Here is a 62,006-nt window from a genome sequence, read left to right on the forward strand (position 1 = left end):
AACAATAATAGCTACCATTCAAGTATTTCTATGACACCTTTTGAAGGACTTTATGGTACGAGATGTAGGTCTCCGATTGGGAGGTTTTAGGTAGGTCAGTTTACACTTCTTGGTCCAAATATAGTCTATGAGGATACTGAAAATGTTCGAACAATAAGGGATATGTCGAAAACAATCTATTGTCCGCAAAAATCTTATGCCGACAATAGAAGAAGAGACCTTAAGTTTGAAATAGATGATTGGGTCTACTAAAAGATTTCACCGATGAAAGGGGTGGTGAGGTTTGGTAAAAGGGGAAGCTTAGTCCCCTTTATGAGGGTCCTTATAAGATATTGAAACGGTTTGTAAAGGTTGCTTATGAGTTCAAAGTAACAAGTGAATAGGCCCCGATTTGTCCGATATTTCTTGTATCTATGATCAATAAATGTATAGGCGGCCCGATGTTTATTTCCCTATGTATAGGTTAGGGGTGAATGAGAACCTTTCTTATGAAGAGGTTCTAGTTGAGACCCTAGATCGTCAAGTCAAAAAGTTAAGGAACAAAAAGGTTGCCTCCGTAAAAGATCTATGGAGAAACCATATAGTGGAGGGTGTAATATGGGAGACTGAGGCCAACATAAAGTCCCATATGTGTACTTTGCACTTACGTGTCTTATGTGTATTTGTCTTCATGAGATGGTAGTGAGAATACCTGATGTTGTCTTAAAAGAATAAATTGCATGGTAACTGTAGATGTTCTTGTTGAGATCATGTTTATATTGAGAAGTTAGTTTCTCATTATGTGTTATGAAATATTGAGCTTTTATATATTATGAATTTTCAATTGAGTTGCTTTCTGAAATGTCATTATTATCTGTTGAATGGAGTTGTGAATTACTCCTATGAGATGTGACTCATGATGATTTCATGTTGTTTTTGTTGCTGTTGGTTGGGATTCTAGTATTGAGTCTCTTCCTCTCCCTATAAAAAGAATTAGGTGTCATTCGAGGAAGAATGTTCCACAGGAGGGGATAATGTAACACTCCGAAAGTTTAATGACTTACTCTAGAGCCTCATTTGATGAAATATGATTTAAAACATTTCTTCTAAGCTTAAAAAAGGTAATAAACTCAATTAGGAATGGATAGAGTCAAAACATCAAGAAACGACCACGACGTCCGAATACTAGTAAAAATTGAGCTACTTTGTCTTGGCATGTTTCAAGGTGTTTAAAGAGTTGGATTGAAGTCAATTTAGTTAAAAGTTTTAGAATAAAAATTAGAACGCGTTATTGGTCAAACCGTCTGGGTACGACTCCCCAAATATCACCCTAAGGTTCCTTGTGGAGGACCCTCAATTTTGTCCTCAAAACTATCAAATGGTAGTGTACCATCGATGAAGCAAACGATGAAACGTCAATGGAACAACGGCCCATCGATGGTGCTTGTTGATTTATACTTAGAATCCTCCCAAAATGTTCCCAAGGTGTAGTCTCTGAACAATACCACGAAGACGAGTATAGTCCGTGGTTTGGTCGAAACGTCGTACTCGGGGTTTCGTCGTTTTGAACCCCAATTTACTGCCAAATTTCGATTGATTTATGGGTAATTATTTAATTAGTTAATTAATTAGGTGTCAAGGGGTGGTTAAATTAGTTAGTTAGGGACTATAAAAGGATAATAACACACTAGATTAACCTAAAACCTCATAATTCCCTAAACCCAATTAGCTCCCACTTCTCTCTACTTTCTCTCACTACCCAAAGACCCCCATTGAAGACCAAGGTTCAAGCTTCATTATGGATTCATTACAAAGGATTTCTTCTACAATTCAGCAAGGATTAACAAAGTATGAAAGCTTTTAACTCTTGGGATTGTTTTCCCCAAGATGTTCTTCAAAGTTTAATTTTAAAGATGTCTAAAATTATTGTTTTCATCACTTTCATGGGTTATTTTTCAAATTAATTTAATATTGTATTCCTTTGGTTTATTTTGATAAATAAGATTGTATATTAGTAGATTGATTTAGTTCCTTATTATTTGACCTAGTTTCTATAATAGAGCCATGAATAATCCCTTTTCCCTAACCCTATTTATGAATTAGGTTGATAGAGGATTAGGGATGTTGGAATTGAATAAGTTGTTGCTTAATTTACTATTATATGATCATGGTTATTGTAATATTGGAAGAATGTGTTGAAATTGAGGGTAAGATCTTGAAGGAGATCCTTCGAAGTCATTGGTATGACTTTTGAGATATGATTCTCTAGTTCAGTTATGTTGGTCTATTCTTGATGATGATATTCATGAAACCGGATTCAATGTTTAGCTCACATGGTCTATTGTTGGTTAACGAAAATCTTTCAAAAAGTAAAATGAAGGAATGAAAGTAACAAGATGAACTCTAAATAGGGTGACTTAAGGGGTTCTTCTTAGTGTAGGTAAGGGTATGAGACTTTACCTATGCATTGCACAAGTCGGCCTTGAGGGTAGTCCAAGGAGGATGTTCTTGTGCACTTATGTTATCAATGAAATGCATATATGTTAGCTTTATATAATGTTTCTCTTATGTGATATTGATTTTGTTTGATGAACATGATATTGGTCTAAATTGCTATATAAATGATGATCACACATGATATGATGTTATATGAAGTATAAGATTTAATTATGGTCTCTTATCCAGTTTCCTTGATTATGTGGGGTTACGTGGCTTTACATCAGCATTGCACCAGTTGACTTGGATTGGGATTGTGAGTAAGGGTCTTGTATTTTTTGATGATATGAACTCTAGAACATGAAATGTTGTCATGACTTTATGATGATGCTATTATTGTATATGGATATGAACATGTCTTAGTGGTGTTGTGGTTATTGACATGTTTATGCTCTTAAGTGTGCATAAAGGATTTCAAATATGAGTATGATTTTAATTAAAAGGTTCCTTTTGTTCATGACTTTAATGGTTTTTATTGCAAATGTTTCCATAATTAGTACATGCGATTTGTACTAACCGATATTCTTTATAATTATAAAAATATGTAGGTTTTGGCCATTTAAGAGCTTTTAAGGCCATTTCAAAGAATACTTGGATCTTTTTCCATATTGTTGGTGAGTGCTCAAGTCTGAGGATGATGCCATTTTTCTAGCCTTACTAGTATTGACTATGTCTAAGACAATTGTTCTTTACTTATCTTTGAGTCTTTGTTGTAAGCCTATATTAGGCATATTGTAATAGTGTAAGGGATATACCCAAATCTGATACCTTTGGCCGGGTATAGAATGCGTTGGAAGCGTGAGGTAGATTGATGTACCATCTCTATATCTATGAGATGGTTGTCGGTTAGATAAAATCCCACAAAAGTAACTGTATTTTTATATACACAGTTTATTTGTATTTTGACATATATCTCATAGTTAATTGCATCTATGCATACACATAGAATTTACAACATGTTCTTCAATAGTTTTTCTGTATATTGCACTTGTTTTTAAACTACTTTATATTGAAATGAGTCAGTTATATGGAGATGAATTGAGCGATGTAAGTTCTTCATTTTCTTTCAAACTCTTTCTAATCTATGTTATTTAGCATTCCAACTAGCATACTCGTACAATCAATGTACTGATGCTAGTTGTCTTGCATCATATTATGATGCAGACAGAGGTAACGAGGATCGACATCCATCACACTGTTGATCCAGTTAAGCACCCCAGACTCAGTTGGTGAGATTCCTTGCATTCCGGACAACTCTATTTACTGTTTTTTAGTATTTCTTTGATAGAATTTTGTGGGGTCTATCAAAAAATCCATCTCAATTTTAGAGACTTCATAGATAGGTATTCAAATGTTAGTTCTTTGAGTTTTTTCAGTATTATCTCTTATTGTTAATACTTGGGTTTCCAGATCTGACCAAGTTTGAATGTCTAAATTAATACATTCTTTATGATAAGTTAGGATTGATTATTGTCTTCTACTATGTTAAGTAAGATATGCCAAGGGTCCGCTCGAGGACAACAATGATCTTTAAATGCTTGTATCACCTAGGGTATAGGCTCGAGGCGTGATAATGTGTTTGTAGCATTCATGAACCTTATGAATAAAGTGTTCAAACCTCATATAGATATTTTTGTTTCACATTCATTGATGACATACTAATCTATTCAAGGAATGAAGAAGATCATGTTATTCATCTCACAATAGTTCTCCAAACGTTAAAAGATATATACTTATATTCCAATTTATCTAAGTGTGAGTTTTGCTTGAGTTTGTGGTGTTCTTAGGACATATTGTGTATGGAGAGGGAATTAAAGTTGTTACCCAGAAAATAGAGGTAGTGTTGAATTGGCCTATACCCACATCTCAAATTGATACCAGGAGTTTCTTGGGGTTGGCTGACTATTATAGAAGGTTTGTAGAGGGATTCTCATCTATTTCACCCCCTTTGACCAAGCTAACTTAGAAAACAACAAAGTTTCAACGGTCTGAATATTATGAGAAAAACTTTTAGGAATTGAAAAAGAGTTTACTACTGCCCAAATATTGACCTAACCAGAAAGTACTCAAGGTTTTCTCATATTTTGTGATGCGTCTAAAGTTGATTTGGGTTGTGCGTTAATGCAGAATGACAAAGTTAGATATTATGCCTCGAGATAGTTGAATGTTAATGAGAAGAACTACCCAACCCATAATCTAGAGTTGGTTTCATAGTATTTGCCTTGAAAATATGGTGTCATTATCTTTATGTTGTTCATGTGGATGTGTTCACCAATAACAATAATATTTTGTATGTGTTCATTCAAAAAGAGCTTAATCTTAGACAAAGGTGGGCGTTATATTTACTCAGATTATGACATGAATATTCTTTACCAACTAGGTAAGGCTAATATTGTTGTTGATGCCTTGAGAAGGTTGTCTATGGGTAGTACTGCCAATTTTCAAGAAGATAATAAAGAACTAACAAAATATGTGCATAGACTTGTTGTCCTAGGAGTTTGCCTAATGGATTCCACAAAAAGAGTAGTAGTGGTGATGAATGAGGCTTAATCATCATTATCATCAAAACTACAAGAGAAGAAAAACCAAGACCCTATTTTGCTTTAATTAAAGGAAAATTTTCATAAGCAAAAGGTAATGACTTTTGAACAAAGGGGAGGATGCTCATAGCTCCAGATATTTCATAATCCAGGTTCCACATAAATATACTCGTTATTTTAGAGAAATTTATTGGTGGAGTAGTATGAAGAAGGGCATTGCAAATTTCGTTGCTAAGTGTCCGATTTGCTAACAAGTTAAAATAGAATTTAAAAGGTTCGATGGTATAGATGAGAATATATACTTTAGGAATGGAAGTGGGAGATGATCAATATGGATGTCACGACCCGGATTCTGGAATCCAAATCGCAACATGCATCTTTAACCTCTCAGAGGTCGCAGACAAGCCTCATCTTGAATTCATCACATTCATATGGTTAATTTTAGCGAAAATTTTAAAATTTTTATAAGTATCAAGTTTACATAGACTTCTATAGATAATACTTAATTGCATCAAATACTAAGCTCAACGTAAATGAAAATATCATCTATCATAAGAATCAATTCAAAATAGAATATGAATATACCATAAATATGTTTGCCAAAAATGACCTTATTACAAAAAGCTTCAAAATAAACTATGAAGGAAACGCTTGGGACAACATCCACTAGCTATGTCTATATTTAACGCTAGAGTAAGTTGTAGCATCCTCGAAATCAAGAGTACCTAAAGATGGTCTTGAGAAATGCTGAAGTCCAAACAGCTACAAGTGTCGTCAATCTGTCTTCTGACCTGCACCCATAAAAATTATAAATTGTATAGGGTTAGTAAACCACATGTGCTAAGTATTGGTGTATGCGCACATACACATAAAGCTATGCATGATCAAGGAAGGTTGTTCCTAAACAACATGCCGTTTCTGGAAAGTGACATCACTACACTTTCCTAATTCGTTTGTTGTAAATTGTGGTATGAATATGATGTATTTTAATGCATTCAAAGCACACAACACATTTTCTATATGATTACATTACCTTAGTATCATCAACATAATTTTAGAACAATTCGGGTGATGTTTTGAGATTTTGATCATGCAAAACCCGAGAGCTCGCTTTTGGGGACTTAGTTTATTTTTTTGTCTTTTTCTTTTTGTTGTTGTGTAGTTAAATAATTCCTTTGGTCCTATGTTCTACTTATAAGTGAAAAGATTCATTGTAGTCCCATACTCACAATGAATTGATGTAAGTAATCCAAGGACTAAGGAATGATTTCACTATCTTACAATGAGTCATTCATTACTTTATATATTCATTAAAATCTCATAAGCTAGTCTCTATTGGCTATGCCACATATTTCATTACTTTCATGATAGAGAAGTTATGAGGTATTTAGTTAACATTATGTTTCTACTACCCTTTATTGGCATCATATAAGAAGTCATTATAAGCCAATCTTATTTGGCTTTGCCCATTATTTGCCGAAACTTCATAAGTGTGATATTGGAACTTGAGATTCTTAAGCTCTTCATAATTTCTCATTCTCACTTTCATAGTGACATCATTAGGAATAAAATCATGCGTGCTTAACATGAAATCTAGTGTCTCCCCCACTAAAAAGAGGTGATATACTGTTTAAAATGAATCTTATACCATGTGATCTACTCATGGAATCCGGTGTCTTTCCCACACCCAAAAAGGGTGATCCCCGTCTAAGGCGAATTCATCTTAAGTGTTCACTCCACACCAAAAAGGAGTCACTCACGCCTATAGTGAACCAAAAACATATCTTGAGCATTAACCTACATAGATCAATTGAGCTAAACATAAAATATTGTGTCTGTCCCACACCGAAAAGGGGTAGAATCACCGGCCAAGGTGAAACCATACACTCCTAGCTCGCTTAGGTGGAAACCACTGGCTAATTCCTATGTTGTCTAGACATCGTTCTAAGACTAGGGACTACTTATATACCTCGGTGGTAGCCTCATCTCATGAGACTTACACGTGCAAACACATGCTCATAACTAGTCTATCGGTGTTGTGCTCACTTTAATTATCTTTTTTATCTTTTAGAGTTGACTCAAGAATTATGGAAGCCTGCTTCTAGATTATGGTTTACTTACTCTATTTGTTATTGGTCATACTTACTTTATATTGATGAAATGTGAATTGTCCTTACATATCATCCTTTGATATTAATGAGACTAGTATCACACATTCTAACACCTTCATACGTGAGTATTCTTTTAACATAGTAGCTCAGGTGTAAGTGAGACTTGTCTCACTTCCTTTAACACCCCATTCTGGTCGCTTACTTAATTTAGACCCCTTTAATTATGTTATAACTCATGTTACTTACTTATTTTAGTGTAGTAGATTCATATCATCGTTTATGGACGATGAGCACTTCATTCAATGAGTTTCATGTGTTCATATGTCATTCTTTTAGAGCATGTCGGGAGTTGTCCCAATGAGTGGCATGCCCTTGGTTATGGATTCATTGTATTATCTTAGAAGTGCTTATATTTTCATTTGATACTCTAATTACGCAAGATTGGCATATGATTAGTATTGGCCTATACACTTTTGGAAAGGATTGCATAATCATATTTATTGGCATATGCCAATTTTACGTGTGCTCCTATTTAACCTTAATATGTATGAACCACTAGCCAATCTTTTACTCAATTAATTTAAATATTATAGTCATTTGGATGCATCCCTTTTGACAAATTACTTTTAGCCATTTCATTGACATAAGATAGGTATTTCATTCAAGATGTGATTTCATGGAGATCTTTTAAGCCAACCTTATAACATAACTTTAGGAATAATGTTTTTAAAAATCTTGGAAAGCATAATATGATCATTTAACGAACACAATATCATCAAAAAGTCACATCATTAGTAAGTATGCACAACTAACCGTAATCATCTTCATACATAATATTTTCAGACACATCTTAACATAATATCACTTTTTTAACCAATCTTAGTTTAGGACTTTAAGGTAACGTTTTAAAACATATTGGACAGACTAATATTAATATTTGATGACTTTAGCATCTTCATAGCGTTATAAAACAACAAGTCAACATTCGGACACACACACATCGACACTTGACATTTACGGACGAAACTAACATATCGTTGGTTCTTAATTCACTTGCAAACATAGATTCATACAATTATAAGTTCGTAGGTTCATTTTACATTCATCATTAAAGGACAATACACTTTAAGATCAGCCAGCACCACATACAAACAACATGATCTCTAACCTATTCAACATTAAATCGTAACAGGATACTAGGGAAGGGAAGTTCGACAATAACGACGGGAACAACCCTAGTTTTCAAGACCTTTTGAATCGTTCAAAATAAAATTCTCTTGGAGTAATAGTTCAAGGAGATAAACCCATACCTTAAGTAGAACATGATCTACGAAGACCACCTTCAACGAAACCTTGAAGAAACCATGGAATCGCCCTAGGGAAATCGATAAATTTTTTGCCTTGTTTTTGTGTCGCATTTTCTATGAGTTTGAACGTGATTGTAAGTCTTAGTAACTGATATTTACTGATTCAAATTAGGGTTTAATAATCTAATTAAATAAATAAATTAACTAATTACTAAAAAGCCCCTCCTTGATTTACTAGAACTAGGAAAACACAATACTTGGTTAAATCTGTAATACTTCCTATGATTTTTGTTTTGCACATTTAAATTAATTAATTAAATGTATAATTTAATTCATTAATGTACCTAGTGTAATTACTAAAGTGCCCCTAAATCTTTGGAACAAAAATTAACCCTTTTGGACTATCCTAGGTTAAGTACTAGGATGTTTCTTGATTTGTACTAGGTTAGTGAAAGAATGTCAGTTTGAACCCTTGAATTTAATTAAGTAAATGTATAATTTAATTAATTAAGTGACCTAGGATACTTGCTAAAGTTCCTTTAAGTCTTATAACCATAACTAATCCTTTGGACAATCCTAGGTTAGGTACTAGTTTGTCTTTTTTTTGTCTTAACCGAAATCTGCAAATTGCTTTGTGATTTCGGTTTTGTCCTTTTAAATTAATTACTTCTTATGATAAATTAATTAATTAAGTAGCCTAGATTAATTATTCAAGTATTCCTAAGTTCTTAGGACCATAAACAACCTTTTGGACAATCCTAGGTTAGGTACTAGGTTGTCTTTTTCTTGTCTTAACCGAAATCTGGAAATTGTTTTTTGAATTTGGGTTTTTTCCTTTTAAATTAATTAATTAGGATTATAAATTAATTAATTAAGTAGCCTAGGATAATTACTAAAGTATACCTAAGTTATTAGGACCATAACCAACCTTTTGGACCATGCTAGGTTAGGTACTAGGTGGTCTCTTTAACTAGTTACTAGGTTAGTGCCACCCGGTTAAGTCTTAGGTTGTCGGGTGCACTAATTAGTTTATTTGGTTTGGTACTAGGTTATATAGCTATTTAAGGCATTTGTTAAAGTCTATAATTGGTTAGAAAATTAAGCCCCACATGGAGGGACCCGTCCACACATGCTGCCCCTTAACTACCCTAACTGAATTCGGCTAGGGTGATCCCCACCTATGGCCGATTCCCACGTGCTTTACCTCTGTGCTTGCACATGGGTTAGTTGTAATTTCCTAACTAACTATTATTGATGTCCTATTTGGAATAATTACTTATTGTCCCAAGGACCCTCGCCATGTCCTTGGGCACTGCTTAATTTACATAATCATTTCAAATAATCATGTGCTATGGTACTAGGCTTGACACTAGGATGCCTAGCACCTATTGCGTTTGTATTACGAAACATCATTTTTATCTTAGGGTCTTCCTTGCAGGTACATTTCTTAAACAAGATCATTAATACTTAGAAAAATTGTCTAACACCCTTTAAGCCAATATTTTCTAGTATAACCAATATTTTGCTTATTTGGGTATTATATAGAAATTGGCTAATACTCCTTAGACAATTTTCTATACTATGCCCGAAATTTCTCAATATTGGGCATTGGAATTCCTATGTATCTCCAATACGCATTCTTAAAGACCTATTGGGTTCTTCACTAGACATGTAATTTTCCGGAATGTTACATTATCCCCCCCCCCTAGAAACATTCATCCTCGAATGACACTACACATCGATTAAAACAAAGACGGTGATTTTCGAAAGTTACTTTATCATGCTTACACTTTTCTCTTTGGTTGACATCTGATTCACACTTATTTGGATGATGCATAACATTCAAGTTTATCTGAACCTTAATATTTGAGATTGAGGAACTTCCTTCTCAATCATACTTAACTTGATGCACATCACAACTCATGCAACACATAAAATTACGTCTATGCTATACAAAACAACAACATAATGAACGCATGAACTTATTTTATATCATTTACTGCAAGTATAAAATGCACGATTATTGACTAATAATAACAAATCGACTAATGCACTAAAATCTCACCGTTCCTTAAACAAAATCAGGTCTAGGAAGAATATATCTAACCTGAAGAATTGACCAAGTGAGGGTTACGAGATATCATATCGGCCTCGGCCTCCCATGTTCGTCCCTCAACAAGGTGGTTCCCCCATAATACTCTTACGGAGGCAACCTCCTTGTTTATCAACCATTTTACTTGGCAATTTTGAATTTCAACATGAACCTCTTCGTAAGAAAGGTTCTCATACACTCCTAACCCCTAAGATAATATCTTGTTGGCCTTAAGATTTGAAACTATTTGGCTTGTTGGATTTTAACCACGCTCTTTCAATCTCAACTCAAACTCAATTGGAAACTTAAACCTTACTACCCTGTTTCTATCGTCTATTGTATCATAACACTTATGAAGCAAATTTTTACCTTATCCATATCCTTGAGTTGATATGCAGCCAAATTAGCCTTCTCCTCTTCATTAGTACTCATAACAGGCTTTTATAACTTATCATGCATTCACCTCTATGCGAACAGCCACACTCATAACACGTCTTTCGTTCATGCTGGGCATTTCCATTATGGCCCCTTCTTGAGAAGACAAGATTTTGAGTCTAGCGCCTTGATCATTCGGCCATACTAATTCTTGTGTGTATTTTTGTACGCGTTCACACAAGAAGGAAGTTAGATAATTAGAATGACACAAAGTGTCAAAGCTCTAGATAGTACTATAAAGAGTAGAAGAAGGGAATTTTACTAAAATTATATAGTCTCTAAGTCATGATTGCGGCGCGCTTCACAACCATAAGTTAGAAACTACGTAACGTGGTTGTTTTGAGTTTTAGTTCCTAGGTAATTTAACTTCATGCTGTAATTCCAAGTTTGTAATGACTCGGATTCTGGAATCCAAATCGGAACCGGCGTCGTTTACCTCTTAGAGGTCGTAGATTAGCCTCATCTTGAATTCGTCACATTCATATGGTTAATTTTAGAGGAAATTTTAAAACTTTTATAAGTATGATGTTTATGTAGAGATCATATAGTTAACACTTAATTACATCATATACTAAGCTCAACATAAATTAAACAACCATCTATCATAAGAATCAATTCGAAATAGAATATGAATATATCATATATACGTTTGCCAAAAACGGCCTTATTACCAAAAGCTTCGAAATAAAATGTGAATGAAACGCTAGGGACAACATCCACTAACTATGTCGACATCTAACGCTTGATTAAGCTGTAGAATCCTCGAAATCAAAAGGACCTACAAAATGGTCTGGAAAAACGCTGAAGTCCAAACCGCTGCAAATGTCGTCAATCTATCCTTTGACCTGCACCTATAAAAATTTAAATTGTATAGGGTTCGTACACCAGTTGTACTAAGTATGGGTGTATGAACACATACACATAAAGCTATGCATGATCAAGGAAGGCTCTTCCTAAACAACATGCCATTTCTGGAAAGTGACATCACTACACTTTCCTTATTCATTTGTTGTTAATTGTGGTATGAATATGATGTATTTTAATGCATTCAATGCACATAACTCATTTTCTATATAATTAAAATACTTTAGTGTCATCAATTTTAGAACAAATCGGGCGAAGTTTTGAGATTTTGATCATGCCAAACCCAAGAGCTCCTTTTTGGGGACTTAGTTTATTTTTCAGTCTTTTTCTAGTTGTTGTTATGCAGTTCAATAACTCTTTTGGTCCTATGTTCTACATACAAATGCAATGATTCATTGTAGTCCCATACGCACAATGAATCGATGTAAGTAATCCAAGGACTAAGGAATAATTTCACTATAATAAAATGAGTCATCCATTACTTTATATATTCATTAACATCGCATAAGCCAGTCTCTATTGTCTATGCCACATATTTCATTACTTTTATGTTAGAGAAGTTATTAGGTATTTAGTTAACATTATGTTTCCACTTCCCTTTATTGGCATCATATAAGAAGTCATTATAAGCCAATCTTATTTGGCTTTGCCCATTATTTGCTGAAACTTCATGAATGTGATATTGGCACTTGACATTCTTAAGCTCTTCATAATTGCTCACTTTGAACATATGTTCCATTATCATCATCATTCTCACTTTCATAGTGACATCGTTAGGAATAAAATCATGCGAGCGTAACATGAAATCTAGTGTCTCCTTCACTGAAAAGAGGTGATATACCATTTAAAATGAATGTTATACCATGTGATATACTCATGGAATCTGGTGTCTGTCCCACATTGAAAAGGGGTAATCTCCGGCTAAGGCGAATCCACCTCAAGTGTTCACTCCACACCGAAAAGGAGTGTCTCACGACTATAGTGAACCAAGAACATATCATGAGAATTAACCAACATATATCATGTGAGATAACATTACATCCTTTGTCTACCCAACACCGAATAGGGGTGGAATCAACGGCCAAGAGGAAACTGTACATTCCTAGCTCACTTAGGTGGAAACCACTGGCTAATTCCTATGTTTTCTAGACATAGTTTGAAGACAAGGGACTTAATGGGACTACTTATCCACCTCGGTGGTAGCCTCGTCTCATAAGACTAACACGTGCAAGCACATGCTCTTAACTAGTCTATCGATGTTGTGCTCACTTTTATTATCTTTTTTATCTTTTAGAGTTGACTCAAGCATTATGGAAGCTTTCTTCTAGATTGAGATTTACGTAATCTATTAATGACTGTCATCCTTACTTTACATTGATGAAATGTGAATTTTCCTTACATATCATCCTTGGTGTTAATGAGACTAGTCTCACACATTCTAACACCGTCATACGTGAGTGTTCTTTCAACATAGTAGCTTAGGTTTCCTTTAAAACCCCATTCTGATCACTTACTTAATTTTGACCCCTTTAATTATGTTATGACTCACGTTAGTTACTTACTTTAGTGTAGTAGATTCATATCATCGTTTATGGACTATGAGCACTTTATTCATTGAGTTTCATGAGTTCATATGTCATTCTTTAGAGCATGTTGGGAATTGTCCCAATGAGTGGCATGCCCTTGGTTATGGGTTCATTGAATTAGTTTAGAAGTGTTAATATTATCATTTGATACTCTAAATACACAAGATTGACATATGATTAGTAATGGGCTATACGCTTTTGGAAAGGATTGCACAATCATATTTATTGGCATGTGGCAATTTTACGTGTGCTCATAATTAAACATAATATGTATGAACCATTAGCCAATCTTTTACTCATGTAATCCTAAATTTATAGCCATTTGCATGCATTCCTTTTGACAAAGTACTTTAGCAATTTCATTGACATAAGATAGATATTTCATTCAAGATGTGATTTCATGGAGATCTTTTAAGCCAACCTTATAAAATAACTTTAGGCATAACGTTTTTAAACATCTTGGACAGCATAATATGATCATTTAACGAACACAACATTATCAACAAGTCACATTAATAGTAAGTATGCATAACAGACCGTAATTATCTTCATACATAATATTTTCGGACACATCTTTACATAATATCATTCTTTTAACCAATCTTAGTTCATGACATTTAGGTAACGTTTTTAAGACATATTGGACAGCATCATATTAACAATTGATGACTTTAGCATCTTCATAAAGTTACAAAACAGAAAGTCAATATTCCGACACACACACATCAACACTTGACATTTACGGATGAAACTAACATATCATCGGTTCTTAAATCACGTCGGAAACATTAGCTTCATACGATTATAAGTTTTCATTCGACATTCATCATTCAAGGAAAATACACGATAATATCATCCAGAACCACATACCAACGACATGATCTTTAACCTATTCAACATTAAATCGTAAAGGATACTAAACAAGGGAAGTTCTACAAGAACGATGGGAACCACCCTAGTTTTCAAGATCTTATGAATCGTTCAAAAGAAAATTCTCTTGGAGGAATAATTCCAGGAGAGAAACCCATACCTTATGTAGAACATAATCTACGAAGACCACCTTGAACGAAACCTTGAAGAAACCTCGATATCGCCCTAGAGAAATCGATAAATTTTCTGCGTTTTTCTTTTGTTCATTGCTTACTGATTTAGCGTCGCCTTTTCTATGAGTTTGAAGGTTATTCGAAGACATAGTAACTGATATTGAATCATTAAACTTAGGTTTTAATAAGTTGATCAAATAATTTAATTAACTAATTAGTAAAAAGCCACTCTAGATTGACTAGAACTAAGAAAACACAATACTTGGTCAAATCTGAAATTTTTCCTAAGAATTATAATTTTCCCCTTTAAATTTATTAATTTAATGGCTAATTTAATTATTTAAGGTACCTATGGTAATTACTAAAGTGACTCTAAATCATTGGAAGAAAAATTAACCCATTTGGACCATCCTAGGTTACGTACTAGGATGTTTCTTGAGTTGTAATAGGTTAGTGTAAGAATTTCGGTTTGACCACTTTAATTTAATTAATTAAATTGCTATTTTAATTAATTAAGTTATCTAGGGTAATTAACAAAATACCCTTAAGGTTGTATAACCATAACTAATCCTTTGGACTATCCTAGGTTAGGTACTAGGTTGTCTTTTTCTTGTCCTTATCGAAATCTGTAAATTGCTTTGTGATTTTAGTTTTGTCCATTTAAATTAATTAATTATGATAATAAATTCATTAAGTAGCATAGTGTAATTACTAATGTATCCCGAAGTTGTTAAGACCATAACCAACCGTTTGGAAAATCCTAGGTTAGGTACTAGAATGTCTATTTCTTGTCTTAACCGAAATCTGGAAATTATTTGTAATTTCCGTTTTTTCCTTTTAAATAAATTGATTAAGATTATAAATTAATTAGTTAAATATCCTAGGTTAATTACTAAAGTATCCCTATGTTTTTAGGACCATACTCAACCTTTTGGACAATCCTAGGTTAGTTACTAGGTTGTCTCTTTAACTAGTTACTAGGTTAGTGCCACCCGGTTAAGTCTTAGGTTATCGGGTGCACTAATTAGTTTATTTCGTTTGGTCCTAAGTTAGGTAGCTATTTATGGCAGTAGGTTAGAGTCTATAATTGGTTAGGAAGTTAGGCCCCACATGGAGGGACCCGTCCACACATGCTACCCCTAAATTACCTTATCCGAATTCGGTTAGGGTGTTCCCCTTCTATGGTTGATTCCCATATTTTTTTCCCATGTGCTTGCACATGGGTTGGTTGTACTTTCCTAACTAACTATTCTTGATGTCCTATGTCGAATAATTACTTATTGTACCAAGGACCCTCACCATGTCCTTGGACACTACTTAATTTAGATGATCATTTTAAATGATCATGTGCTATGGTAGTAGGCTTGACACTTGGATGCCTAGCACCTATTGTGTTAGTATTACAAAACATGATTTTTAGCTTAGGGTCTTCTTTGTTCGTATATTTCTTAAACAAGATCATTAATAATCAGAAAATTTGGGTAACACCCTTTAAGCCTATATTTTCTACTATACCCAATATTTTGCTTATTTGGGTATTATATAGAAATTGGATAATACTCCTTAGCCGATTTTCTATACTATGCCCAATATTTCTCAATATTGGGCATTGGAATGCCTATGGATTCTCAATACGCATTCATAAAGACCTATTGGGATATTCACTAGACATGTAATTTTCCGGAATGTTACAATGGACTTCATAAAATGCTTACTTGGGTCTTGCAGGCAACATGATTCTATTTGGGTGATTGTTGATAGTATGATAAAATCATCCCACTTTTTGCTGGTAAAGACTACCCATCGACAGATGATTATGCTATGTTTTATATTCAAGAGGTGGTTAGACATCATGGGGTGCGAGTTTTGGTTATTTCAGACAGGTGTGCATAATTTATTGCACATTTTGTGGAAGTCTTTTCAAAAGGGCTTAGGTTTCAAAGATGAACTTAAGTGCTGCTTTCCATCTTCAGATAAATTGTCAAGAAGAGTGTACTATTCATACCTTAGAGGATATTTTAAGGGCTTGTGTTATTAATTTCATAGTCAATTGGGATGATCATGTACCTCTTATTGATTGCTTACAACAATAGTTATCACTCTAACATCGAAATGGCTCATTATGGATCTGCTTATGGGAGAAGATGCAGATCTCATGTTGAATGGTTTGAATTTTATGAAGCTTGGTTGATAGTACCATACTTAGTTCATAAATATATGGAGAAAGTGAAAGTTATTAAAGAAGGTCTGAAAACGGCACATATATAGAGAAAGTGAAATTCATTCAACGAACGCTGAAAACGGCGCAGAGTCATCAGAAATCCTACACTGATATTAGGATATATTAGGAGAAGGGAGTTTGAGTTTGAAGTAGATGATTGGTTATACTTGAATGATTAACCCATAGAGGGTGTTATGAAGTTTTTTGAGAAGGGGAAGCTTAGTCCCCAGTTATTTGCCATTACGGAATATCCTAGAGGATTGACGATGTAGTTGATGAGTTAGAGCTACCACAAGTTAACAACGGTTCATTCGATATTTCATACTTTATGTTAAAGAAGTGCATGGGAGATCCGTCACCTATCATACCAACTAATGATTTTTGTATCAAAGATAGTTTATCTTATGAGGATATTCTTGTTCAGATTCTAGATCATCATGTTCGCAAGTTTAGGACAATGGAAGTAGCATCGGTCAAAGTTCTTTGGCGAAATCAGTTTTTTAAGGAAACTACTTGGGAAGACGAGGAAGATATGTAGAAGAGATATCCACATCTCTATTAAACCGGAGAAATTCTTGATCAATGTTCTAGTTCTCTTCTAAGTACTCTTTATTTTATAAGTTCGCATGTTCTATTTAAGTTGCTTGTTGGGTGTTTGAGATGAATGTTAGATGTTACTCTCTGATCCTAGTATGATAAATATCATTCGTGATGAATTTTCCAAGGGGGGGATATTGTGACATCTTCCTAAATCAAAGAACTAGAAAGAGTTAGAATTGGAAATAGTCATTATTTGAAAGAATAAAAAACTAGAAATTCATTGCATTTGAGTTTTTGATCAATTTCAAACAACCGTAACTCCTATATTAGAATGATTAAGGTGCCATTCTAGGCACCGTAGGAACGGTTTTGAAATTATTTTTCCAAGGCTGCTGATTTTGCGCGATTTTGAGTTCATAGGAGTATGATATGCACATTTAATGTTGGGTTGTTCAAATAGGAAAAGTTTAAAACAAGATTTTGGAAGGGTGTTGTAGTCTTTTAGTTACCCTATTATTTTCATTTGTTTTAAGAGTTTATATGGGGTATAATCAGAATTAGGTCACTTTAGAAAAGTTGAAGTTCATGCTACAGGTTGGAGAAAAGATAAGAGATGAGAAAGGATAAAGAAAAGTCAACATTCGTTAGGAACGTTGACATTTTGATGTGCATTTCTCCAAGGATTCAAATCTTACGAGCTATGTGAGATGACATTGCATTGGGTTAGCTCATTCATGTTCCAATCATGATTTATTTTAGCAAATATTTTGTTTGTAAGGTTGTACAATTGAGTTCTAAATGGGTTTTGTGGAATTGCTATAAATATCTTGATTCGTTGAAATTGTTGAAGAGTTGTGGATCCAAATTCGTGATTTTAGGTTAAATTCGAATAGAATACTGCTTATATTGATAGTATATTTGAATCTAAGTGTTTGGGGAATGAACTAAGTTGAAATAGGGTGTTTACCCTCTCAGATCCCTAAGTGGTCTCCGAATGTTGAGCTCTGGCATGCCACGCCAGCAAGAGAGCCCAACCCAGCCCCTAAATTTCAAGAGATGGCACCTCGCACCTTTCAGAGCGCCAGGGACGCCAGTTCTTCCCATTCTTACCCCATATTTCTGTATGAGTTCCTTAGCAACGTACCTATATTTTCTAATTGATTCCAACACTCTAAGGTACGTTCAAATATCGTTAAATCATACATAAACATTTAATTATGAACCTTGAATCCATAATTCAATTCAAGGAAAGTTAAGGGTAAGTCTAGAAGTTAAGAATCAATTCAAGAGAAGTTCATAACGTTTTCAAAAGTCTTTCACAAATGTTTTAACTTTGTTTTAAGCCTAAACGTTTGAGTTAAACTAAGAGTACAGAGTTGAGTTCTTTACTCAAAAGTTTTAAGGGAACTAAGTATTCCCAAGTGTTTAAAACGTTTTCACATTTGAAGAAGAAAGGGAAACACCGATTTCCAAGGGAGCTTTTAAGTGACATTTTGAACAATTATCTCAGACTAAAGAAAGAGTTTTGCTTAAAAACATATGAGCTAAGTATATTTTTGGATAATTATTAAGCACCGATATGGGGATGTCAGTTCAGAATGACTCAAGCCTCCACAAACCATGTAGCCATCATAGGTAGAAAATGATAATAATTTTTAGATGAATTATTAATATTTTGTAGCATAGACTACTGGACTCACTAAGTTAAGACGTCCTATATGACTGCTAAGTATAGGACCGTTCTTGCAGCGTGAGCAAGACGTATCACTACATAGGCTCATCGTGGTGGTTGTCAATTAGAGAATCTCCCACATAAACTATATAACTTTATTATATGAGTAAAGTTGAATTTCTTATTGAATTTTTTTAACAAATTGAGTTGTTATTTACTATTTTAAATGCTTTATAAATATTGCACTATTATTGTTATTTTACACTGCATTTGAGTTGAGTTATTCATGAGTCAAGTAAAGCCACAGTAAGTGTTTCTTTCAGATTCTTTTCAAGCTTACGTTATGTTTTAGCCTTCTTCTCGTATACTGATACATTCAATGTACTGATTTGATTTGGCCTGCATCATTTTATGATGCAGACACAGGTAAACAAGATCAGCATCCAGCGCCTCGTTGATCTAGTTGAGAACTTAGAGTCAGTTGATGAGAATTTTGCTTTACCGAGGGCTCCTTCTTATTTTACTTACTAGCATTTATGTTTTTAGTATGATCAGGGGTCTTGTCCCGACATACTTCTTTGTTTTAGAGGATTCATCGACGAGTAGCTATAGTTCTTTAGTCTTTTCATCTTCAGTTGTATACGTTTAAGTCTCAAGTAGCCAATTTAGCTAAATTTAATACTTCTCTAAGATATTCCATGAGTTATCTTTTGGATACTATTTCTTGTGTTAATGTTTTCCACTGAGTAAGTAAATCGGGCCAACAGTTCTCTTCGGGTGAATAATGCTTATCAAGTGTCAGTCCTGCCAGGGTGTAGGCTCATGGTGTGAAACAAGAACTCATTATGAGACATGATGAACCCCACTTCCGATGGTTGAGTTTGTCCATCACCTCTTGAAAGTGGGACGAGATAGACATGATCTTTGTCTCTGGATTGTCTACGAGGAGAGCTGACGCCATTAGCCAACTATGCATACAATGATATAGTTAATTAATAAATACAACTGTTAATTTCTCTTTTAGTTCGATATGTGTTACATTTCATGTCTTTCAATGTACTCAACTTTTCATGCCTTAGGTGTTTTTTAGCTACAACCTCTAATAATTTACATTGGCAGGATACTCCTCATTGAGCGATAAATAACATTCACATAATGTGAATTTTGAGATTTCACATGATGATAAATAATAAAAAAGCATCCACTTCAGCAGATGTATTTAGATCCCCAACATTAAAAGTGTGTAATTTTAACTAAGAGACTATGAACATAATTCTTTAGATGTTCCAATAGTAGCTATGATGTAATATTTGAAAGAGCAAAAATGTACACTTGATCTCTACAACATATTTAACTAAGAGTAAATCACATAAATATGCTACATTAAGAAAATATTCACTATGTATTGCAATATAATTTTTCTTACTAAATATAACAATCTTTTGAATTAAAAAAGTTGTACAATTTATGTTCGCCTCTTTGTCTTCCTCTTTTCTATACCTTCTCTTTTTTCTTGTTATTCTTCTTCTTCTTCTAGTCTTTTTCTTTGCCATTCATTATATCCCTCCTTTCTCCTTCTTTTTATTCTTATTTTTATTTGAATTCTCGTTTAAATAAATATCGTTGAATAAGTCTTTGCCTATATTTATGATTTTTACCCAAAAACATGACGAGAAGAGGAACATAAATACAATTTTTTTTAAAATCATGTTTTCAAGAAGAAATTTCAAATCTCTAAAATAATTGCAAAAAGAGTTCACCCTTGATGGTAATTAAAAAGCTTCAAATGTTGATATAATATTTGAATTTTATGAAATATTAATTAATTTGGATAGATTGTTCTTACAAACAATTGAAAATGACATTTGGAGTTTATGACTCAATTTTAAGAAACGTTTGGTTTAACATTGATTTTAGGAAATATATTAGATTGAAGCTCGAAAAGGTAAAGTTTATAGAACATTATTGCAATTGTATTAAAGTTGTATTAGATATGTTTCATAATTGTATTAAAATCATGAAAAATACATTTATAATACATATTGCAAACTTCACATCCTTTTAGTGATATCAACCAAAATATTTAATATAACACACTTGTTATACATTTACAATATAATATGGGCACGATACATTTGTAATGCATATTGCAAACATCAGTTTTTCTTAGTGACACAAATCAAAATAAATTATAAGATAATATAGAATACATGTTTTATTCATGAACAAAACATTTAAAAGTTATACATATTGCATACCTCACTTCTTTCTTAGTGATACAAACAAGAATAATTTAGGTAACTTACTAATAATATATTTATAATATAGGCACAATAAATTTTTAATGCATATTGCTACCATCACTCATTTTCTTTGTGATCAAAATAATTTATAGAACATATACAATATAAGATTTATCCAACATAAATACATTTTGTAACATTTAAAAAATCAAAGACTTGTCGTAGAAACTAACATAGGTGTATTGAGGTATAAACACTTTTTAAATCCCATTTTCATTAATATAGGTTATTTAGGAAGTTTAGAATCCAAAACGTCCAAGAACGTTCACGACGTTCGAAAACTAGTGCTAAGAAGTGCTAGTGTGCCTTAGCCTACATGACTAGATTTTAGAAGTCGTAAATTCATGAAATTAGCTTTAAGGGTGTATAACATGTGTTTAAATTAATTCATGGTCCAAACTTCCGGGTACGACTCCACAAGGACCAACCAAGGGCCCTTGACGATGACCCTAGAACGTAGAAGGCAACACTGCCTAGGAAGTGTAAAACCACGAGAAGGCAACGACGGATTGTGTGTGGATCTATAGGGGATAAAGATCCTCAAGGACCAAAGAAGGTCCCTGGAGGAGGACCCTAGCACGTAGAAGGCAACACTTCGTAGGCAGTGTGAAACCACGAGAAGGCAACGACGGCTTGTGTGTGGCTAGACGGGGCATCGATATAAACCGTAGTCCCACACTTAGCCATTTTGTTTGGAGGACCTCACCTGAAAAGCCTATGACAATAACTACTATTGTGCATCATGGAAGGGCACAGTGACTGTCGACTCACAGACGAACCGTCGATCGGGGTCTCGTCTGTGAGGGTCAATAGTTCCTGCATATTTTAAAGTCGGTTTCATTTAATTATTTAGGGAGTTAGGTGATTAATTAGGGGTTTAGGGGGATCTAATTAAGTTAATTAATCACCAATATAAAGACCCCCAACCCTAATTAGCCAAAACACAAATCACAAAAGAAACTCTCTTTCTTCTCTCTTCTTTCTCTCTCTATTGAAAGACACCATTGAAGACAAGCTAGGGGGAGGTTTTGGGGACTGGAGAGGGACGATTTCACCACAAAATCTTCATCAAAGGTTGAGGTATGGTTATCTAGTTCACCTTTGAGACTTCTTTCCTCAAAGATCTCCTTCAAAGTATTTCAAATAGTTGGGTTTTCAAGTGGGTTTCTTCCAATTACGAATTTGATGTTATGAACTTAGTTTTTTATGGTTTATTTAGGTTAAAATAAGTAGATTAACATTTGTTTAAACTTTATTATGGTAATTGTGATGTTTTGATCTAAATAAAAGAACATGAGCCTTAACCCTTAATCCTAGGTTTGATCTTGATATTAATTAGGTTGGGATTGATTTAATTGACTTGATTCTTGGTTAAATCACTATTAGATGATGTTTTTACACTAATCATAAACAAATTATTATGATTTTTAGCCTTTCATACTAGTTCTGAAGAAGTGATCTAGGTTATAAGATGTGACCTAAGTATCTTGTGTTAAGTTTTGATTTAGTATTGAATGATGGTGTAGTGACTCTTCTAATTTTGTTATCATGTTGATTATTTAATTATGATGTGGTGCATATAAATTTAATTGAATTTAGTGTTTATGGTAAGTCTCAAATGATGGACTATGAAGGAGACTTGGTAAGTCTTATGATCTCTATCTTTACTTCCAATTGTGATTAATTGTGGATAAGTCATGATGTTATAGTTGAGTAAGACTTGTATTAGGATTTATAGGATGGTATGATGTTGAATTCAAATGCCTTAATTATTATGTTAGGTTGATTAATATGTATGTGTTATAAGGATGGTGGTGACTATCAAAGTGCATTATTATGACATTAAATGCTAATGTGCTAACCTCACTTATATGAATTGTAATGAAATGACTTATACTCATGCAATTCTTATTGAGCTATTGATGATGATGACTATTAAAGGGGTACACTATATGACCTAAACTAATCCATGATTGATAATTAAAGACATAAAGTCATTTCAAAAAGGGACTGTAGTTTGGCACCGAGTGAAGAAGAGTGAGGAGTATCCCTTCCCACATAGGGAAGGTAGGAGCACTAAAGTACTCTTGAGATTGGAGACTACAAAATGCATGGAGCATAAAGATGGTCCTAACTTTATCTCCTAGTTCTTGAACTATGTTGCCCCCATTGCAATATTATCTAGTGGATTCGGCGTAGTTGCATGTTTTATGTTTTAGTACTACCTTGGCAAGTAGTCCGCCTTCTTTCGGTGTAGAGTTTTATGACACCGGATTCCACACTAGATCATGTGGTCTATGTTTGTTAGGGAAAGATGTTCCATAACGGTAAAATAAATTAAAGTATTGAACTCTAACTGGGATAACCTAAGGGGTCTAGCTTAGTCTAGTTAGGGGTATAAGACCCTACCTAAGAATTGCACTAGTTAGCCTTGAGGGGAGTCTTAGGAGGATGTTCTTATGTATGTTTATGCTTATGATGATATATGACATGCATACGATGAACTTGCACATTGTTGATACTATATGTTGATTAGTTCACTTATGAGTTTGTGTTGGGTTATATTGTTAATGTAAGATGAAATGTACATCTAATGTCATGTTAGATGAAGTAGGGTGTTAGTCATGGTTCTTGTTGGGTTTCTTGATTGAGTAAGATTATGGGGCTTTGCTTGGTCATTGCACTTTTGACCTAATAAGGGTCATGGGTATTTTATTGCTTTGTTATCACAAAATGTACTCTTATTCATGATTATTGTTAAATATTACTTGGTGAAGGAGTTAATTGAGTATATATCTAACTACATGATATGAAGGGTTGACTTGACTAGACTTGATTCGTATTGTATTTTGAGGAACATGCCTATGACTCAATAATTATGAAATGTTGATTGGTATGGCATTGTTGGATGTGCATAAAGATTTGTAAGGGAAAATGCATATTTTATAAAATGTCCTTTTTTAGCATGTTCTGATCATATATGTGCATGTGATCTCATACTTAATACAAGTGGCCTACTAACCCCATTTTCATCCTTTTTCCCCAACATTTTTAGGTTCCGGTCGTTGAAGTATTTTGGTGAGGTGACTTGAAGAATACTTGGATCCTTTGATCATCCAAGTAGGGTAGGTCCTCATTTTTCGAGGGTGATGCCAATATCGAGCTTATGTTGTTATTTTAGTTCTAAGACTCTTATAGTCTATCTCCTTTCATTTGAGTACGGATTTTATAAAGCCTATATGTGGCTCTCTTTACATTGATGTATGAGCTATGGTCAAATTTCTAATCTAGTTAGATGGTTATGAGATGAGACAGTGATTGAGACTATATTCTATCTTATATATGTGTATATGCAATAAAAGTAGATGGCTATGTAACCTTTGTATACGAAGAGTCTATGTATACTTAATATATATGTATAATTATGTGTATGTAGAGGTCTATGTAAATCATCCAAGTACAAATAATAAAAGTTTTTAATTTTTCCTCTAAATTTGAGTTATGAATGTGATGATGTAAACTAAGAGGCTAGTCTTAGTCCTTAAAGAGGACGACGACGCCGGTTACGTTTAGGGGTAAATACGGATGTGAAAAACTTGGTATCGGAGCATGAGGTTGAATCGCTTTGACTCTATGTCTCTCTCAACCACGTCTATGTAATTTTGTGTTTATATTGTGAAACGCACCACACCTTATGGATGGGAACCTACATGATGCTTAGGAAACTCTCCCTTTCTTGGAAATCTTATATCATGCCATTAGAGTATATTTGTGGTGTGCTTTTGCGTCTAATCCTATTGTTGTGCTTATAGGAAGAACGAACACCAGAAGGAACGTGACTTGAATACTTAAAGAGGAAATAGCAAATGCGGGAGCTCCTCCCCATGGTGATAAAGTTCCTCCAATTGAAGAATATGCTAACACGGAACAAACTCCGAAAAATTATGTATCCTTGATGGATGGAGATATAATGTTTTACCCATCAATGTCTCAAGCCTCCATTGCTCAAGCGCAAACTATGATGGCTCAAGCCAACCGGGTGCTTGTACCCCGTCCTCATCAACAATTCACTACTATGGCTACCCGTCTAAGGGACTTCACTCGAATGAACCCTTCTACCTTCTACGGATCTAAGGTTGAGGAAGACCCCCAAGAGTTCATCGATGAAGTTTATAAGATACTTTTTGCTATGGGGTTGTCCACGAGTGAAAAGGCCGAGTTTGCCACTTATCAACTCAAGGACATGGCTCAAGCATAGTTTGTGCAACAGAGGGATAATAGGCCATTGAGGGGTGGTCCGTTGACTTGGTAGATCTTATAGAAGGGTTTTCTAGATAGTCTCTTTCTTGGGGAGATAAGGGAGGCTAAAGTGGTGGAGTTCATCAACCTTCGCCAAGGATGTATGAGTCGGTTGTTGCAAAAAGAGTGTATAGAAATTGCCCTATAATGTTTTCCAATATAGTTTCTTTTGTTGAATTAGTAGAACTGGATATGCTTGATTTTGATGTTATATTGCGTATGGATTTGTTCCATGCTTGCTTTGCTACTATTGATTGTAGGACAAGGGTGGTGAGGTTTATCTTTCAAAATGAACCCATCGTTGAGTGGAAAGGGGGAAATTCTATTCCTATGGGTTGTATTATCTCTTGTCTAAAAGCATGAAAAATGATCTCTAAAGGTTTTCTATACCGTATTGTAAGAGTCCAAGATCTAGACTCCGAAATTTCTCACATTGAGTTGGTCCTCATAGTGAGTGAATTTCCAGAGGTTTTTCCGAATGACGTTCCCGGTATTCCATCTGAATGGAAAATTGATTTTTGTATTGATTTGCTACGGATACGAATCCCATTTCAATTCCTCATTATTGAATGACTTCGGACAAATTGAAAGAATTGAAGGCACAGCTCAAGGATTTACTAGACAAGGGTTTTATAAGGCCTAGTATTTCTCCATGGGGTGCTCCAATTTTTTTTGCAAAGAAAAAGAATGGGTCCTTGAGAATGTGTACTGATTACCGTCAACTCAACAAGGTAACTATTAAGAATAAGTATCCTCTCCCTCGGATTGATGACTTCTTTGATCAACTCCAAGGGGCAAGATACTTTTAAAAAATTAATTTAAGGTCGGGTTATCACCAACTTAGGGTGAGAGGTGAGGATGTACCAAAGACGGCATTTTTGACTACGTATGGGCACTATGAATTCTCGGTAATATCTTTCGGTCTCGCTAGTGCTCCAGCGGTGTTTATGGACCTAATGAATAGGGTGTTTTGAAGTTACCTAGATTCATTTGTCATTGTGTTCCTTGACGACATCTTGGTGTATTCGAAAAATGAGAGTGATCACATTGGTCATTTGAGGGTGGTATTGCAAACCCTTAAGGAACATCAACTGTTTGCCAAGTATAGCAAGTGTTATTTTTGGCTGAGGTCGGTGACATTTCTAGGTCATATCATTTCTAGTGAGGGAGTTGAGGTTGATCCAAGGAAAACGGAAGCGGTGAAAAATCAGCCTAGACCTTTGACTCTAACTGACATTAGGAGTTTCTTGGGTTTGGCGGGTTATTATCGGAGGTTCATGGAGGGTTTTGCGTCCATTGAATCTCCCTTGACTACTTTGACCCAAAAGTGTATGATATTTGAGTGGTCGGAGGCATGTGAGAAAAGTTTCCAATTGTTGAAAGATAGGCTCAGTTCCACTCTAGTGTTGACTTTATAGGAGGGTACAAAGGGTTTTGTTGTGTATTGTGATGCATCCCGAGTTTGTTCGGGGTGTGTGCTTATGCAACATGGGAAAGTGATAGCCTATGCCTCTAGGCAACTTAAACTACATGAGCAAAACTATCAAACTCGTGACTTTGAGTTAGAGGCCATGGTGTTTGCCTTGAAAATATGGAGGCATTACTTGTATGGGGTTGATGTTGATGTCTTTACCAACAACAAATGTATCCAATATGTGTTCACCTAAAAGGAGTTGAATCTCCGACAAAGAAGGTGGTTAGAATTGTTGAAAGATTATGATATGAGTGTCCTCTATCACCATGGTAAGGTTAATGTGGTTGTGGATTCCCTAAAGTCATATGACTATGGATAGTGTATCCCACGTTGATGAAGACAAGAAAGACCTAGTGAAGGATGTACATAGGTTGGCAAGGTTGGGGATGAGGTTGGAAGATTTTTCAGCGGGTGGTTTCATGGTTCATAATAACTTTGAGTCATCATTTGTAGTTGAGGTGAAGTCCAAACAACACCTTGACCAATCATTGATGGAGTTCAAAGAATCGGTGCTTGGCAAGCTTATCAATACATTCTCCCTGGGGGGGTATTTTAATGTGCCAAGGGAGACTATGTGTTCCCAATGCAGATGGGTTGAAGTACTGGATCCTTAAAGAAACCCATAGGTCCCGCTACTCAATACATCCTGGTTCGAGCAAAATGTATCATGACCTTAGAGAAGTATATTAGTGGGAAGGTTTGAAGAAGGACATAGCGGAGTTTGTTGCTAGGTGTCCAAATTGCCAACATGTAAAAGCTGAACATCAAAAGTCGGGTGGCTTACTAAAAGAAATCAAAGTTCCTACTTTGAAGTGGGAAGACATCAATATGGATTTCGTAGTGGGTTTACCTTGGACTCAAAGTCATATGATTCTATATGGGTAGTTGTGGATAGCTTGACCATGTCCGCTCAATTTATTCCCGTCAAGTCTACTGATTTGCCAGAAGATTATGCTAGGATCTTCATAGATGAGATTATGTGTCATCGTGGTATCCCGTTATCTATCATATTGGATCGGGGTGCACAATTCACATCTAGGTTTCGGAGGTCGTGCCAAAAAGGGTTGGGTACTAAGGTGAAGAGTGAAGTACCGCTTTTCATCCTCAAATGGATGGTCAAGTGGAAGGTACTATTCCAACCATTAAGGATATGCGTAGGGCATGTATTATTTATTTTAAGGAAATTTGGGATTAGAATTTGCCTTTGATGGAGTTAACCTATAACAATAGTTTTGATTCCTCCGTTCCATGGCTCCCTATGAAGCCTTGTATGGTAGGAGATGTAGGCCTCCTATTGGATACTTTGAAGTGGGAGAGCCTTCATTTCTTTGTCTCGATTTGATTTATAAGACTTTTGAGAAAGTTCATATCATAAGTAACCTGTTGCAAATGGCCTATAGTTAGCAAAAGTCTTTTGCCGATTATAGGAGAAGGGATTTCGAGTTTGAAGAAGGCGATAAGGTTTATTTGAAAATTTCACCACTGAAATGTGTGGTTAGATTTGGCTAGAAACATAAGCTGAGTCCTCATTATGTGGGTCCTTATGAAATCTTGCAAAGAGTTTCTAAGGTTGCTTATGAATTGAAACTTCCTTGTGAATTGGCTTCGGTTCATCCGGTTTTCCATATTTCTATGTTGAAAAAGTGTGTTGGTGATCCCGAGTCTGTTCTGCCTATTGAGGGTCTTGGTGTCAATGATAACCTCTCTTATGAGGAAGTTCCGGTTCAAATTCTTGTTAGGATATTCAAGAAGTTGAGGAATAAAGAGGTGGTTTCCGTAAAAGTGTTATCGAAAAATCACATAGTTGAGGGTGCAACATGGAAGGCCGAGGATGACATGAAGTCCTATTACCCTCATCTTTTTTATAATTAAGGTTAGTCATTCTTTTATTAATATAAATATGACTAAAAATAGAAGTTTCTTGATTTCTGGTGAAGTGTTGTAAAAATGTGTATTTTGAATTACATTACAGTAAGTTACAGTAAATTTGGCGCATAAAACTTGAAATATTGCCTTTAGGTTTGTTCGAGTTATGTTATGCATTTTGTCATGGTGAGTCTTAGTGAAAAGTTATGTAACCTATTGATATGTTGAAATTTGTGTTAATTGACTCATGTAATGTATGTTAAGCTGATGTATGTTGTGAGAAGGAAATGCCTCATGATGAAGTGCTTTAGCCTTATGTGTGGTAATTGAGGTTTTGAAATTGGCTTGTTAAAATGTTATGATTTATGTTCTTTTGATAATGTTGATTTGTTGGGCTGCTAGTCTTAAGTCTATCCCTTCCTTCAAAAGAATTTTAGTGTCATTCGGCGACAAATGTTCCTTGGGGGGGGATAATGTAACTTTTAAAAAATTCAAAACTTGTCGTAGATCCTAACATAGGTGTTTTGAGGTATAAGCATTGTTTTAAGACCTATCCTAATGAATATAGGTTATTTAGGAGGTTTAGAAACCAAAACGCCCAGGAACGTCCACGAAGTTTAGAAACTAGTGCTAAGAAGTGCTACCGTGCCTTAGCCTACTTGACTAGATTTTACAAGTCGGAAATTCATGAAATTATATGGAAGGGTGTATGACATGAGTTTAACTTAATTCATGGTTGAAACGTCCGGGTAAGACTCCCCAAGGACAAACCAAGGGCCTTTGAGGAGGACCCTAGCACGTATGAGGCAACACCGCCTGGGATGTGTGAAACCAAGAGAAGGCAACGACGACTCGTCTGTAGATCGACGGGGCGTCGATGCCCACCGTTGTCCCACACTGACATTTGGTTGGAGGCCCTTTGCAAAGTCTCCGACAAGAAAGACAGTTGTGAAGCACGGAAAGGCATAGTGACCGTTGACTTACAAACGGACCATCGATCGGAGTCTCGTCTGTGAGGAACAAAAGTTCCTGCACATTTTTAAGTCGGTTTCATTTAACTAGTTAGGGATTTAGGTGATCAATTAGGGGATTAGGAGTTTAAGGGGATATAATTGATTTAATTAATCCCTAATTTAAAGACCCCCAACTCTCATTAGCTAAAAAACAACTTACAAAAGAAACTCTCTTCCTTCTCTCTTCTCTCTCTCTCTTATGGAAGACACCATTGAAGACAATCTAGGGGATATTTTGGTGACTGGAAAGGGTCGATTTCACCACCAAATCTTCATCAAACGTTGAGGTATGGGATCTAATTCACCTTGGAGACTTCTTTCCTCAAAGGGTTCCTTCAAAGTATTTCAAAAGGTTGGGTTTTCAAGTGGGTTTCATCCAATTACAGATTTGATGTTATGAACTAAGTTTTTAATGGTTTATTTACGGTATAATGAGTATATTAACATGTATTATAACTTGATTATGGTAATTTGTGATGTTTTGATCTAAACAGAAGTACATAATCCTTACCCCTTACCCCTAGGTTTGATCTTTATGTGAATTAGGTTGGGATTGATTCAATTGACTTGATTATTGGTTAAATAATTATTAGATGATGTTGTTACACTATTCATAAACAAATTAGGATGATTTTTTGCTTTTCATACTAGATCTTGAGAAGTGATCAGTATTTAATTATGGTGTAGTGACTCTTCTTGTCTGTTATCATGTTGATTATGAATTATGATGTGGTACATATAAATTGGATTAGATTGAGAGTTTATGGTAAGGCCCAAATGATGGTTTATGAAGGAGACTTGGTAAGTCTTATGATGTCTATCTTTACTTCCAATTGTGGATAAGTCATGATGTTATATTGGAGTAAGCCTTGTATTGGGATTGATAGGATGGAATGATGTTTAATTGAAATGTCTTGACTATGCTGTGAGGTTGATTAAGATGTATGTGTTATTAGAATGGTGATGACTATCAATGTGCATTATTATGACATGAAATGCTAATGTGCTAACCTCACTTATATGAATTGTAATAAAAGGAATTATGCAATTCTTATCGAGATATTGATGATGATGATTATAAAAGGGGTAGACCCTATGATCTAAACTAATCTATGATTGATAATTAAAGAATAAAAGACATTTCAAAAGGGGAATCTAGCTTAATACAGAGTGAACTAGAGTGAGGAGTATACCTTCCCACATATGGAAGGTAGGAGCACTAAAGTACTCTTGAGATTGGAGACTACAATGCATAGAGCATATAGAGTGTCCAAACTATATCTCCTAGTTCTTGAACTATGTTGCCCCCATAGGATTACTACCTAGTGGATCCGCGTAGTTGCTATGTTTTATGTTTTGGTACTACCTTGGCAAGTAGTCCGCCTTCTTTCGGTGTAGGGTTTTATGACACCAGAATCCGCACTAGCTCATGTGGTCTATGTCGGTTATGGCAAGATGTTCCCAAAAGGTAAAAAGAATTAAAGTATTGAACTCTAACAAGGATAACCTAAGGGATTTAGCTTACTCTAGGTAGGGGTATGGGACCCTACCTAAGAATTGCACTAGTTAGCCTTTGGAGGAGTTTTACGAGGATGCTCATATGTATGTTTATGCTTATGATTATATATGACATGTATACGATGAACTTGCACATTGTTGATACTATATGTTGTTTAGTTCACTTATGAGTATGTGTTGGGTTATACTGTTAAAGTAAGATGAAATGTACATCTTAATGTCATGTAATGTGAAGTAGGGTGTTAGTCATGGTTCTTGTTGGGTTTCTTGATTGAGTAAGGATTCATGGGTAATTGTCTTGATTTCTTATAATTAAATGTACTCTTATTCATGATTATTGTTAAATTTGACTTGGTGAAGGAGTTAATTGAGTATATATCTATCTACATGATATGAAAGGTTGACTTGACTATACTTGATTCTTATTGTATTATGAGGAATATGCCTATGACTCAATAATTATTAAATGCTGATTGGTATAACCTTGTTGGATGTGCATAATGATTTCTTAGGGAGAAATGCATATTTTAACAAATGTCTTTTTTTGAGCATGTTTGGATCATATATGTGCATGTGATCTCATACTTAGTACAAGTGGCGTACTAATCCCATTTTCTTCCTTTTGCCCCAACATTTTTAGGTTCCGATCGTTGAGTTTTTTGGGAAGTCTACTTGAAGAAGATTTGGATCCTTTGATCATCCAAGTAGGGTAGGTCCTCATTTTCCGAGGGCGATGCCAATTTCGAGCTTATGTTATTATTTTAGTTCTATGACTCTTATATTCTATCTCCTTTTATTTGAGTACGGATTGTATAAAGCCTATATGTGGCTCTCTTTTCATTGATGTATGGGCTATAACAAAATTGCTAATCTAGTTAGATGGTTATGAGATGAAACAATCATTAAGAGTATTTTCTATCTTATATATGTGTATGTACAATAAAAGTAGAAGGCCATGTAATCTTCCTAAACGAAGGGGCTATCTATACTCGATATATATATATAATTATGTGTATGAAGAGGTCTATGTAAAGGGGAAAAACCTTAAAGTGACACATTTATAATACGTATTGCAATCGTCACTCATTTTGTTAGTGATACTAATAAAAATAATTTATAATAATCATATAATATATGTTTTATTCTTAAACTATACATTCATATCACATACTGCAAACTTTACTCTATTCTTAATGATACCAACCAAATGATTAGGTAACACACTTATTATAAATTTATAATATATGCACACTATATTTATAATGCATATTGCAAACAATAGTGATGTTATGATACAAACCAAAATAATTTATAAGAAACTTAAAATACATATTTTTTTTATGAATAACACAAGTTTATTTCAGTTTATACATTATTCTATTGTCTTTCATTAGTAATATTTTTCATTTAATTTTAATTCTCACTTCTAGAACATTAATATTGTGTAATACATTTTAATGAAAATTTAATTGATTTGTATTTTATTATATGTTACTATTAGATAGTTTGTTTAATTCATTATTGATATAAGTTTAATTCACTTTATGTATCTGTGTCTAGTCTTTCATTAATTACTTTTTTATTCGTGGTTAATTTTCTCTTCTAATTCAACTTCAGTATTTGTGTAATGTACTTTTAAATACAAGTTAATTCTTTTTGCAATTTATTGGTTGATTTGTTAGAATTGAATTACTTGTTTCATTCACTATTGATACAAGTTTTAATTACTCTACATATTGTAGAAAATAAAATTTGTGTCGAGAAATTAATAATCAAGAAAGGAAAATTATGGAACAATCTTTTTATTATTCTAGTGTGAGTGTTACAATCTCTATGTTTTTTTTTCTGAATTCTCCTTTTCAAATATAAATTCAACGGCTCTTGAGCTTGATCTTGAACTTTGGATTTCTCTTGATCTTGTCTCTATTTTGACCTTAATCGTGATTTTCAACTTGAACTTGGACTTGATCTTCGTCTTGACTTGAACTTTATCTTTATCTTGACATTCTAGTTGAACTCAAGGCTTTCGAGCTTTATATTGAATCCGACAATCTTGATCTTGATTGTTCTTGATCTTTGTCGTTCCTTATTTTGCTCGTTCTTAAAACATGGATGCTTAAGTTCTTGAACTTGTAGAGAAATCTGCGGCTTTTGATCCATGAGCTTTCTTTAGCTTCTTGTTTAAAAATTCTTGTCCTCTTTTCTGAATTATGAAGACCCCTATATATAGTTTTAGACTAGGGGAGTTATGGTTGGAATAAGATTCCCTTCGGTCAATCAAATTTAAGTTACATGACATATGGGCTTTATGGAGCATATTTTTAATTAAGTTCATATTTATTGAATTTAAATAATTAGTTTAGTTATATTAATCCCTAATATTTATTTGTACTAATATATTAATTAATGTAATATAATCCGAATCATTTTAATAAATTTATATTTGAATAAATTATTGATTATTACAAATGCCCCCTGCTTCAAGTCTCGTCAAGATGTTTTTTTTTCCGATGACCAAACTTGAAGTACTGATTAAATAATAATTTATTTACCATGCTAATGCAATGTGTATTTTATTTTCCGACTCTAATGCATGTAATTGGAGAAGGCACGTGAGTCTGCCCTTTTCAGACATATATTTGGCCAATTATATTAATGATACGAGGCAAATAAATGCTTGTTAAAAATCAATAGGAAACCAATTCAACTAGGATAATATTTCTGTCAATTACTTTAGAATAGGCAAAAAGAAATTGATATTGGTCTAGCAGAGACATTTTATGATGCCATTCAAGTTCAAAATGTAGTTTAACTAGGAGTTGTAGATCCACTCAATTTTAAATTCATGTCATTTTCTATTGAAAAAGAATTTTAATTGAACTAGGAATTGTAGTCACACTCAATTTCATATTCATACCCTTTTCTGTTGTTCTAGCCAAAAAGAAACTGTAATTGAACTAGGAGAAGAATTTTATTTCCACCACATGACATCTATAAAAAGGTACATTGTCTCTGCAATTTTGTCTTGAATTAGAGATCGTAAGCTGTAAGCCTATGACAAAAGGGGCATAATTCAAGGTAATCTTCCTTCCTTTTTTAGATATTCATCACTCTTTTATATCTTCACATGTCTGTCATAGAAAATTCACATATCATTGTACTAAATTTGAAATTATGAACAGTTTGATTTTCCAGAAACTAGACTTCTGTATATCTAACATATCCAAAGTTTAGAATTTAATACCTTCAGAATCTTTCTAGATGAATTTTTTAAGTTAGCTAGAATTTTCAGATCTAGGTGATTTTACTAAAACTCTCGTGTGTTGATGTAGGAACTACAAAATCACAAGCCTCTAAATTTTTCCGAATAAAGACACAAAGTTCTACAACATATCTAAAATTCAAGATTTAATATCTTTAGAATATTATTTAGATGATATTTTAAACTTTGCTCTAGATTCTGTCATTCTTAAAATTATTGATATGTGGTGGCTTTACTAAAATTCTCGTGTCTTGACGTAGAAACAACGAAATCAAAAGACGCTTATTTATTTTTGATCTAGACACAAAGATCTACGACATATCTGAAATTCAATATTTAATACCTTAAGAATGTTTCTGGATTATTTTTTGAGGTTAGCTCTAGATTTTGTCATGTAGGTGATTTCAGATTTTTGTTGCCTCGCAAATATTTATGTTTCAATGTCAGAACATCGTCATTAAAAAGGGTTGTAATATCTCAAAATTTTACTCAAAGTTCTTTAGTATCACCAACAAAATATTGTTTCAAGTGTAACCTTGTCAGCTTAGCATGACTTTCAAGTCTCAAACTTCTTGACAGGTAACAATTTCTCCTCTACTTGTGTATTCTTTGTGTTGTCTTCCCTCCCCCCTCCCTCCCCCACCCCTCTTTTTTTAGGTAGGATTCAAAGGATGATCCGTGCAGAAGGTAGTCTTATAACTCGAAGGGAAGAATACTTATACCCACCTTAAGAAAGGTAACATTTGTTGGATTATAGAGGGTGATTTTGTGTCATACAGAAACTTACAATTGCATATGATATAATTGATAAATAACAAAAAAAACATATAAAAAAAAACAAAATCTTATTATAAGAAAAATATTATAAATTATTGAGAGGATAAATCTCCCCACATACTTAATTCTTAAACGTCTAAATTGCGGAATCTATTGTGTTATACTATGAGAATAGGAAATATTGAATTTATAAATATGCAGACTTTTTCTCTAAGAAAGAATAAACCAAATATGGAAGAAATTATATTTTTTTCCTTTCAGAAAATGGTCAACATTTATGGTAATACTTTGACTTTTCTTCAAAGGAAAAAATAAACTTCAAACAGGAAAAGAAAATCAGGGTAAAATCGTAACAAGTCTCCCCTATTGGTTGGATTTTCTTGACAAAATTTGATCCATCTTATTCACATGCATGATACCTTTGTTCCTTACATAGTCAACATTAGTTCTGCTTGTCATGGTTAAAAATAAAGTTTAAATTACATGTTTTAAAAATAATTTAAATATATCTATGTATATGTTGAGAGATGCAGCAACAACAATATTGAAAATATGTTTTAAATCTTTTCTCCGCATGTGGATGGAGAAAAATCTTCTATAGCATCAAATTAGTTACAAATTGATTTGAAACCACTTGAGAATTTGTTTAACCTCATTCAAGCCTTAGATCATTGAACAATGATATCTTTGAACTATGTGCTCTGATACCACTTGTTGAGTTTTGAAGGTGATTAGGGCGTCATGCATAAGCTTACAATTGTATATGATAGGATTGATACATAACATATAAAAAGTTTTACTACAAATATAATATTATTATAAGCAAATTAATATAACAAAAAATTATTAATTATTGAGAGGATAAATATCCCCACAAACTAAATTTTTAAACGTCTACATTGTGGATGATACTATGTTATACTATGAGAATGAGGATCTTAAATTTATAGATCTTTAAGCTTTTCCTCTTAGAAAAAAATAAACCAAATATGGAAGAAAATGATAATCTCCTTTCAGAAAAAATTCAAGCATTTATGGTAATACTTTGAGTTTTCTTTATGAAAAAAAATAAACTTCAAAGATGAAAAGAAAACCAGGGCAAAACCCTAAAAACTTTATGGTAATCTTAAGGCTAAAGGAGGATGGACACGCATCTCTTCCCTAAAAAAGGTAACTTTATGGTATTATTAAGGCGAAAGCGAACATACATCAATCTCCGCCATAAGAAAGGGAACTATATGGTATTCTTAAGGCAAAAAGAGGATAGATATAAATGTCTGCCTTAAGCAAGGTAACTTTATGCTATTCTTAAGGTGAAATAAGATAGATATAAATCCATGCCTTAACAAAGGTAACTGTATGGTATTCTTAAGGCGAAACCGGATATATATAAATCCATGCCTTAAGAAAGGTAATTTTATAGTATTCTTAATGCGAAAGCAGATAGATATAACTCCCCGCATTAGGAAAGTCAACTTTATGGTACTTTTTAAGGGGAAAGAGGAGAGATATAAATCTCCAACCTAAGAAAGTAACTTTATGGTATTCTTAAAGAGAAAATGGATAGATATAAATTCCCACATCAATAAAGGTAACTTTATGATATTATTAAGGCGTAAATGGATAGACATAAATCCCCATGCTAAGAAAGATAATTTATGGTATTCTAATGGTGAAACCAGATGCATATCGCATTATAAAACGTAAGTTTATGGTATTATTAAGGCGAAAGCGGATAGATGTAACATTTTGAAAATTCAATACGTGTTCTAGAGCCTAACATAAGTGTATGAAGGTCAAGACACTATTTTAAGGTCAATTTTAATGAATATAAGTCATTTAGGAAGTCTAGAAACCAAAACGTCCAAGAACGTCCATGACATCCGGAAACTAGTTCAATGAGGTACTACCGTTCCTTAGCCTATTGGACTAGCTTTTAGAAGTCCGAAAATGATGTAAATTGGTGTAAGGGTGTCTATTATATGTTTAAGTTGATTCATGGTCAAAACTTTTGGGTACGACTCCTCAAGGACCGACCAAACGCCCTTGAGGAGGACCCTTGCGTTTGTGGTAAAAAAAAACTTCCCAAGGTAGTGTCACCAACGACTTGGAGTCGATGATCCGTGTGTCAATCGATGGAGAACACATAGGAATTTTTACCAAGACTGGTTTTGACCATGATTTGACCAAAACGACAGACCAACCGGATGGAAAGGTCCTGTGGCCGTTGTCTCACAGACGAATTGTCCATCGGGGTCTCGTTTGTGAGGGGTCCAATTTGCTGCACGTTTTCACTTAACTCCAATTAATTAATTAAAGGGTTAGGTCGTTATTAAGAGGATTAGGAAAGACTAATAAAGTTAATTAACCCCCCAGATAAAGACCCCAACCCCATTAGACTAATCACAACTCACAAAACAACTCTATTCCTTCTCTCTAGTGGAAAACACCATTGAAGACCAAGCTAGTGGAGGGTTTAAGGGATGCAAAGGGTCAATTTACTCCATAAATATTCATCAATTAACAAGGTATGGGATCTAATTCACCTTTGAGACCTCTTTCCCCAAAGGGTTGTTAACACCCAATTTTGAATTTTCCCGATATATATTAATTCATGAGCTTCTTAATTCCCAAACGATTGAGAATAATTAGTTTTATAAAAGTTGAACACTTTTCATTGTCATTTTAGCGATCTTAGTTGACTGATATAAATTATAGTTAGTAAAAAGTATTTCATATGAATTTTATAAACAATTACTGCATTCCATAAATATTTGAAAATCGTGTCGAAAAGATTTTACTTTAATTTAAATGGCCAAATAAATTAGTTTAATTTCATTTATTCATAACTTTTAGTTATTCGATTTTGTTAAGTTAATTATTTCATTCTTTGAAAAAAGCTTTTTGATTAATATCTATATATATATTAATTCGTCTCATTCAAAAATTTAATCAAGTTCGTCAAGTAGCTTCAAGTCGTCTAAGTTTCAGCCTCCAGTTTGCTATATCACAAATACGACCAGCTAGTAGTTTGAAACCCAATTCTTTTGAGATCAAAGATTGGGCCTCCTTTTGATTATCAGCAGCCCACTCTTCCCAAATTTCCAGCCCAACTCTGCAGCCTAAACAAAATTCCCACGCCCATTTTATTTTATTCATTCAGCCCTCCAGCCCAACTAATTTCATGACCCGGCCCCTTCTTCATCTCCTCCAATGACTCCAAGATGGATACAATTTCCAGAACCGAAGCAAACGCGTGACATAAAAATCAAGAACGATGTTGGTATCAAGCTCGAACAACCAAAGGCGCGTGAATCAAATTCATGCCTCACGTCGTTTGCCTCAACCTGCTTTGTTCGTACGACCCGCAGCTTTATCTCGCCCTTGACAGCCAGATGTATTCATCTCCATAATTTGCCTGTACTAACGCCAAGATCGGAGGGTACTCTCTACTCGTCCGTTGCAACCTTGCAGTGAGCTGGAAGGCGTACTAATTCCAGCTATTTTCCCTAAATTTAGAGATAGAATTTTGAATTTTGAATTATCTCGAACGTCTCAGCTTAGACGATTCTACCCTTTCCCCCTCAAAAGTCGAAAACCCTAAATCTTTCTCTATAATTATTCTCTTTCTTCTTCATCAAAAGGGAATTTTTTTGGGGAGAGGATTAGAAGGCAAACAAGAGAAATTTTTAGGAGGTTTTTGGGCATTTCTTTCTTCTTGGAAAATTTTGCTTTCATCTTAATGTTTCTTTAAGAAAATTTGAGTGAGAAATAGGAAAAGAAAGATAATAATAACAGTAGTTAAGTATTCGAGGAAGAAGAAATACATCTTGAACAAAAGTTCTTTGAACTATTCGGTCCATGTCACGGAGTTTCCATTTTCGTTGTGACCGCCCATTCGACTTTCGAAGTTTTCTTTGGTGTAACAGTGTTGCTCACCCTCTGCTCGTCGTCCCAGTGTTGCTGCTCATAAGAAGGTATACCCTACCCCGTCAAAGTTTTATTTTCGACTCTAAGTTGTTGTCGATCTTCTTTATTTGTTGTTTTGTTCTTATATTTTTATATTTAAAAAAAAGAAAATCTCATTGTTTCTGTTTCTCCATTGTGTTTTCGCGTTTCGTTCTGTGTTCTGATGTTCTATCTGTTGTATTGAGAAAGTGATAGATTCCAATTGAGGGTAGTGTGATGAATGTGATACCCATTTTTGTATTTCGATGATTCGATCATCGTTTATGCTATATCTAAATGATTGTATGTTAGACATTTTGGAAGATACTCTTGTGTCCTTGCTATTTGCTTGTGCCAGAAGTCTTTTTTTTATCAGTTTAGTGGTATATATACTTCGACGGAAATAGGATCGCACATCTCCTTTATCTTCCTTGTTTTAGTTTTACTGTGCGATAATGTCTTTTCCCAAAGGTGTTATTTCTTTCTTCCCCTGTTTGTATTTACTCAATTTTAAGACTTGGTCCTTGGTTTAGTTCTAACTCATCGACGTAGGTTTTTGAAAGCATGTAAAATATTTGATTGATAGTTGTCGAATGCAATGCAGAATATTTTTCCATCTGTTAGTTTGCTATGACTCAAGTCTTTGCTTCCTTGCTTGGTGTTTCACGACTGTTGTCCTTATGTGTTTTCATTGTTATGTCTAGTCCTAAAATGACTGTCTCAGTTCAAGTATTCTCCATTTATTTGGCCATTACCTAATAGTTTTATTTATATTATTCATGAAGTATTTTTTAATGTGTATTACCTTACTTAATTTTAGAGTTATTCACATATAACATAGCCTTCTTCTTCCTCTATTTTGTTTTAATAGTTTCCCCGTTGTGTACTTATGATTTCTCTCCTCCCTATAGATGGTGAAACCTTTTTCTCAACGTGATTCGAAATCTATTCTAAAAGAATCGACAGACCAAGTTGTGTTATTTCTCATCAAGCTATTTAAGATTGTCTCTGCTGCCTTATCGCTTTTTGATGCTACATTCATTTCACTTGCGTGCTTCCGAATAAGTTCGCCATGCCTACCCCTTTGTTTCTTCATTAAGTATCGATCTAGTCTTCTTTGCGGATGTTAATTGGTTTTCTATGTAAAGGTGGATTATCGACTAGCTTACTACTCCCCAGCATCTTAGATTTCTTAATTAATATTTAATTTTTTTTAATAAATAAAATTAGTTAGATCACAAATTCATTGGTGTAAATCCTTCATATGTGTCGCATGTTGACACTTCTCAAGCACAAACTCAATAGGTTTGGTTATAGGTTATACAGTTTTGACAGATCTACCTCGATAAAATAATGAGATTATGTTTAACTAAATCCCGTTAAATGGGATCTAACAGATCACGTGTTAATCCACATTGTCGTTTACCTTATCACTTATTATATTTTGTTTTTGTTTGAGTTTGTTGAATATTTGGATACGTGCATTTTATTGTCAATAGGGTATGTTGTCCATGTTGTTGACATTATCCATGATCTCTACCTCCTTTAATTTATGTTATCTGTTCGATGGGTTTAGTTATTAAAATTCCTATTTTTTTCCTGATTTGTATTGAAGTCACATTTGTTTTTGATATGTGTATATTTTCTTTCCTACTCCAATTTATTTCATCCAATTTGTCTGTATTAATTTTTTTCCCTGTGAGTATAATGATAATAATTGAATTTCATTCTAGTTTTCCAATTGATTGCCTTCGGGTATTTATTAATTTCATCCATCTTCTTTTGATACATGTATTTCATCCAAGTTCGCTATGAACTGTCGCCTTCCTTGCACATCGAGAGAGTCATTAAGACTCAAATTCCTCTTTTCGAGTCAACCATTCATACATTCGGTGTACAGATTTAGAGATTGAAGAATTCGAAGTGGCCAGAGTTGGAGAGTTGAGCCAAAGACCCTTTTTTTATTTATTTTGTATCTTTTTTGCTATTTTTTGGGCCTAAGTCCCTTGTCGTATTTTATTTTTCTATATCTATTTTTGAATTATTATTTGCTTAGTTTATGACAGGTACAAAAGAAAAGTGGGTTGAAAATCCAAAAAGTCGAATGGGTCAAAACCGAAAAATAAGTGGGTCCAAATAACGGTGCAAGCGGACAGATAACCTGGTTTGGATCAAATATCTCTCTCCCTTTCTCTCTTTATGTGCCTTGAATTATTTAATTCCGGTATTTTTAAATGTCGAAAACTCTAAATCCCCGTAGAATGCTATAATGTTTTAACAACTTAAAATAAAATTAAGTTTATATCAGTTTTAAAATAATTTTCAATATAGATGTTTAACTTAGATAAAAGCTAGATATTCGTTTCTAGAACACGTTATAAACAATTTTACCTCAAAATAAAATCAAGTTAATTAGCCAAACTAAGTTATTTGTCGGATAACCACAAGTAAGTGGACGTCTTAGGTGCTTTTCAACACCTTCCTAATACGTTAATCGGAATCCTCGAACCCCCCTTTTAGTTTTCGAACAATTTTTCTGTTAAGTCTTTTCAAAACATAGTTTTTCTTGATTTTTCTTTAAAAATTAAGTAACGACTCTAAAAAGGTCAAAAATTTTATAAAATAATATTTTCTCTTTCTCGATAAAACAAGGGTTCCATCAAATTGATTTCCAAATTTGAGTTTTCAAGTAGGTTTTCATCCAATACGAAATTCATTTTATGAATTGATTTGTTTATGATTTATTCTGGATATAATGAATAGATTAACATGTATTATAACCTATTTAGGATTTATCTTGATGGTTTGGTCTAGTTTGTAAAAGATGACCTTTACCCCTTAAACCTAGATTATAATCTTGATATGATTTAGGTTATATTGGTTCAATTGACTTTGTTATTGGTTAAATTACTTCTAGATGATGTTTTCATACTAATCATGAATGAATTAGGGTTAATTGTAGTTTTTTCATGCTAGTTGTTAATAAGATGATCTAGGTTATGAAGTATGTTGTGCATTGACCAAAGTATCTTGTCTTGAACTATGATCTAGTAATGAATTGTGATGTAGTGATTTTTCTAGCCTTGTGATCATATTGGTTATTGACTTATGATGATGTATACCCATTACCTGTTAATTTTATTTATATTATGGATGGAGTTTTTTATTTTCATATGTATTACCTTACTTAATTTTAGAGTTATTCCATATGACATAACCTTCTTCTTCCTCTATTTTGTTTTAATAGCTTCCTCGTCGTATAGTTACAATTGCTCGCCTCCCTCTAGATGGTGAATGCTTTTTCTCAACTTGATTCGAAATCTACTCTAAAAGAATCGGCAGACCCAAGTTGTGTTGTTTCTCATCAAGCTATTTAAGATTGTATCGCTTCCTTATCGCTTTTTGATGCTACATTCAGTTCAGTTGCGTGCTTCCAAATCAGTTTTCCATGCCTACCCCTTTGTTTCTTCATTAACTATAGATCGTGGCTGGTTTGCGGATTTTAATTGGTTGTCTTTGTAAAGATGGATTATCGACTAGGTTACTACTCCCCAGCATCTTAGTTTTCTTAATTAAACTATAAGTTTTTAAAAAAAAATTAGTTAGATCACCAATTCATTGGCGTTGATCCTTCATATGTGTGGCATGTTGGCTCTTCTCAAGCACAAACTCAATTGCTAGAGGTTTGGTTATAGGTTATACAGTTTTGACTGATCTAGCTCGATGAAATAATGATATTATGTTAAACAAGTATCGTTAAATGGGATCTAACAGATCACATGTTAATCCACATTGTTGTTTACATTTTTTTTTGTTTGAATTTGTTGAATATGTGGATACATGCATTTTATTGTCAATAGGGTCTGTTACCCATGTTGTTGTCATTATCTATGATCTCTACCTCCTTTAATTTATGTTATCTGTTCTATGGGTTTAGTTATTGAAATTCCTATTTTTGCCTGATTTGTATTGAATTCACAGTTGTTTTTGATATGTGTATATTTTCTTTCATACTCCAATTTATTTCATACACTTGTCCGTATTAATGCTTTTCCTTGTGAGTATAATAATAATAATTGAATTTCTTTCTAGTTTTCCAATTTATTTCTTTCAGGTATTTATTAATTTCATCCATCTTCTTTTGATACATGTGTTTCATACGAGTTCGCTATGAACTTTCGCCTTCCTTGCACATCGATAGAGTCATTAAGACTCAAATTCCTCTTTTTGACTCAACCATTCATACATTCGACGTACATATTTAAAGATTTAAGAATTCGAAGTGGCCAGAGATGGAGAGTTGGGCCAAAGCCCCAGTTTTTATTTATATTGGATCTTTTCTGTTATTTTTGTGGCCCAGGTCCCTTGTCGTATTTTATTTTTCTATATCTATTTTTGCATTATTATTTGCTTAGTTTAGGACATGTACAAAAAGTTTGATGAAAGCCCAAAAAGTAGAATGGCTCAAAACGTGAAAATAGGTGAGTCCAAATACCGGTCCAGGCGGACAGATAACCAGGTTTGGACCCAATATCTCTCTCCCTTTCTCTCTTTATGTTCCTTTAATTATTTATTTGCCGGTATTTTTAAAAATAGAAAACTCCAAATCCTCGTAGAATGATAAATGTTTTAACGACTTAAAATAGAATTAAGTTTAAATGAGTGTAAAAATAATTTTCAATATATATGTTTAACTTAGATAAAAGCTAGATATTCGTTTTTAGAACACGTTTTAAACAATTTTTACCTCAAAATAAAATCAAGTTAATTAGCCAAACTAAGTTAGTTGTCGGATAACCTCATGTAAGAGGACGTCTTAGGTTCTTTTCAAAACCTTCATATGACGTTAATAGGAATATCCGAACCCCTCTTTTAATTTTCCAACGATTTTTCTGTTAAATCTTTTTAAAACATAGTTTTTCTTAATTTTTCTTTTAAAATTAAGTGGTGACTCTTAAAAGGTCAAATTTTTTATAAAATAACATTTTCCTTTTTCGATAAAAAAAGAAATAGCGACTCTGCCGGGGATTTTGGAGGATTCTAACCTTAAAACTAACATTATTTGGCTATAATTTCTTAATTGTTTACTTTATTATTATAAAATGTTGAATTTTTCATGGCACATTTTCGTCAATCGGCATGTACTATGCATTAGGAAAATAAAAGTTATGTGGCTTTCCACGGCTTCTTTCAGAAATACACAAAAAATTCATTTGGAAGTATCAAACAAATAGTTGGAATGTGGTCATCCGACGTTGTTTGGTAGCTTCACCCCGATGTTTGTCCGACTCGGGTAACCGTCAACTTGAAACCTATTCTAGTAAGCCTAGGTTAGAGAGAAACAAAAACCATGAATTAAGCATTAGCCTAAGTTTGCTTAATACCCAAAGTGTATTAAGTCCATTTAGTAGAAAAATCGCTAAAATCGTGTCTAAGGTCTCCGACGTCACGACACAGCATATTATTTGACATTGGAATGATGTATGTGTGAAAACCAATTTTGGGGGTGGGTAAAACCTAACTAAGTTTCTATTTTGCAGATATGGGTCGTTTCCCAAAGTTTTATATGGTCATTGAAGCGCCACCTCAACTCAAAATGTTGTATGAAAATCTCGGCGGAGATCATAGAAGAACCCTCAATAAGTCTGTGGGTGCTCTGACAGAATTGATCAACATGAACGGCTGGCCAGAACTTGTTGAGGTCCTCACGGGATATTGGGATAGCCAACGAATGGTATTCCGATTTGGAACCGCTGAGATTAGCTCAACTTTGGAGGAGATCAGAGACTGCATAGACACGGTAGGCACTGGGATAGAAAGAAAGGCAAGAAAATAAGAAGGCATTTTCATCTCTAATAAACCTTTCATAGAAGATATTATGGACTATCTCGGGTTGGGGAAAGACTTTACCTAGGTGCCAAGAATCCCATATAGCATTCAGATATCTTTATATCAGATTTGGACATGCGAGTTTCTACTCCATTTACAATAGAGAGTTCATGGTCTCTTACAGAGAATGGAATGAAATCCATCCTCTAGCATTCACTGTAGCATTGTTGGGAATGATGGTCTTCCCGCATGGCCCAAGTTTGAGTATCAATACCCGAGTTATAACACTCGCACACACTCTATTCAAAGGGTACGAGAAGCAAGGAATAACAAAATATTACCTTATAGCTCCGGTCATCCTGTCCGACATGTATCGAGCCTTGGGAAAGCATAAAGAGGGACATCGATACTTCCAAGGATGAAACCTACTACTTCAGTGGTGGATCCTTAGCCATTTAGCGAAATGTGCTGGGAATCGGGAGCTGCATACTCTTGACAACAAAAACACCCTTAATTATTTGAATGACATGTTGTACTGGGCAAATATGGACAACCATAGACAAGGGGGAGATGGGCTCAAATTTTCTCCGAATTGAGAGAAGAAGATCTCCAATGGATGATTGACCGTTTCATCACCTAAAAAGTTGTTGTGGATATCCGCAGACAGGTTGTGCTTCCTCTACCAGGTTTTCGGGGAATTTGCCCTTATGCACCCTTTCAAGTCTTCCGACAGTTCTGGAGGAGAAAAATTGTACCCAAAGAAGCGTACTATGGGGCTTATATATACGATATTGGAGATGATAGAGTGCACTACGCGATTAAAATGTTCAGAGAATGGAAAAGTGCCAAGCGTATGGATAAAGACACCATCGCCGCTGACCGATTCAATGCTGGATATGACAAGGGTTACAAAGAATGGATGAAGAAGGACATACAAAACATCTCCTCTCAAAACCCGCATTGCTTTCGCAGCGTAACGGACAGAGAAGACAAAGCAATGGACGAGCTAGAAAAGATAAAGAAAGAGTCCCAAGAGGTGTATGTTAAGTTTGTCGAGAAACAAGATACTCTTGAGAGAGTGACTCAAGAGGTGGAAATACTTAGTCGTGGTTATGATGATTTTGATACCTTGACGAAGGAGAAACTCGAGAGGATGAGATACGAAATATTGGAAGACAAAGGATGCTTGGGTGAAGGATTCTTGTTGATGTGAAGATATATGCTTCAGCAATACAAGACTCAGGGGGACGGCGATGGAGTAGGATCATCTGGAGAGGCATAGTGGACTTCGCCCCTGCGTGGGTTTTTATACGTATTTGCAATGTTTTTAGCCCCTGCATGGGCCTGCCTTTATTATACTTTCAAATGGCCCCCGTCCCCCTGAGTCTTGTATTGCTGAAACATATATCTTAACATCAGCAAGAATCCTTCACCCAGGCTTCCTTTGTCTTCCAAGCTTTCGTATCGCATCCTCTCGATTTTCTCCTTGATCAGGGTATCGAAATCATCATAACCACGCCTCAGTGTTTCCACCTCTTGAGTCACACTCTCAAGAGTATCTTGGTTATCGACAAACTTAGCGTACACTTCTTGGGCCTTGTTAATTATCTCTTTTAGCTCAGCCACTACTTTGACTTCTCTGTCCATTACACTGTGAAAGCAACGCGGAGTTTGAGAGGAGACATTTTATATGTCCTTCTTCAGCCATTCTTTATAACCCTTGTCATGTCCATCATTGAATCGGTCAAGGGCAATGGTGTATTTATCCATACGCTTGGCACTTTTATATTCTCTGAACATTTCAGTCGCATCGTGCATTCTATCTTCTTCAATATTGTATACATAAGCGCCATAGTACGCTTCTTTGGGTACATTTTGTCTCCTCCTGAACTGTCGCAAGACTTGAAAGGGTGAATAGGGGAGAATTCCCCAAATACTTGGTAGAGGAAGCACAACCTGCCTACAGATATCCACAACGGCGTTTTTGGTGATGAAAAGGTCAAGCATCCATCAGAGATCTTCTTCTCTCAATTCGGAGAAAATTTGAGCCCATCTCCCCCTTGTTAAATTTATTTTTGGGGGAATTGTATATTGGGTTTAAATTCACGCGTACATCATTCAAATATGCTAGGCCTACCCATGGCACAAAAGGGTCCCTCTGTATGTGTGAGGACGCGATATATGTGTGGTTAACTGCTTATGTGTTATGTTGCTATGAATGAGGATACTGTAAACTCACTCCTATCTAGAAATTTTCAAAGAATATACAAAATTCGCTATTACAAAATGTCCGACCAAAATTTCTAAGTCTTAAGTTTCTCACTCACAAGACACCTCTTATACCACAAATCCTAAAACATTCATTTTACCATCTCAGGGAAGGCAAAAATCACTGCTATGGACAAAGGTAAGAACATCCAGATGGAACTCAATGGAGAAGAACTACAAAGGAAGATAGAACAGATCACTCGGAAAATACAAGAAGCCAAAGAGGAAGGGCTCAAAGTCGACATGGCCACCGCAATATACAAAGTACAACCGTAATGGTGGATGAGGATCTAGAATCACAGATGAAGAGAAAGAAAGATGTCGATATAGATATAGAGGACTTCCGAGAGAAGTTGGACAATCTTCGTTTGAAAGTGCAAGAAAGAGAAGCGGGAGAGGCGAGGATAGAATCAGAGACATCCTCTCTTTTAGCTAAAAGCATGTAACTTTATGAGTAGCTGATAATAAAATGGAAGAATTTGCCTCCATGAGAGAAAGGATGGCTGCACTGATGAAGAAGAACAAAGCCTTTCATAGCAACATGATTGATAAACATTGGAAAATTGTTTTAAAATACCCCATCTACGATCAAGGAGCCAATAGTGGTCCTGACAACGCTTACCCTAAAGCGACTGAGAAAGACGACGATGAGGAAATCGTCTACAAGCCTCCATTCCTAGGTCATCTGAAAGGAGGAGATTAATGCTGCAACAAGAAGGGAAATGACTAACGTGCCGTCATCATTGTTGCCTTTCAATTTCCTTGTAACCGTAATGAACAATGAATGAAATTATTTTAGTTTGTACTCTAACTACGTTGGGACTGAATTCTCTTTGTGAGATACGTAAGCATCTTTCTCAGGCCCGGCCCCTATCTTTAAAAATTTTCATTCTCCCATTTCATGTTATGAGAAGATACGAAGACCACATCAACGGATGTCAAAGAGCAGCTGCAAGAAGACCGTAGCTCAACATGATTTACCCTTTCTAAGACAGTGTCAAAACTAAAACAAGAAAACTCCTTCTTGTTAAAAAAAATGTGTTTCCGTCCTCACTCGTTGGTTGAAGATATCCTCAAACAAAGCAACTTGTGCGTTTATCTGCTCTCTGTGTGATATTATGCATTTTGTACTCTTAATCTGCACTGACAAAGTTGCCTTTGAGTTTTTTTCCTTCTAAGGTACTTTGGAACTGATCTGTGTCAATCAAAAGCTGGAAGATCATTCCTATTTCACCAAATCAAAAGGTCCCGCAGATTCCTTCCCTAGACAAAACATTGACAAACGTAAGACTGTTATGGGGGATAATAATGAAGAAGTAAGTCTTACTAATGTTTTGGTGTCTCAACCCACCATAGCGGACCAGAATTAGTTGATTCTGCTGCTGATGGAACATATTGCAGAGATGCAAAGGAGACAAGATCTACCTCCGCCGATTTTCGCCACTAACGCTGCTGATGGGAGACCTCCAATCTACTTCCCTTCCTCAAATATGGATCCAACCCAAAACAAGCCATCTACACCTGCTCAGAATCCGTCGGTTATAGATCTGACTACCTAAAATCCCCATTATGCTTCCGCATCTTAAAAACTCCACCTCCTCCTCAAAACAACAATCCCCAAATTCCACCCCATCCTCAAAATACCTATCATCAAACTACTCCACCACCACAAAATAAAAACCAAAATCAAAACCAAAATACATTAAATCCCTAAACACCCCACAACCACTTAATTCAGAATACCAATCCTAAGACTTTCCCCCAGAATTATCAAACCGCTCAAAATGCTAAAGTCCCTCTATAGCTTCACCCTTACCAAAGAGAGCCGTTTTCCAAATTCCTGTCACTGTCGAGCACGATGTTCACGGTTATGAGTTGGACCATACGAGGAATGGGAAAAGGAGTTGAGGGCAAACGAAAGGTAAAGGCTGACATAAAGGAAAAGATCAAGAAAGCTACGAAATATCTCCAATTCGTCCCGGATGTCACCGGGCTTAGTTATGAAGACTTGTGCATTCATCAAAATTTGGACTTTCTAGAAGGGTTAAAGATCCCAAAGTTTGACACCTTCGGAGGAGTGGGAAACCGTATGGTTCATCTGAGAGCCTACTGTGACCAGCTCGTGGGAGTTGGAAGGGATGAACCTTTACTTATGTGGCTCTTCGCCGAAGCCTGTGCGGAGAAGCTCGTGAATGTTTCACGTTGCATGAAACCAGGCAATGGCCCAGCTAGAATGCAATGGCCAAAGATTTTATTGATCGATTATCTTACAACATAGAAATTGTTCCAGACCGATACTCTTCGGAGAAGATGAAGCGCAAGTGAACTGAGAGCTATAGGGAGTTTGCCCATAGGTGGAGAAAAGAAGCGGCAAGGGTGAGACCACCCATGTCTGCCAAATGAATTGTTGAAATATTCGTGCTCGTGCAAGAGCCTGAACATTATGATTAAATTATGTTGCTCGTTGGAGCTAAATTTACCGAGATAGTCAAGATTGGTGAGACTATCAAGGACAGTTTGAAATCAGGAAAGATAGCCAGCATAGCCGCATCGCGTGGATCTTCGATGTTGTTGAAAAAGAAAAGAGAAGAAATCGCTGTTGTTTCATATGGGGGAAGGAAAACCCCCAGAACATCGTCATATTCCAAGGGTCGCTCTCGACCTTCTCAAAACTCCCACCAAGCTTGCTACACATAAGCTAGTCATCCAAATATCCTCCAATTTATTAGTGCTACCTCCATTTATCCAAACGTCCAAACTCCACTATACCCAAGTCCACCCCTAAATTATCAAAATTTATCTCCCATTTACCAAAATCATCCTCCACCCTACCAAATTCCATCTCCCTACCAGCGTGTTGCTCCCAACTGCGCTAACGTGTAGTCGAGCTACCAAGCACCCCCTCTTATTTATCAAGTCCAAGCTCCACTACACAAAAATTGCCCTCGGAATTACCAAGCTCCATCACCAAACTACCAAACAAATCCATATCCCAAAAGCCAATCTCCCCGTCCAAATACCAAAAGTTATCAACAAGAGCCTCCTCCTCAAAAAGGCAGTTCTGACCCTCCCCGACCCAGATTCAAGAAGAAGCCTTCAAGGAAATTCACTGCGCTCACTGAAACCAAACAAAGTCGTATGAGCGACTAGCTGCGTCCAGATACATCCACCCTATGGGGCCCAAACCCGTGGATGTCAATTCACAATTCTACATAGTCGATCAGAGATGTGCTTATCATTCCAACAGTGTTGGGCATGACACTGAGGATTGTATCAACCTTAAGCACAAAATTCAAGATTTGATTGACAAAAAGGTAGTCTCTCTCTAACTAGAGGCACCAAATGTCAACACCAACCCGCTGCCGAATCATGGGGGTGGCAATGTCAATATGATCGAAATAGAGGATTACTGGTGTGGAACGAAAATGATTACTTCCATCCTTCATGATGATTTGGAAAAGGTTGTATCTTCTTTGAGCATCAAAGAGAAGAAAGAGTTGTTATTTTTACACCCGCAAAGGTTATTGCTTTGTGGCAACAAAAACTCTCATCAAGCCTAAGTTCGTTATTGAAACTGCTGCTGCTCATGGCATGACCATATCCGGAATATGTTACACTCCTGACGATCTTGGTATCGGAGGTCAAAAGAAGGATCAGGCTAAAAAACCAATAAGCGAAGGAGAAGAAGAGGAATTCTGGTGGAGAATGCAACCAAAAGATTATTCTATTGTCAAGCATCTGGAGAAGACTCCGGCCCAGATTTCACTATAGGCCCTGCTGATGATTTCTCAATCAGACAAGCAAGCTTTAATGAAGGCTCTCGATTATACGTATGTACCCGCGGGCACAAATAGGTATAACGTGGCCGCTATGATTCACCAGGTTATCGAGCGCACCGAATCAAATTTTGTGGGATAAGTTATTACAATTATTCCATCACTACTATTTTTAATCTCTCACACCAAATGACCATCATGAATAACACTAACATCCTTTAATATAGGTATTAAAAGGTATTAACTCTATAAAATATAATACTTTCTATTAATTTTACTTGTGACTTATTCTTCAAATAGATTTGGATTTTTATTTGTCATTTTTTATATATCAAGAAAAAACACCTTTAATGTTTTACCCTCACCATTTGATACCTATTCTCCAAATCCTAGTCAAGATATCATTTAATAAGGATAGTTTGATAAGATACTTACTTCAATAATTATTTTCTTAATAGATGTGTCGAGTCAAATAATAACAAATAAAAGTGAGCACCTTTCGAAGGGAGGTCACACAACAAGGCGTTGCACATCACTTTGGTATGCCGCGAAAGGGTGGTCAACCGCATCTTAGAAGATGATTGATATGGTTTGAATATCTGCCAGTTTTCGACGTTGAGGAATTTAAGGTTTGACTTCGGGAAGCTGGAACAAAACAAAGTCAACGTAAGATCCTTTGGTGAGGTTCAAAGAGATACGTTGAGATCGATGAATCTGATCATCCAAATGGGCCCAGCAGAATTCAGCGCACAATTTCAAGTATTGGATATCGATACGAGCTATAACCTTCTTCTGGGAAGGCCTTTCATCCATATGGATGGAGCTGTCTACTCTGCATCAGATGATGAATCTTATTTCAAAAAATGAAGAGATAGTTATTCATAGCGAAGGGAGTCAGTCTGGCAGACATGCGCCAATCATTGATGAGATATCGCGAGGTATAGATTTCTACACGGTCGAGCTGGTAAATGCCACCGGTGAAGACTTGGCCCCATAGACTCCCATGCCTGTCGTGTACAAGATGATAGCCACTGTGATGCTGTAGAGTGGTTTTGAACCAGGTTTCGGATTGGGAAGAAATTCCCCAGGAATGGTTGATCCTATTCCGGTCCTCGTCAAGGGATCCAGATATGGTTTGGGGTACATCCCCACAGATGATGACACGAAGACGTAGAAGAAAAATAATCAAGCATTGGCTAAGCTGATCTCATATCTGTATCAATCTTTCCCAGTCCGGGAGTATGTCGAGCATGAAGACCTTAAGGAAGGAATCTGTGACCTCTTCGAGGAGATCAATGTTGTTATTGATGAACAGGTCGAGCTAGCTGGTATCCGCGATGCTGAGCAAGGAGTGATGCTGTGGAACTGGGCCTCCACGCCCATCCTAATTCCCCAAACTCCTCGGTAGAAGGGCATCGTTTCATGCATTTTTAAATCGGTGGTAGTCTGGAAGAGGCCCGAGACCCACCATTTTCATATTTTTTAGCTGTTTTGAATTTTTAAATTTCCATCGTGATGTTCAAAGAAGGCAACATGGCCCTATGACATTGCCAAAGTTTGCATTATTCTCCAATTTGAATGAAAGCCTCTTCTGTTTTTAAAATCTATTTATTTATTCATCTATTATACTATACTTTCCTAACTTTGTCTGTTTATGGTTTCAGTTATGTAATTTTAAGACCTGCCAATGTCATGTCATGTCACGAGCTGAATGAACAAAATGAGGCAGGTGATGACGCAGTTGATGATTACGAAGAAGAAAGTGAGAAACCATAGTATGTTGCAAAGGAATTCTGGCAGTTCAAAAACCAGCATAAGCCGAATCTAGAGGAAATGGAAACGGTAAATCTGGGAGACCCAAAATGTGTTTAAGAGGTTAAGATCAGCATCCACTTAAGTGAAACTCAGAGAGAAGGCCTGATTCATTTTCTTACTGAATATATTGATGTGTTTGTTTGGGAAGTCGGTGACATGCAAGGGCTGAGTACCAATGTTGTAGCTCATAAAGTGCCAATTAATCTGGGGTTCGATCCGGTGAAGCAAAAGGCTCGGATGTTCAAGCCTGAATTAAGTTTAAAGATAAAAGAAGAGATCAGCAAGAAAATAGAATCTCGATTTGTGGGAGTGACACAATACCCAACTTGGTTAGGCAATGTTGTTCAGGTTGCCAAGAAAGGTAGGAAAATCAGGATTTGTGTCGACTACAGAGACCTCAACAAAGCTAGCCCGAAGGATAATTTTTCATTGTCGAATATTCATATTTTGATTGAAACTGTGCTAAGCATGAAATGCAGTCATTTGTGGATTTTTACGCAGGTTATCACCAGATTCTGATGGATGAGAAAGATGCAGAAAATACGGCTTTTATTACACCTTTGCTGTATATCATCACAGAGTGATGCCATTTGGCCTCAAGAATGTTGGTGCTACCCATATGGGGTCTATGAAGACCATATTTCATGACATGATTTATAAGGAGATTAAAGTGTATGTGGATGATGTCATAATCAAGTCATGCGAGAGTTCAGACAAGTTGACACATCCAAGGAAATTATTTGATCATTTGCATCGTAATAACTTGAAGTTAAATCCTGCCAAATGCGCTTTTGGAGTTCCAGCCGGAAAGTTGTTGGGACTTATAGTCAGCAGAAGGGGTATTGAGCTCCATCCTTCTATGCTCAAAGCAATTCAAGAGTTGCCTCCACCGAATATGAGAAAAGAGGTGATGAGTTTCTTAGAGAGGTTAAACTACATCAGTAGATTCATAGCTCAATCAATCGTGGTGTGTGAGCCTATTTTCAAGTTGTTAAAGAAAGACGCCCCAACAAAGTGGACTGAAGTGTGTCAGACTATTTTTTAAGGCTATCAAGAACTATTTGTCCAATCCACCTGTATTGGTTCCTCCGCGAGAAGCGAGTCCTTTGTCGTTGTACTTGTCTATCTCAGATTATGCACTCAGATGCATACCTGGTCAACACAACGAGACAGGAAAGAAATAAAGGGCTATCTATTATATAAGAAAGAAGTTTAATCCATACGAGTCTTGTTACACTTTGTTGGAGAGAACTTGTTGTGCTTTGACGTGGCTTGCCTAGAAGCCGAGACATTATTTCTCTTCTTATACTACATACCTCTTTTCCAGAATCGATCCACTGAAGTATATCTTCCAAAAAGCAATGCCAACCAAAAGTTAGCTAAGTGGTAAATATTGTTGAGTGAATTTTACAATGTGTTTGTGACTTAGAAAGCGATAAAGGCACAGGTTTTGGCTGATCATCTTGCAGAAAATCCCATTGATGAAGAGTATGAACAACTTGAGACTTATTTTCACGATGAAGAAGTTTCATTTGTGGGTGAGGACATTTCTGAAGCATATGTAGGTTGGACATTATTCTTTGATGAAGCAGCAAATCATCAAGGTAAAGGTATTGGAGCATTCTTAGTGTAAGAATCTAGTCAGCACTATCCCATGGAGGCTAAGCTTCGATTTAGTTGCACTAACAACATGGCCGAATACGAATCTTGTATTCTTGGTTTGAAAATGGTCATCAACATGAACGTCTATGAGTTGTTGGTTATTAGAGATTCAGATCTTTTGATTCACCAAGTTCAAGGAGAATGGGTTGTGAACAACCCAAATATTATACCTTACGTACAGTATGTGCAGATGTTGTTCAAAAGATTTCGTAAGATCGAGTTCAGACATACTCCCAAAATACAAAATGAATAGGTCGATGATCTTGCCACAATCGCTTTGATGATTAAACATCCGGACACAAATTATATTGATCCTCTGGATATAGAGTTGAAAGAACATTCAGTCCATTGTTCCCATGCTGAAGCAGAACCAGACGGTTTGCCTTGGTGTTTTGATATAAAGAAGTATTTGGAGTATGCAACTTATCCTGAAGATGCTACTTCCAACCAAAAGAAGTTGATATGTCGTATGACCCTCAATTTCTTTCTAGGTGGAGAAGTACTTTATAGGAGGACTCCAGATTTGGGTCTTCTAAGATGCGTTGATGTTGTTGAAGCTGCGAAGCTTATTGAACAAATACATGCTGGAGTATGTGGCACGCATATGAATGGGCTCACTTTGGTAAGAAAGATCCTTTGAGCCGGGTATTTCTGGATGACTATGGAGAATGATTGTTGTAAGTTTGTGCAGAAATGTCATAAATGTCAAGTGAACGGTAATTTGATCCGAGTTCCACCTCACGAACTTAATCCTATGAGTTCACCTTGTCCATTTGTAGCTTGGGGCATGTATTCATCCCCATGATTTGCCTATACTAATGCCAAGATCGGAGGGTCCTCTCTACTCATCCGTTGCGACCTTGCAGTAGGCTAGAAGACGTACTAATTCCAGCTATTTTCCCTGAATTTGGAGATAGAATTTTGGATTATGAATTTTTCCAAACGTCTCAGCTTAGACGATTCTACCCTTTTCCCCAAAAAAATAGAAAACCCTAAATGTTTCTCTATAAATATTCTCTTTCTTCTTCATTAAAAGGGTATTTTTTTGGGAAGAGGATTAGAAGGCAGACAAGAGAAAATTTATGAGGTTTTTGGGCATTTCTTTCTTATTGGAAAATTTGCTTTCATCTTAAGGTTTCTTTGAGAAAATTTTAGTGAGAAATAGGAAAATAAAGATATGAATAAGAGTAGCTAAGTATTCGAGGAAGAAGAAATACATCTTGAACAAAAGTTCTTTGAACTATTTGGTCCAAGTCACGGAGTTTCCATTTTCCTTGTGAGCGCCCGTTCAACTTGCGGAGTTTTCTTTGGTGTAACAGTGTTGCCCTCCCTCTGCTCGTCGTCTCAATGTGGCTGCTCATAAGAAGGTAATACCCTACCCCGTCTACGTTTTATTTTCTACTCTAAGTTGTTATCGATCTTCTTTATTTGTTGTTTTGTTCCTATATTTTTATATAAAAAAAAAGAAAATCTTGTTTGTTATGTTTCTCCATTGTGTTTTCGCGTTTCGTTCTGTGTTCCGTTGTTCTATCTGTTGTATTGAGAAAATGCAAGATTCCAACAGAGGGTAGTGTGATGAATGTGATACCCATTTTTGTATTTTAATGATTTGATCATCTTTTATGCTATATCTAAATGATGGTATGTTAGACATTTTGGAAGATACTCATGTGTCCTTGCTATTTGCTTGTCCCAGAAGACTTTTTTTTTCAGTTTAGTGGTATATATACTTCGACGGAAATAGGATCGCACATCTCCTTTATCTTCCACGTTTTGGTTTTACTGTACGATAATGTCTTTTCCGTAGGTGTTATTTCTTACTTCCCCTGTTTGTATTTAATCTATTTTAAGGCTTGGTCCTTGGTTTAGTTCTAACTCATCTACATATGTTATTGAAAGCATGTAAAAATATTTGATCGGTAGTTTGTGGAATGCAATGCAAAATATTTTTCCATTTGTTAGTTTGCTATGACCCAAGTCTTTGTAAAGGTGGATTATCGACTAGCTTACTACTCCCCAGCATCTTAGTTTTCTTAATTAAACTTTAATTTATTTATTTTTAAATTAGTTAGATCACAAATTCATTGGCTTGGATCCTTCATATGTGTCGCATGTTGGCCTTTCTCAAGCACAAACTCAATTGCTAGAGGTTTGGTTATAGGTTATACAGTTTTGACTGATCTACCTCGATAAAATAATGAAATTATGTTTAACTAAGTCCCGCTAAATCGGATCTAACAGATCACGTGTCAATCCACATTGTCGTTTACTTATCACTTATTACATTTTGTTTTTGTTTGAGTTTGTTGAATATGTGGATACGTGCATTTTATTGTCAATAGGGTCTGTTTTCCATGTTGTTGTCATTATCCATGATCTCTACCTCCTTTAATTTATGATATCTGTTGGATGGGTTTAGTTATTAAAATTCCTATTTTTGCTTGATTTGTATTGAAGTCACATTTATTTTTGATATGTGTATATTTTCTTTCCTACTCCAATTTATTTCATACACTTGTGTGTATTAATGCTTTTCCTTGTGAGTATAATGATAATAATTCAATTTCTTTCTAGTTTTCCAATTGATTGCCTCGGGTATTTATTAATTTCATCCATCTTATTTTGATACATGTGTTTCATCCGATGAACTTTCGCCTTCCTTGCACATCTAGAGAGTCGTTAAGACTCAAGTTCCTCTTTTCGAGTCAACAATTCATACATTCGGCATACAGATTTAGAGATTGAAGGATTCGAAGTGGATAGAGTTGGAGAGTTGGCCCAAAGACCCATTTTTTATTTATTTTGTATCTTTTCTGTTATTTTTGGGGCCTAAGTCCCTTGTCGTCTTTTATTTTTCTATATCTATTTTTGAATTATTATTTGCTTAGGTTAGGATAGGTACAAAAGAAAAGTGGGTTGAAAATCCAAAAAGTCGAATAGGTCAAAACCCAAAAACAGGTGGGTCAAAATACCGGTCCAGGCGGACAGATAACCCGGTTTGGACCCAATATCTCTCTCCCTTTTTCTCTTTATGTGCCTTTAGTTATTTATTTGCCGGTAGTTTTAAATGTCAAAAACTTCAAATCCCCGTAGAATGCTATAATGTTTTAACGAGTTAAAATATAATTTAGTTTATATGAGTTTTAAAATAATTTTCAATCTAGATGTTTAACATAGATAAAAGCTAGATATTTTTTTTCTTGAACAAGTTTTAAACAAATTTTACCTCAAAATAAAATATAGTTAATTAGTCAAACTAAGTTAGTTGTAGGATAACCGCAAGTAAGCAGACGTCTTAGGTGCTTTTGAACACCTTCCTAAGACATTAATAGGAATCCCCGAACCCCCCTTTTAGTTTTCAAACAATTTTTCTGTTAAGTCTTTTGAAAAGATAGCTTTTCTTGATTTTTCTTTAAAAATTAAGTGACCACTCTAAAAAGGTCGAAACTTTTATAAAATAATATTTTCTCTTTTTCGATAAAACAAGGGTTCCATCAAAATGACTCCCAAATTTGAGTTTTCAAGTAGATTTTCATCCAATACGAAATTCAAGTTATGAATTGATTTGTTTATGATTTATTTTGGATATTATGAATAGATTAACATGTATTATAACCTAATTAGGATTTATCTTGATTATTTGGTCTAGTTTGTAAAAGATGACCCCTTAAACTTAGGTTATGATCTTGATATAATTTAGGTTATATTGGTTCAATTGACTTTGTTATTGGTTGAATTACTTCTAGATGATCTTTTTATACTAATCATGAATGAATTAGGGTTGATTCTAGTCTTTTCATGCTAGGTCTTGATAAGATGATCTAGGTTATGACGTATGTTGTGCATTAACCTAAGTATCTTGTCTTAAACTATGATCTAGTATTGAATTGTGATGTAGTGATTGTTCTAGCCTTGTGATCATATTGGTCATTGACTTTTGATGATGTATACTCAAATTAGGTTTAATTAAGGTTTTGTGGTAAGACCTTGATAATGAACTATGAAGGAGACTTGGTAAGTCTTATGATCCCTATCCTTTACTTCAAATTGTGGTTAATTGTGATTATGTATGATGTTGTATTGGAGTATGCCATGTATTAGGACTGATAGGGTGGTATGATGTTGAATTGAAATGTCGTGATTATGATTGTGAGGTGTTGGCTTAAGATGTAAATGTTATAAGGATGGTGAATGATTTACCAATGTGCCTTATCATGATATGAAGATATTAATGTTCTTACCTCATATATATGAATTGTAATGAAAGGACAATACTCATGCAATTCTTATTGAGCTATGATGATGATGAATATACAAGGGTTAGACCCTATGACCTACATTATGTTATGATGAGTAATAAACTAATTAAAGACATTTCAAGAAGGGACTTTAGCTTAGCACCGAGTGAACTTGACAATGGGAGGTGACGAATTTCCATAAAGGAAGATCTACCCTATAGTTCCACATTGGTGTTGACTACCCAATGAGGAATACTCATCCAATGGATTCCCATGAGAGGAGGCCCCAATTAACAAGTTGTATGTAGAGGGATTATACATATCTTTTAGTTCTTGAATTATGTTTCCCCCATAGGAAGACTAGCTAGTGGATCCACCAAAAAGCTATATTTATGTTTGGTTTTACTTTGGCCGGTAAACCACCTTCCTTCGGTGTAAGATTTTACAACACCACATTCTACACTTATCTCTTGTGGTCTATGTCGGTTAAGGCAGTTTTCCCTAAACTAAAATTAAGGAATGAAGTACAAACTAACTAGGGTAACTTGAGAGGTTGACTTAGCTTGGGTGGTGGTATGGGACTCTACCTAAGCCTTGCACTAGTTTGCCTTAAAGGGAACTTTAGGAAGTTACTATTATGTAAGTATATGCTTATGATAATATATGATACGTATAGGATGAACTTACACATTGTTGATACTATATGATGATTAGTTTCACTTATGAATATGTGTTGGTCTACATTGTCAAAGTTAGATGATCTGTACTTTTAAATGCTATGTTATGTGAAGTAGGATGTAGTCATGATTCTTGTTGGGTTATTTGATTGAGTAAGGTTATGGGGCTTTGCTTGGTCATTGCACTTGTTGACTTTATAGGGATTAATGGGTAATTGTCTTGCTTTGGTTATGTTGAAATGTACTCTTATACATGCTTGAGTTTATGACTTGATGATAGAGTTACTTGACTATGTATTCAATTATATGATATGTTTGATGACTTGACTAGTTTTGATGTTTTTGGTCTTTTGATGTACATGCCTATGACTTAATGAACTTGTTCTATTGGTTGGTATGGTCTTGTTGAATATGCATAAAGGTTTTTAAATGAAAACTGCCTACTTTATGAAATGTCCCCTTTTTAGCATATTTTCATGGTATGTGTGATATGGTCTCATACTTAGTACTAGTGGTGTACTAACCCCATTTCTTCCTTTACCCCAACATTTTAGGTTCCGGTCGTTGAAGTGCTTTTGAAGACGACTTGAAGAAGACTTGGATCTCTTGGTCATCAAAGTAGGGTAGGTCCTCACTTTCCGAGGGCGATGCCACTATCTAGCTAATGGAGTTGTTTTATGTTTCAGACTTATATATTTCTTTCTTTTCCATTAAGTATGAAACATTGCATAGCCCATGTGAGGCATTCTTACTTTGATGTATGGGTTATGCCCAATTTATTACACTCTTATTAGATGGTTATGAAATGAGACGACTATTATAAATATGTTATATTTTATATACTTATGTGCAATAAAAGTAGAAGACTAAGTAATCTTCATATACGAAGGGTTTATATATACTCGATATATATATACTATGAGCATGTAGAGTTCTATGCAAACCTCCGAGTAGAATTAATGAAAAGTTTCAAATTTCCGCTAAATTTGACATATGAATGTAATTATGTAAGCTAAGAGACTAGTCTTAGTCCTCAAATAGGAAGACAACGCCGGTTACGTCTAGGGCTATTCCGGGATGTGACAATAGATATAAATCCCGTCCTTAAAAAAGATAACTTTATGGTATTCTTAAGGCAAAAGCGGATAGATATAAATTCTCGTTTTAATAAAGGTAACATATGGTATTCTTAAGGCGAAAGCATATAGATATAAATCCCAGCACTGACAAAGGTCATTTATGGTATTGTTAAGGCGAAAGAGGATAGATATAAATTCCCATCTTGAAAAAGGTAACGTTATTGTATTCTTATGTCTAAAGTGGATAGATTTAAATCTCGACCTTAAGAAAGGTAAATTTATGGTATTGTTAAGGCGAAAGCATATAAATATAAATTCCTACCATAAGAAAGGTAACTTTATGGTATTTTTAAGGACAAAGCGGATAGATAAAAATCTCTGCCTTAATAAAGTTACTTTACGGTATTCCTAAGGCAAAAGCGAATAGATATAAATCTCAGCCTTAAGAAAGGTAACTTTGTGGTATTCTTAGTGAGAAAGTGAAAAGATATAAATTCCCGCCCATAAAAAAGGTAATTTATTGTGTTATGACTTGAAAACTTCAACTTTCAAACATTAATAATTTGAAGACTTCAACTTGCAGACTTGAAGAATTTGAAGACCTCAACTTCTGGATTTGAAGAATTTAAACACCTCACTTGCGGACTTGAAGGATTTAAAGCCCTCAACTTATAGACTTGAAGAATTTAAAGATCTCAACCTGTAGACCTTAATAATTTCAACACTTCAACTTGCATATTCGATGAATTTGAAAACCTCAAGTTGCCGACTTAAAGAATTCAAAGACCTCAACTTGCATAATGAAATAATTTGAAGACCTCAACTTGTAGACTTAAAGAATTTAAAGACCTCAACTTGAGGACATAAAGAATTTTAAGACCTCAACTTCAAGACTTGAAGAATTTGAATACCTCAACGCACATTCTTGAAGAATTTGAAGACATCAACTCGCAAACTTTAAGAATTTGAAGACATCAACTGTAACGACCTATTTAGTCGTTTTGAGCAGCAGATTTTATTTCTGGAAAATTGGCTGAGGAAACGGACCCCACGACGGAACGTCACAGGCACGACGGACCGTCGCAGGGTCTCGTTTCAGCATACTTAGAAATTCTGAAATTGGGTACTGAAAATCGACTCTCTATAATCTGTGACGGACCTGCAGGACGTGCCGTCACATCCACGACGAGCCGTCGTAAGCTCCCGTTGCAAAACACTTCAACTCTTGAGAAATTGGTACGGGAAACGAGTCTCTGACCGTCAGGACGGAGGTGCAGGACGGACCGTCACAGGTGTGACGGGCCGTCACAGTCCAC

The 62,006-nt window shown here is 35.1% G+C and overlaps 1 long non-coding RNA gene across 3 annotated transcripts; it reads left to right on the forward strand.

The window, feature by feature from the left end:
- Window positions 1–38,609: 38,609 nt before the first annotated feature.
- Window positions 38,610–60,417, forward strand: LOC107026119. 3 transcript variants are annotated; one of them, XR_003579261.1, is made up of 5 exons: window positions 38,614–39,375; window positions 41,152–41,510; window positions 44,887–45,146; window positions 52,884–56,063; window positions 60,166–60,417. It is a non-coding gene; the product is annotated as an uncharacterized LOC107026119 (long non-coding RNA). The 3 variants fall into 3 exon arrangements; XR_001457537.2 differs by lacking the exon at window positions 60,166–60,417 and adding an exon at window positions 57,369–57,704; XR_003579262.1 differs by lacking the exons at window positions 52,884–56,063; window positions 60,166–60,417 and adding an exon at window positions 51,678–52,826 and having other exon boundaries at window positions 38,610–39,375; window positions 44,887–51,297.
- The last annotated feature ends 1,589 nt before the right edge of the window (window positions 60,418–62,006 follow it).

This window comes from Solanum pennellii, chromosome 7, assembly GCF_001406875.1.
Source record: "Solanum pennellii chromosome 7, SPENNV200".
Taxonomy (NCBI): domain Eukaryota; kingdom Viridiplantae; phylum Streptophyta; class Magnoliopsida; order Solanales; family Solanaceae; genus Solanum; species Solanum pennellii.